Source organism: Theropithecus gelada, chromosome 6, assembly GCF_003255815.1.
Source record: "Theropithecus gelada isolate Dixy chromosome 6, Tgel_1.0, whole genome shotgun sequence".
Classification (NCBI taxonomy): Eukaryota; Metazoa; Chordata; class Mammalia; order Primates; family Cercopithecidae; genus Theropithecus; species Theropithecus gelada.
Genome location: NC_037673.1, coordinates 1,355,297 through 1,426,792, shown reverse-complemented (window position 1 = coordinate 1,426,792; position 71,496 = coordinate 1,355,297). Strand labels below are relative to the sequence as shown.

Genomic DNA, 71,496 nt, shown 5'->3' with positions numbered 1-71,496 from the left:
ACGAGGTTTTAAGGGGACTTAGCACATGTGCCCCACGCCGGGGGCTGGACAAGGTTTGCTCAGGAGGTGAGATTCCAGCTTCACTTATTTTTCCAAACAGCAACCGATCCAGGGCCCAACCTGAGGCAGGTGTCCACCCGCCAAGGACAGCTGGCAGCACCAGGGCCTGGGAGAGGCAGGGAAGGGACTCCCTGGAGCTTGTGGAGGGTCATGGTCCTGCCCGCACCGTGACCTCAGCATGACAGCGTCTGTTACGTGGGCTCCCCGATCAGCCCTGGGACCCAGACACAGCTGTGTCCTCACCAGAGGGGCAAACAGAGACAGAGTGAAGACGACGTGAAGAGATGCGTGGAGAAGGGGGCAAGAAGGCGGAGGCAGAGTCACAGCCACGGCCACGGAGCACCACGAACCACTGGCACCGCCAGAGGCTGGGAGAGGCGCGCAGGCATGTCCATCAGCTCCAGCCATCAACAGACATGCACCCGAGGCTCAGACAACAGAGGCTGGCTTCTCACAGTCGGGGGGCCTGCACACTCCAAAATTAAGGTCCCAGCCCACTCAGTTCCTGGTGAGGGCCTTCTTTCTGGCTTGGGGTAGGCACCTTCCCACTCTGTCCTCGCATGGCAGACAGAGCCAGAGACAGAGAAGGAGAGCCAGAGACAGAGGGGTGGGGGGAGAGAAAGAGGGAGTGCCCTGGTGTCGACCTCCTCTTATAAGGACACAAATTCCATCTTGGGGACTCCGCCCTCGTGACTCCCCATAGGGTCTGCCTCCTAAGACCATCACTTTGGGGGCTGGGGGCTTCAACCTGCAAATCTGAGGATGACATTGAGTCCACACAGAAGTGTCTCCAGAAGGAACCAGCCCCGTGGCATCCTCGTTTTGGACGTCTGGCCTTCAGGGTTGGGAGAGAATTAATCCTAGTTGTTATGGCAGCCACAGGCACCGAAGAGAGACTCAGCTGAGGTTTGGGAGTTGAGAAGCCCTCGCCAGGACAGGACAGTGAGGCCGGGACCGCAGGTGGGAGGCAGATTCTGGGCAGGGCCGCGCCGTGACTTACGGTTCCCCCAGCACCACAGACAGGGAGCGCGGTGCGCAATGACGCCCATAGTATAAAGATGAAATGTTATTTTAGAGTAAAACATTGTTTTGACCTAAAAGTTTATATTTTTCTTATTTTAAAAGAAATGGATGCACTTTGGGAGGCCCCTAAGAGTACCGTGGGCCCCCACCTTCTGCCCACAGCGCCTCCTGGGCAAGCGGCTTCGGTTCTGGGCCATGGCACAGGAGGGCTGCATGTTTAGGAAGGACGGGGGCAGCCCCAGGCTGGACCAGAGGGGATGGAGGAGCTGCGGGCATCAGGCAGGGCTGGAGTGGCCCACACCTGCAGGCCAGGCCAGAGCTGACGGATCTGTAAACCCAGACATGCAGTGGGAATGTGAAGGATTGAGGGTCACCTTAGCTGCTGCACAGGAAATGAGTCACACCATGGTGTGTCCCTAAAGAGAGGTGGCTCCGAAAAGCCTTCTTCAAAGGAGTTTCCACAGAAGCAGCTGATTCTACCTGCAGAATCACCGCGCAGCGTCTTCCAGTTTCTCTCCACTTCCATCCTCTGTTACCTGCCGCCTTCTCCTGCCTCCCTCTTGCGAGGACATTGTCTTTGCAGTGAGGTCCTGTGTGAGTTTCCTGGGCAGCCACAGCAAACCACCCACACCTGCTGCTTACAACAGTACATGCTTGTTGTCTCACAGTTCTGGAGGCCAAGGTCTGGAATCCGTAGCCGTGAACAGGGCTGGTGCCTCCTGGAGGCTGAGAGTCGGGCCAGTGCCCTCCAGCATCTGGTGTGGCCGGCAGTCCCTTGTGGCCCTCGGTGGGCTCCTGGCCCCACTGGGCCTCTCCCCTCATGGCACCCTCCTCCCTGTGTCTCCTCTTCTCATAGGACACGGGTTATAGTAGATCAGGGCCACCCTATTCCAGGATGACCACGTCTTAATGAATCACGTCTGCAATGCCTATTTCCAGATAGGGTCTCATTCTGAGGTGTGGGGAGGGATGTGAATCTGGGGTGGGTGGGGGCACTACCTGGCCCAGCACAGGGTGCCGGTGGGTGCCCCAGGGACTCCCCCTGCTCCAGACATATCATCATGTTGCCGTCTAAGGCAGCACTCACAGGTTTGAGGGGCTGTACATCTTTAGGGGCCTGGCACAGTGTGTGCCCAGCAAATAGGCGACCGCATCCTCGCCAGCACACATGTGCTAGAAACTTCTGTCAGGAAATGCTGCTCTTCACAGCCAAGAGTGGAAACTACTCAATGCATTGCAGAGCTGACGCCCTCCCTCCGGCCTGGCTCCGAGCCATGCCTGGTGTGGTGGAGGGGTGGCCACCCTCACCCAGCCTTGTGTGCTGCTCTGATGTGGCTGAGAGGGCCAGGGCCTGGGCGTGCCCTCAGCACTTCCAGTCCAGAGGGGAGCCTGTACCCACATTTTGGCCCTGTGAGTAAAGGCGGCCTCCCCCTGAGCTTGTAGGGAGGATGTGGGACACTGCCTGATGCCGCCTGTCATGACTGTACCTGAAAAGTCGGGAAAAGGCCCTGAGGAGCCACCTGACTCCACAGAATGCCATTTCCTGGGGTCGCTTGACCAGGAAGTCATTGACACAGCCCTGCCAGCCGGAAGCTGGGGCAGGGACCGGCCCTGCCTTCTGGGACAGCCTCTGTGTGTGGGTGACCATGTCCCAGAGGTCTCTGCTCAGCCCTGGGGGCAGGTGGGGGTGGGTTGGAGGGTGGATGGTGGGGTGGGGCCTAGTTGGCCAGAGAGGTCTGTGAGGTGAGAAGGGCTGGGGTCTCTCCTCCTGTCCCCGCCCCGCCCTGCCTTGCTCTGAATCTCTCCCTCTGTCTGTCTCTGTCTGTCTCTGTCGGTCTCTGTCTGTCTCTGTCGGTCTCTTTCTCTCTCTACTCCCCACCCTGGTGTCTTTGGAGCCCTGGGTAAGGTGTGTGCTGAGTCTGGTCTGGTTTGGAGTAGATATTCTTTGATCTGTTACCACTCCTGGAAGGAAAGCCCTGGTCCCCCATTCCTGCAGCGCCAGGCCCCCCCACCAGTCAGTGGGCAGGACGCCCACCAGTTGCCCCCATCTGGCCCAGGGGGACATTCCCTCTGCTCTCCAGGAACCACTGCAGGTGGTGTGGCCCCTGAGGGGAGCATAAGGGTGCAGTGCCTGACTCAGGGGACACAGAAGCCCTGTCCATATGGCCTTTTACGCAGCACAGCACCCAGCCCTCAGCAGCCTACAGCAGGAACCAACAGGGTAGGTGCCCAGGGGCCCCAAAAGTCAGAGTTCCTCCCACAGCTGCCAGGGAGCACAGGGACCGCAGCATAGGGCTTCTGCTCAGCACCGGGACCCCGCTCACTGCAGCCAAAGAAACAGGTAAGTCCAATGGCTCCATGGCCAGGGCCGGGCACCTGGAACAGAGTGGTCCTGGGGCGGCCACATCCACTCCTTCCAGGTGAGTTCCCGGTGACCCTCAGCCTGCAGTCGGCCTTGCTGAATTCTCTTAGGCCACCCGGATGCCCCCTGCTACGCGTCCAGCTGTTGATGGCCCATTGGTCTGTAGAAGACCTGGTCAGCCCGTCTGCCTTCTGTCACCCATGGAGGCGCCCGCAGGTGCTCAGCGCAGCCCGCCCGGCCCTGCACAGACCCGAGGGGGCACCAGGGGGCGCTGCCGGCCCGAGGACGCGGGCGCGGGGCGGAGGCTGCGGGGCGGGAGCCGCCGCGCGTGTTCAGGCAGCTGCCCGGGACTCCGGCACCGACCGCACCCCCAGAGGCCCCCGGGGGGTTCCGCCTGAGCCTAAACTGAAGACAGGGCCTGTTTTCAGTCATCCTGACCCAAAAGACTGCCCGTCAGTGCCCGCCCTGCCCGGCGCCCTAGTACCCAGAGATGTGGGGACTCCAGGCCGCCAAAGGCAGCGGCGCAGCCGGCGGTTGAAGGAAGATTGGGACACGGAGCAGAGGGACAAGGCCTGGGGCCGGAGGGGTCAGGGCGCTCTGCCAGCCTCACCACCTGCAACACCCAGGCACGGACACACGCACACACTCCACACGTGTGAACACGCATGCATGGCTGCACACACGTGCACACAGAGGCACAGCCCGCAGGAACACAGATGCACGCACACAGGCACAGACACACCCCTCGCTCACTCTCTCTCACACACACCCCAGGTGCAGACACCCCCATCCAGAGGATGCAGCTTGGGTGGAGAAACAGGCTGGGTCACAAAAGGCACGGAGGCAGCCCCTGCTGTCTGGCGTCTTCTCTGGGGAAAGCTTTTCGGGAGCCCGATGGAGGAAGACAGAGGAAAGAGACCTGTGTTCCCTGATGCACTGGACAGCCGCTTCCCGGGGAGGGGGAGGCAGCAGCCAGGTCCAGCCCTCTGGGGAGTCAGGCGCGAAGTGTGGCCCCCACAAGTTCCCCCTCCCCCAAAAAAAGAGAACCTGAGGACGCTGGAGCACGGAGGGCCCAGAGGCATGAGAGGCTCAGGCCCCTGGACAGGGGACCCCACCCCACACCTGAGGTCATAGGCCATTGGCTGACCTGGCACTCGGAGAGGACCTGGCTCCTGGTCTCCCCAGCTATCGTCTCAAAACACAAACGTGAAGTTTTCGTCAGGAAACCGGCGCTGTCGGTGGCTTCCCCCACCGGGCTAGCTCTGCCTGGCTGTCACCCAAATGCCAAGGGCCTGTTTTGGAAAAGCATCCACCACAAGTTCCTTGTGAGGCCTTGGTGTGGGTCCCTCCCCTCACGGAGAGACACCGGCCCAATCTGGCTCTTCCCCACCGCCCAAGCCTCAGACATGCCCCATCTTCCTCGTGTCCCCCCAGCAAGTCACCAAGCTGGTGGGGGCCCAAGGGAAGCAGGAGCAGAGGCTACTCTGATTGTGTTCATTCCTAAGTCCCTCCCTCCTGCCCCAACCTAAAACCCAGTTGTGGGGAAGGAGGGCCAGTCCAACCTCCAACAGGGAGGGCCCTCTTGATGTCCTCCCCTGGACCCTTTGCCCTCAGGGCTCCCCACACTGGGTGTGACATAGGGTGGCCCCTGGGAGCACCTGGCTACTGTCCTGCACAGGCCACCTGGGGGACCCACAGCATCCTCCCTGCACCCGGCCCTCGCCCCACCTCACAGCATCCAGCGAGGCTGTCCGGATCCCATGGCCACACGGCCAGATCATGGACTTCCGAGCCCTGGCTCTCTCCAACATCCACATTACACTCATGTGGTCCCTGGAGCGGGTTAGTGACAGCATGGCCAGCCTGGCCCTCTGGAGAAGCACGGAACTGGGGTGGGAGTAGGGAGAGGGACAGGCCTCCATGGGTTGTTCCAGGACCCTCCATGGCAAGGGACCCCATTCCCCCAGAGAATTTATCTGTTCTTGTTCCACCCTCAGGCTTCTCCTAAGAATAGGCCCTGCCTTCCTCTAGCCCAGCACCTGCCCCTCCTCTGGAAATGTCCCTGACCACCCACCCACTCCAGGCACCCTCTTCTCCCCCAGGGAACTTCCACCCTGTCTGGGCCATTGCTCCAGACCCTCCATCCCCTCATCAACCTTGGGGGCAGGAGGTCAAAGAAAAACCAGGCTGCTTTGTTCTCAGCAGGAGCCCAGCAGGAGCCCAGGGCCTGGCAGAGGCTCTGCCAGTCATAGGATGAGCCAAGGAAGGGAAGAGTGACACTGCCCCAGGTCCCGAGGACCCAGGCCCCGTGCCCCCATAGGCCCTGCCCCACAGGCCTGCCCTCCCCCAGCCCCACCCCTCCCCAGACCTCATCCCTCCCCAGCCTTGCCTTACCTCAGCCCCGCCCTGTCTGGCCCCACCCCTCCCCAGCCCCACCTTTCCCAGGCCTCACCCCTCCTCAGGCCTCATCCCTCATCCCAGCCCCACCCCTCCCCAGCCCCACTCTCTTCCAGCCCCACCTTCCCCAGGCCTCACCTCTCCCCAGGCCTCATCCCTCCCCAGCCCCCACCCTCCCCAGCCCCACCCTTTTCTGGCCCTGCCCTCCCCAGGACCCCCCACCCAGCCCTCACCGCACCTCAGTGTCCAACGAGGCCGGCTGGGTCCCATGGCTGCACTGCCAGGTGGTGAGCTTCCAGGCCCTGGGCTCCCAGGACCCTGTCACTTTAGGGATCCCCTCCCACCCACCTCCAAACCCCTCACACCCCCACCACCCTCCCCCGCAGCCCCTGCGTCCTCACGCGCCAGATGAAGAACCAGTAATCAAGACGTTCAAGTATTTTCTTTGACTTTCTTTCTATTTATACACTTTCAAATTAAAATCGGAATAAAGCTGTCTGTACAACTCAACGCTCTCGCTCAGCACGACCCTCTCGTGAGTGTTTTCTCACGTTACCGGAAGTTCTTCGGCAGCACCGTCTGCCTGTAGCGGCTGCCGAACATGACAGGATTTGCATTTGCCAGAATCGATTGACCTACTTCCATGAGGTTGGAAAGATGGACATTTAGGCCCTTTATTTCTTTATTTTATTTTTACCAACATTTTCTAAATGCTGCAAAATGAACACCTGTACCGTTTTGTTGTTTACCTGTTTACTCCTCCACATAAATCAGGGGTCTGCAAACGTGCTCTGCAGAGAGCTAGAGTCAGAATTGTGCTGGGGGCGGGGACGGGAAAGCTGGTCTCCACCACACGCTCTTCCTTATCCGCTAATTGCTTTCACAGCCCTTTCAACGTAACCACGGACCACCCTGAGCTCTTGGCCGTGCAGCAACAGGCCACAGAGCGGACTTGGACCACTTGCCAGTTTATCATCCTAAAGGTAGGATTACTAGGTCTGCCAAATTGTAAGACTTTGGGTTCATATTACCAAACTCCTCTCCAGAACAAAATTATACTAATTGCTACTTTTGCTCGTAGTATCTGGAAATGCGTATTCCTCTGAATATTTGCCAACACTGACTATTACTATTGTTAAGCAGGTTGCTAAATTCATCGTTAAAACTCAAATTGCATCTTCCTGGGTGGTTGTGATTCTATTTCCACATCTAACTTCATTCCATTGTGCCTTCCCTCTTCCCGTAAGACCTCTAGATACTGAGGACATCAGATGTCAAAACTGTCACAACGTGCTTCCGGTTTTTGTTGGATTTTGCTTGTTTTGTTATGGAGTTTTCTGAAGTATTACAGGTTCTAATGTCTTTGTAACCAAATCTAAATTTTTTTGAAAAGCATTTATTGAGATATAATTGTACATATTTATGGGGCAGTTGTGATATTTTTATTGTGCACATAGCTCGTAGTGATCAAATCAGGATATATAGTATATCCATCACTTCGAACATCTATTTCTTGGTGTTGGGAAGATTCCAGTTCTTCTAGCTATTTTGAAATATACATGGACCAGGTGCAGTGGCTCACGCCTGTAATCCCAGCGCTTTAGGAGGCCAAGGCAGGTGGATCACCTGAGGTCAGGAGTTCGAGACCAGCCTGGCCAACATGGCAAAATCCCATCTCTACTGAAAGCACAAAAATTAGCTGGGCATGGTGGCACCTGTAATCCCAGCTACTCAGGAGGCTGACAGGAGAATCGCTTGAACCCAGGAGGCGGAGGTTGCAGTGAGCCAAGATCACACCACTGCACTCCAGCCTGGGTGACAAGAGTGAGACTCTGTCTAAAAAAAAAAAAGAAAGAAAGAAAAAAAATATATACAGTAAATGATTGTTGCCTTTGGTCTGTGAACTGTGCTATGGAACACTGGAACTTACTCCTTCCCCCGACTGCATGTTTGTGCCCCGTAACCAGCCTCACTTGATGTCTGCCTCTCACCCACACACCCGGCCCAGCCTCTGGGTACCACCAGCCAACTCTCTGCCTCGGTGAGAGCCACTGTTTCAGTGCCCACAAATGAGTGAGAACATGGTATATGTGACTTTCTACCCTGGCTTACTTCGCTTAACATGATAGCCTTCAATTCCATCCATGTTGTTGCAAACATGATTTCATTCTTGTGTATGGCTGCAGAGTATTCCATCGCATACAGATACCACGTATTCTGTATCCATTCATCCATTGATAGGCACCCAGGTCGATTCCGTATATTCGCCATTGTGAACAGTGCTGCAGTAAACAGGGGGGTGCAGATTCCCTTTCACATAGGACTCTCTTTCCTTTGGATGAATACCCATCAGTGGGGATTCCTGGATCATAGGGTAGCTCTATTTTTAATTTTTTAAAAACTCAATCCTGTTGTCCGTAGCAGCTGTATTCATTTACATTCCCACCTACAGTGTGCGTGGGTACTGTTTCTCCACATCCTTGCCAGCATTTGTTATGGTTGTATATATATTTTTTTGTATATCTGAAAACATCTTTATTTCACCATCATTATCTAAAAATAATTTTCATTGGTATAGAATTCCAGGTGGACAGGCTGGATTTTTTCAGTACTATACTTTAAATATGTTACCCAACTGTCTACTTAGGTTGTATTTTTAAATTAAAGCCATCTGAACTGGGGTAGATGATATCTCATTGTGGTTTTGATCTGCATTTCCCCAATGATTCATGATGTTGAGCATTTTTTCGCTTGCTTTTTGGGGCCAGTATCCAGAATAGACAAGACAATCAAACAGGAAAAAATATATAAATAAATAATCCCATAGAAAGTGGACAAAAGATCATTTCTCAACAGAAGACATACAAGTGGCCAACAGGTATATGGAAAAGTCTAAGCTTTTTAATCTTTGTTTTTCTCTTTTTTTTTTTTTTTTTTTTAAAAAAAAGGAGTCTCTGTCTCTGTTGCCCAGGCTGGAGTACAGTGATGCAATCCTGGCTCACTGCAACCTTTGCCTCCTGGGTTCAAGCGATTCTCCTGCCTCAGCCTCCCAAGTAGCTGGGATTACAGGCATGCACCACAATGCCCAGCTAATTTTTGTATTTTTAGTAGAGACGGGGTTCCACCATGCTGACCAGGCTGGTCTTGAACTCCTGACCTCAGGTAATCCTCCCACCTCGGCCTCCCAAAGTGCTGAGATTACCAGCATGAGCCACCACACCCGGCCCAAGCAGTGTTTTTCAAAGCCATGTCTCAGGACCACCTCAAGAATGCAGACATGAGGGTGGGATCAGCAGTTCTGGGCGGTGGAGAGGGGAGCAGCAGAGCATCCCACCACAGAAACGCTTCTCTGTTTTGCAGAGCAAAGGGTTCCACAGGGGGAAAAACAAAAAGCAAAAACAAGAACTTCCTGATTACCTTTTATTTTTGAGACAGTGTCAGTCTGTCACCCAGGCTGGAGTGCAGTGGTGCAATCTCAGTTCACTGCAACCTCTGCCTCCTGGGTTCAAGTGATTCTCATGCCTCAGTCTCCCAAGTAGCTGAGATGACAGGTGCAGGTCACCACACCCAGCTTTTTTTTTTTTTTTTTTTTTTTTTTTTTTTTTTTGTATTTTTGGTGGAGACAGGGTTCGCTATGTCGGCCAGGTTGGTCTCAAACTCCTGACCTCAAGTGATCTATTCACCTCGGATTCCAACAGTGCTGAGATTACAGGCATGAGCCACCACACCCAGTGGCTGATCACCCAAGTTCTATCTGTTCCTTCAGAAGCCTGCCAGAGCCTTCATACCTGGAGGCCTCCGAGGGGCTGAGTCTGGGATTTGGGGGAATAGGAGGCTGTTTGAGGAGACCATACCAGGCGAGCTGCCGGGATAGACCTACAGGGCCCGGGGTTTGGACACTGCCTTTCAAATGACAGGGAGATGCTGGCGGGCGCCAAGCAGGGTGGTGGTGCCATTACCTTGGAAAGTGCAAGGCTGCTTCTGCTGCAGAGAGAGAGGGGCTAGAGAGAGGTGCCCGTGGGCTAGAAACCTCACACCATTAAAACTCCTATGACAGAAGGTTGGAGGGTGGCTTTTGCTTGTAAACATGATTTCTTACAAACCCACTTTCAACTGAATTTCAGAGCGGGGAAACTGGGAAGGAAAGCCCAGGTGTAGACGGCCCTGGGTCCGCATGCCCCGGTGCTGGCTGGATCTGGCGGCCTGGTGGGTGTGAGAATAATCTCTGTCTGGGTCTCTCCCGCCGGGATCACTGAGGCTGAGTATTCCTGTGCTGGGCGCGGCTTCCTGCTGGCAGGATGGATGTCTGCCCCTTCGCCAGCTTTCCTCAGGGATGGATGCTCACGACTGGTCCCTACCTCCCTCCAAGGCGTCCTCCCTTCTGTCCCTGCACTGGCCAGGACAGCGGTGCGTCCTGCCCTGACAGAGCTCTGAGGCCTCCTGCGGGCCCCGCCACTGCCCTGGACGGAGCCCTCCCAGGAGGGACTCGGCCGGAGCCGGGGGACCATCCACAAGAGAGGGTGGGCAGCACGCAGGACGTCCTGAGAAGATGCTTGTGCAGCTGGAGTGTTTAAAAACAAACCCGAATAGCGTCAGCTCCTGGGGACTGCAGCAAAGGAACAGGCGCAGGGTCAGCAGCGCGGAGGCCGCGGCTCCGGACACCGTCCCGGCTGGGGACGCGGAGACCACACGGTGGCGCTGTGGGCCGGGTTTCCCGACACTGCAGCGCCTTAGTTCGTTCCCGCGGTTCTCACCCTTAGCCCCCAGCACACTCTGCAGGAGGAAAATCAGATCCACCTGCCTGCGGGGTGCGGCCGAGCTCGGTCTCAGCAAACTCTGCAGGAGGGGAAAATCAGATCCACCTGCCTGCGGGGTGCGGTGGAGCTGGGTCTCAGCACACTCTGCAGGAGGGGAAAATCAGATCCACCTGCCTGCGGGGTGCGGTGGAGCTGGGTCTCAGCAGACTCTGCAGCGGAGGAAAATCAGATCCACCTGCCTGCGGGGTGCGGCCGAGCTCGGTCTCAGCAAACTCTGCAGGAGGGGAAAATCAGATCCACCTGCCTGCGGGGTGCGGCCGAGCTCGGTCTCAGCAGACTCTGCAGGAGGGGAAAATCAGATCCACCTGCCTGCGGGGTGCGGCCGAGCTCGGTCTCAGCAGACTCTGCAGGAGGGGAAAATCAGATCCACCTGCCTGCGGGGTGCGGCCGAGCTCGGTCTCAGCAGACTCTGCAGGAGGGGAAAATCAGATCCACCTGCCTGCGGGGTGCGGCCGAGCTCGGTTTCAGCAAACTCTGCAGGAGGGGAAAATCAGATCCACCTGCCTGCGGGGTGCGGTGGAGCTGGGTCTCAGCAGACTCTGCAGGAGGGGAAAATCAGATCCACCTGCCTGCGGGGTGCGGTGGAGCTGGGTCTCAGCAGACTCTGCAGCGGAGGAAAATCAGATCCACCTGCCTGCGGGGTGCGGCCGAGCTCGGCTTCAGCAAACTCTGCAGGAGGGGAAAATCAGATCCACCTGCCTGCGGGGTGCGGTGGAGCTGGGTCTCAGCAGACTCTGCAGGAGGGGAAAATCAGATCCATCTGCCTGCGGGGTGCGGCCGAGCTCGGTCTCAGCAAACTCTGCAGGAGGGAAAAATCAGATCCACCTGCCTGCGGGGTGCTGTGGAGCTGGGTTTTATGCCTTGAAGTGCATTTGCGGCATCCCATTGTAAAACTGCCCGTGAACGCAGCGTCAGGCGCTCCTTCAAACAGGAAGGCGCTCTAAGCCATCGAGAGACTTAAAAGTAAGTAAATAGCAGGAACAGCATGATCTCCTTTGAAAATTGTATTTGGAAACACCAAAAAAGGTAAAATGGGTAGTGTTCTCTAGGTGGAGGAATAGGAATTCGTTTATTTTCTTATTTTTGCATATGTATGTGTAACTTTAACACCACTACTCTGAAAATCACTGAATGTCAGAACATCCCCTAAATATCTGAGTACCTAGGGCGGGTCGGAGGACGTCCCCAGGGAAACTCCCTAGTCCGGGCGAGTGGCCCAAAGGGGCCCCTTTGGGATGGGGGAATGGGGACCTTCCCTCCCCAGGGTTTCCCATCCAAGGAATTTCACTGGAGGCTGGAAGGCTTCAAAAGAGTTTTCCTCCACTCTTGGATGGTTTGCTTGGACTGCCCCAGGCCATACAGCCCCTGTCACTGGGCAGTGTTTCCACGGGGACAGCCAGCTCCAGTTTCTGAGCTACCAGCTTCAGCCTTGCCCCTGGGGGCTTCTGAAAAAGACCCACCTGGGCCCCGCGAAGCCACATTCTCATGCTCATTCTGATCCCGGTGACTCAGGGCCACAGGAAGAAACGGCCTCTGCCGGGGCAGGAGCGTCTGCAGCCATGATGCCCCCAGCCTAAGCTCAGAGGGTTGTGCCCTCTCGACAGGAGTGACAGGGACCTCTCCCTACCTGTCACCTGTCCACCTGCAGCATCTGAAAGAGGTGTAGTTGTCAGTATATTGGCATTACTAGGATCTAATTACAAAACATTTCTATCACCCTGAAAAGGAGCCCTGGATTCACTCCCAGCTCCCTCTCCCCGCAGGCTCTGGCTGCCCCCAATCTGCTTTCTGCCTCCATAGAGCAGCTTATTCCAAGCATTTCACATGAACACCATCTCAGGACACATGGTTGCTTTCGTGTCTGGCTCCTTTCACCATATATATATGTGTATATATGTGTGTATATACATATATGTGTATATACATATACGTGTATATATATATACACGTATATATATATATTTATTTTTGAGACGGAGTCTCGCTCTGTCGCCCAGACTGGAGTGCAGTGGCACAATCTCAGCTCACTGCAAGCTCTGCCTCCCACGTTCCCACCATTCTCCTGCCTCAGCCTCCCGAGTAGCTGGGACTGCAGGCACCTGCCACCACGCCTGGCTAATTTTTTTGTATTTTTAGTAGAGACAGGGTTTCACTGCGTTAGGATGAGTCTTGATCTCCTGACCTCATGATCCGCTCATCTCAGCCTCCCAAAGTACTAGGATTACAGGCATGAGCCACTGCGCCTGGCCTCACCTAATAATTTTTCCAATAATTTATTCAAATAGGCATCAGGATCCGCACAGTCACAAGGGCCAAGAGGTGCCCCCGAGGGCTTGGGTGTGGGGCAAGGAGGCAGGTGGTTCTACAGAGGGAGTGGTCCTGCAGTGCAGGTGAGCGCCACACACGCTGGTGGCATCACCAAGGTGGGGACTGTGCTGCAGTAACACCCTCCTCCCACTGGCTCAAAGCAAAGGGTCTGTGTGTCACTCATGTCACCGCTGAACCCAGTCGGGTGGCCTCCCACAGCCCCCAGGGCTATGGTCTCTGGGTCACAGAGCAGGCATAGGAGCTGCCACAGCCCAGCCTGACCCCCAGCCCTTGTGCCCACAGTTTGCTGGGAAGAGCTGGTGGCTCCCCCACCCTGCCTGTGGAGGAGTCCTGGAGCTGTGGGAGCAGCAGGCGGCCAGGCTAGCCCAGGCCCCTCCCTTTTACTAAAAGAAAAGCATCTTATGTGGGAGGTAGAAAGGGCAGAGCTGGGGAGGGTCTCATTGTTGGTTTAAAACTCTTTTCACCAAATACTTTTTGTCCATACCTAACCCGCCACAGGAGAGTGGCCAAGATGCCCGGCTGCTCACCAGCCCACAGGATGGCTGCACTCCCAGCATTCCTTGCAGTGAGTGACATGTGACCAGCCCAGCATTCCTTGCAGTAAATGACATATGACTAGGCTCCAGCCAATGGGGTGCAAGCAGGCCATAATACCACCGTGTGGCCCCCCAGGCTGGTCCCCTCCCTGAGGGTACTATGTGTGCCCAGGCACCTGGATGCCTCCATCCAGCCTGGCACCGCCTCCAGCAGCCCGAGTCCCAGAACCTCAGGGACAGCAGAGTCTTGGACCTTGCCTCCACCCCCTCTGCCAGCCAGGGCCACCCATGCTTAGGGAGTGGAACTAGACTTCCTGTACCCAGCCATGCTCACAGAGGACGTCAGCACACACACGGACAAATAAACGTAGGTAAAAGTGAGGCTGCCCTGGGAGAATTAAAGTGGGGGCTTCTACCTCCTGCTTCCTGGGGAGCACAGGGGGGGCTCCAAGGAACAGAAGACACTGATTCACAGCCACCCCAAAACCAGGGGGCTGGTTTCAGTATCCTGCAGAAACTCTAGGAACAGGGGATAAATACAAATTGAGGGCCTGGAGACATGTGACCCAAAATAAGACCCGTGCGGCAAGAGCAGAGGGACGCGGGGCTGCGTCTGTGCCGGAGTGAGCAGTGGTTGGGAGAGGGAAGCTGGTGGCCCAGGGGCCAAGGCTCTGCAGTTCCCTCTTGGCAGGTGGGCACCAGCTGGCACCCTGGGAACCCTCTTTGCGGCCCTGTGACATCCCAGGAGTTTCCCTGTCATGGAGATGGGCAGGACCAGCACAGGCAGCCCTGGCTGGCTTTACGGGGGGAGGTATTGCAAGTTCTCTGTACCCGCTCCTAGAATGACAAGAAGTGAAACCTTGCAACATTCATAATTTTATGTGGAAAAAGCCTTTTTGTCTAGAAATTATGTCTGTTTTTTTGTTTCCATTAAAAAATAGGAGGAAATCAGCTGAGAGGGATACGTGCCAACTCTGTTGACCCCAGTATTTGCCAGGAGAGCTTGGGGACCCTCAGACCCTCCTCCTTTAGGAGAGTCTCTGCCCAGTGGGCAGGCAGTCACAGGGAGCAGGGAGCCCGGCCACACTTCCCTGAAGACCGGTCCCCCCAAGGACACCCCTCGGGCAGGCGGGGGGAGCAGAGGTGCTAAGAGCAGGATGTAGTGACTCTACCACCTTCTGCAGGGAATCAGGGGCTGAGGTGCTTCGGTTGGAAGCTGCATTTGGTAGCAGCTCAGCCCTAAAATAGCAGCAAGCTGAGGCGGGAGCACGTGTCTTCCCTTTCCCTGAAGGTCTCCTGCACATGATCGCCCCTGCTTCCTGGCCCCGCCCTCGGTGGGGTCACTGAATTCTGAACTTGGGGAAAACTGTGGGACCAGGCTTGGGGTCGGGGTCTTCGTGCAGCAGAACCAAGCCAGGGGGCAGAGTCAGGGGTTGGAGTCAGGATGACTTTGAGGACCTGAACTTGGAGCGGTCACAGGAGTCTTGAAGGGAGCCTGGAATCTTCCCGGGCATGGATGGGGCTCCTGTCCAGTCTCAGGAAACTTAACTGCAGCCAGGACAAGTGGGGGGTCATGACTGTCCCCACTTCACAAGTGTGTCAGGCAGACAGAAGTGTCCTCCCAGAGGTCAGACCATCAGAGACCAGGTAGAGACCTGGCCAGCTCCAAATGTAACCCCGTCCCAGAGACAGTGCAGAGTGAGGGCAGGTGTGCACTCGAAGGGGGGACAGGCTGGTGAGGCTGGCCAAGTCACCAGAACGGCTTTCTTCCAAACTTCGTTCTGCAATGAACACATCTGAGGAAGATTCAGGTCCACAGTGTCCCAGCCAGTCCCCCTCCCAGGTATTAGGCCAGCGTGAAGCCGGCTACTGGCATCACCAACATCCACCATTTGTGTCTGCCGGGCTTAATGGGTGTGTGGTGTTTGGATGGCTGGATTCAGCGACTTTTCCCATATCACCTGCAAGGCCACGGTCAGCCTGGGAGCCGGCTCCTGACTCCCGTCCCCTCTGCACAGCAAGTCCCAGGCGGGCTTCATCCACCCTTGCTGGATGGTGACGGATCAAATGTCAGGATCTGGTCGCACAGCCAGTTACTGTCATCGCAGCCACACATCAGGCCCAGGCTAGAGGCCTGCCAATGACAGCAGAGGGGCAGAGGCACCAAGAAACACAGGGAGACAGATGAAAATGCAGGAGGGAAAGAGAGGAGGTTGCTCTTCTTGGGGTGCAGATCTCAATTTCTGAGGAATTTCAAATATCAAATTAACTCTGCATTTCTTTATTTGGGAAAATTACTAACAATGGCCTTGCTCTCAGATAAATGTACACTAAAATGGCGTGTCTATGCGAGAACTGAGGGCTGGCCAGGGATTCGTGGGACGGGGAAAAGCCCAGCTGGCGTCCACTGCAGAATCTATTGCTTCTTTGTCGGGGAAGAGCCGCACATTTGCTCACAGAGTCGTCTGTCTGTGTTGTTGTGTTGTGAGGTGTCAGAGCAGAGAAACACAGCTGGGGTGTTTTCATCCTCCTGCCCCCGTTCAGGTCACTCGGGCATCACTCATGAGGCTTCATCAGTTGTACCCCATGAGCATGGATGACTCCAGAGAAAACCTTCTGAGGGTTTCCAGAGACACATTTTTGCTCCTTCAGAGTAGTGGGAACAAGGGATCACTCTGCTTCACGATAAAGCAGTGACCCCACATGTGTGTGCAGGATAAAAGAGGAGGATAAAAGAGGAGGCTCACAGCCCTCCACCCAGCACCAGCAGCTGGCGACAGGACCACGCGTTTGTCAGGACTGGACCCATGTGCACACAGGGTTGTGTCAAGGGCCCTCTGCCTTGCATGTCTAGTTATAACAGAAAAACAGAAATCCAGGGGGAACATTCTTCTGGTATATTTTTCCCACCCGTTACACAGTTCTGGTTCAGGGTCATGGCGACCTGGGCACAGGACTCCTCCATCTTCCCGCTGCACCATGGCAAAGCCATCTCATGGTGAGCCTGCAAGAGAGTGTGGTGGGGACAGAGAGCAGGAAGCCTGTCCCCAGCTGTTTTCCACGGAACTCTGGATACTTTTGTGTTCTGCAGAGAATGAGGATGAAGTTGACAAAAAATCCAGAAAGGTTGCTGTGGGTGGGCACTGCAGGCTGTTCTCGCAGGGAGCTGGTCCCGCTCTGACCATCTTCCCTGCTCCACAAGGGAATGGGGGGCCTCCCTGTAAGCAAACACTATCGGGCTGTGAGTGTGTGAGATAACATGTGCCAAACGCAATCTCAACCCATCTGCCCTTCGACACCCAGGAGCTTGGCCAAGCAGAGAGAACACATTCATCCAGAGTTTAGCAAATGATGCCATCAATCGAAACAGGTTTACTTCCACTGAGATGTCTTTAAAAGCAGAGTGATTTTAAAATAATGGTTGGTTTTAAACTGCTTATTTAGGTGTCGTGAGGGCATTTCAGTGGGAGTTTTTTGTTTTTTAAGACAGAGTCTCGCACTGTCACCCAGGCTGGAGTGCAGAGATGTGATCTTGGCTCACTAAAACCTCCGCCTCCTGGGTTCAAGCGATTCTCATGCCTCAACCTCCCAAGTAGCTGGGATTACAGGCATGCACCACCACATTCAGCTAATTTCTGTATTTTGGACAGAGTTTTGCCATGTGGTCCAGGCTGGTCTCGAACTCCTGACCTCAAGTGATCCTCCTGCCTCGGCCTCCCAAAGTGCTGGGATTACGCGCCCGGCCGGGACTGTTTTTATAACATCGTTGTGTTTTAAGAAAACTTTCATGGCTTGTGACAAATAGTATGTAATGCAGTAAGTTTTGTGAACAAAGCTGTGTGAAAGGATAATAAAATCTTGGGACCCCAGTGCACTCTGCCAAAAGGAAAAATTTAAACTGGAAGCTGAATCATGCAAGACGTGGCCTTTCCTTTTGTTCTAAGCAGAGGGCTATGGATAAAAGCATCTCCACCGGTAGCTGCTCTCCATAAAGTGCCAAGGTAATGACCTCAAAAGGGACACACCATGGGCAACGCCCTGCCCACTCTCTTTCTCTTGCAACACGTGGATTCCATAACGGAGCCACACCCTCCCTCTTTCCGCTCCAGCCCACTTTTCCCCTTTACAGTTCAGAGCCCTCAAAATCGTCTTTGGATAAAGGCAGGGACCACAGATTGTTCCTGTGGTTTTGTGTTCCTCTTTTCCAGAAATGTCCTTAACTTTGGCAAAGTAAATTTCAAAGCTGATGGAGATCTGTCTCAGATGCTCTCTGGTTTCTGCCTATGTAACCAGGACTGAGATCAAAAACAGGACCCTAGCAACCCCCTCTGTGGAGCTGTTACCCGACCCCTGCCGAGACCACTGTCCTGACCCAGATGCCAATTGGGACTGCCCAGTTCTGAATTCCATGCACGTGGGCCCGGCAGAAGGCACTGGTGCCCTCCTTCCTCCCAGCATCACGGTGGCATCACACCCGCATCACGCCAGCATTACCCTGCTGCGGCTGCACCTGAAGCTCGTTTACTGTTGCTGCCTTGTTGGATTCTGTCCTGTGAACACACCACGGTTTACTCATTCATTCTGCTGTCAGTGGGCATTTGGACTGCCTTCAGTTTGAGGCGATGAATACACCTGCTGCGAACATTCAGATGCTTGTCTTTTGGTGAATTTACATACACATTTCTGTTGGGCATGTGCTAGGGTCTGCATTACTGGGTCACTGCCTCACTGAGTCCCCTGTGTCCAGCTGCAGGACCCACCCCAGCTCCCACTGCTCCACAGTTAGGCCATGATTTGGTATTTCTGCCTTTCTCATCTTAGCCATGCTAGTGCAGAACAGAAGTTCCTAATTTTGGCATAAATCAAATTTATCTGTGTAAGTTTCTGGAGCCTCTATTTGTTCCATTGGTCCATGTTTCTTTCAAGAGTCTCACCTTGTGTTATTTACTGTAACGTTAAATTAAGGCTCAATACCCAATAGTGATAGTCCTCTGACTTTGCTCTTCCTCAAGTTTGTATTAACTGTTATTGACTCTTTGTATGTTTTTATTTTTTTATTATACTTTAAGTATAATAAAGTACTGGAGACCCAGGTGCTTGTGGTGTCAGAATCCAGCTGGAGTCTGAGGAGTGACCTGGGGCTGGCTGGGCTAGGCAGCATCACGGGTTTCTGCAACCCAAGTGCACATCAGGCTGGTGACAGTCACGCAGCCTATTACTTCATGTGTCATCAGAACATCGCTAGAACACAGCACTTCAAGTGTGCGAATTTAGTGAGCCATAATCTAAATACAAATAGAGCCACTGAAATCCTAAATTTCAATCAATCATCTCATTGTTACTCATCTTATTGGTATTAATCCTTTGAAATTATGTGGGGTGGGAGTTAAAGCTAATAACTAATTATGTTAATGCTAAAACTAAGATTTTTCTGGCCAGATGCGGTGGCTCACGCCTGTAATCCCAGGACTTTGGGAGGCCGAGGCAGGCAGATCACCTGAGGCCAGGAGTTCGAGACCAGCCTGGCCAACATGGTGAAACCCTGTCTCTACTAAAATTCAAAAATTAGCTGGGCATGGCGTAATCCCAGCTATTCGGGAGGCTGAGGCAGGAGAATCACTTGAACCAGGAGGCGGAGGTTGGAGTCAGCCGAGATCGCGCCACTGCACTCCAACCTGGGCAACAGGAACGAAACGTCATCTCAAAAAATGAAACAAGATTTTTGTGAGAAAAAGGTGTAAAACTATATACTAAATTTGAAATAGAAATATAAGCGCAAGCTCCTTTGTTCTTTTCACAGACACATTTCCTAGCTCTACCCACGAGCAGTAGATACATCAAGCACCTAGACTGTGGTCCCTACTACATGAAAACCATGAATTCCTAGTGATGGTTTCAAAGCCAAAACCAACCAAACTAAAACATGTAATTGGTCCTTCTTGGAGGCGACTAGGGCACTAACACTAACACTGGGAATGCACACTTGAAGGAAGGTCAGCGATTCTCCTGCCTTTTCTCTACAAATTGCAATTCAGGGAAACCTTGTTGATTAGGAAAAGTTCTTTACAGAAGAATTCCTGCAAATAAGTGAGTAAAGAATGACAGTTTAAGAATTGTCCCAGCCTGGCCAACATAGTGAAATCCCATCTCTAAAAATACAAAAAATTAGCCAGGCATGATGGTGGGTGCCTGTAATCCCAGCCACTCCGGAGGCTAAGGCAGGAGAGTCGCTTGAACCGGGAGGTGGAGGTTGCAGTGAGCTGAGAGTGCACCACTGCACTCCAGCCAGCCTGGGCAACAAGAGCAAGACTCTTTCTCAAAAAAAAAAAAAAAAAAAAAAATTGTCAAATTGCCACCCCTAATGCCCTGGTTCTCTAACCTGTGTAACAGGATTACCTGCAGGGACCCCACCCCAGACCTTCCGATTCAGTCCTGGTGGGGGACCCCATCCCAGACCTTCCGATTCAGTCCTCGGGGGACCCCACCCCAGACCTTCCGATTCAGTCCTGGGGGCACCCTACCCCAGATCTTCTGATTCAGTCCTGAATCGGCCTGAGAATTTGCATTTCTAACATGTCCAGGGACCAGTTTGAAAACCTCCAATGGCAGACATGGTCCAATAAATGAAGGAATAATAACAGGTGGCAACCTCAGACAGCTTCATCCCAACCAGTAAGAAAGTAAATCCTTTTGTAAACTAAGAGGAAGTATTAATATGGACGTTTGAGCAGACATTTAAGTGTCAGGACAAAGAATTAAAAACTAGCACAGGCACCCCTGAAGCATGATAGGATGGCAACAGAAGGCTGATTTAGTTTCCGAGAAATAGCTGACAGGCAGTGTTGTGTGTGTGTCTACTGCTTAGGAACCCAAAACAAACCTTCAGACCGTTTTCATGAGTACTGAGATGAAGAAAACCACTGGGCAGTGGGTGGTCTGGAAATGTAAATGTTTATGGTACTCTACTAATGAGTCATGGAACCATGTTTCATACCGAAAATGTTTTGTAAATGTGGGTTTCAAGGTTTCAAAGTGAACCCATATGTGTTAGGAGAAAGGACACACCAAAGAAGTAAAATAATTGGGTCAATGTAAAAAGAAAGTAGAATATTGCCCAGAGACATGTGGATAATTCCTAACACGGATCAAAGGCACCAAAAAGGTGAGCTGTGTGTAAGATACTCAGACCTGCACCGTCCCCTGCAGTAGACACAGACAACATCTTGGTAGGCAACTGGGTGAAAATTCAGAGACAACCCTAGGAACTACGAGGATGAAAAATGTTAGCATTCATGGAATGAGGCACTGAAGAACCTGAAAAGCTGGAATAACTCCATGAAATAATGAGAATAATTGTAGTAGCCTGTAACATCCTGAACCGGGGCACAGGTCACAGGACTGGGGTGGAAGGCGGCACGGAGTACGCGCGCGGGAAAGACCCAGGGATCACAGTGGCCCAAAGCTGGGCACTTCCCAATTCCGGCGATTGGTGCTACAGGCACCAGGTTCCACCGCAGAACTGTGTCCAGCACGAAGGCAGTGCTGTCTCGGGGGAGACAGGGCTGCACCACCACCAGGGGCGGGCAGGGGTCAGGCAGGGAGGCGCCCCAGTGTTTCCAGCTGCACTGGGCGCCTGCGTCGGGGGTGGCGCTGATGCAGAGCGCGGGGGCGCAGGCTAAACCTAAAAGAGGGAAGCTTTTGGGGGCGGAACAGACAACACTGCACACTGCCCTTCCCATCCGAATTGTGTTTTACCTTTTTTTTTTCTTTTTGAGACGGAGTTTCTCTCTTGTTGCCCAGGCCTGGAGTGCAATAGCCCGATCTCGGCTCACTGCAACCTCGGCCTCCCGGGTTCAAGCAATTCTCCTGCCGCAGCCTCCCGAGCAGCTGGGATTACAGGCGTGCGCCACCACGCCCGGCTAATTTTGTATTTTTAGTAGATACGAGGTTTCTCAATATTGGCCAGGCTGGTCTCGAACCCCCGACTTCAGGTGATCCACCGGCCTCGGCCTCCCACAGCGCAGGGATCACAGGCGTGAGCTACCGCGCCCCGCCCAGAGTTTCCGACTGTTAGCCTGAATCACATTCACGTCAAAACTTCTTTCTATAAAAGAACTAAAAGGCAAACTAAGTCCTTGCTCCATCACTTCCCGTCCCGGATCGCGGCGGGGTATTTTCCCCAACCGCCTTCACGCACCGCGCCCAGGCGGCCGCGCCGGAGCATCCCGCGCACACGCATTTCCTGCGCCCCCGGAAGTGGCGGTAACGCCAGGCCCTGCCCCCGGCAGAGGCGGAAGCGGAATCGCCTTGAGAGATCTCCCGTCGCCGCAGGCGCCTCAGCCCGGCAGCGCGCCTTGGCCTTTGGCCGCCTGCTCCTACCGCTCCCCCGGAGCCGGCCCTGGGCTTGCTGCGGGCGCGGCGCTGCCGGGCCAGTGCTTCTGTGCAATGTCTTCCAGAGGTGCGGCCTGGCCCCGCCCCGGCACCTCCCGCCTCCGCGGCGACCGCCCCCGACCCCCGCGGCCTCCCCCGTCCCCTGCCCCGACCGACGCGGCCGCCCCCGTCCCCTGCGGGTCCCCTGCGGCTGCCCCCGTCCCCTGTGGGTCTCCTGTGGCCGCCCCCGCCTCCTGCCCCGTCCCTGCCCTGTGCGTTGGGCCCTTCCAGAGGTGCAGAGTAGCCGCTGCAGACCCGAGGTCGCGGCCACCGGCTCCTGGGCTAGGCCCTTTTTCTCGCCTCAGGAGCCGCCGGGCGGAGGGTCTCCAGGGGTGCTTGTTCGGGGAAAGCAGAGACAGACAGCCTGGGCGCTGTTAAGTGTCAGCAGCCGAGGAAGCAGCAGCGACCTGGCGTCTGCTCGGGGCAGGTGACCTTTCCGGCGGCGCCTTCTGTCCCGGGTCGCTTTTCCACTGAATGAGTGACCGAAACTGGAGTGACTCATGGCCAGGGAATGCCGTAGTTATCTGAGGGAATCTTGTTTGTGAAAAAGGGAAACTGGTGCAAATGTGAATTCAGACAGGCCAGGAGAGGAAGGAAGGGAAGGATTGAGAAAGATGATTGGCCTCTTAGGGGAAGACCCCGCTTGGACGTGGGCTCCTGGGGCACTTCCTTGATTCCCGTGTCCTCCTCAGCGGGATGGGAGGGGCGGAGGTTCCAGGAGGCTCCGAGCCTTCCAGAGTCGGTGCAGGGTTGACAGGAGACGTTTGTTTTGCTTTTCCTGAACTTTGGATCGCCAGCTTATTTGGTCTTCTTGATGTTGTAGGGTTGATAAAGACAGGAGTGGAGTGATATCGGACACCGAGCTTCAGCAAGCTCTCTCCAACGGTGAGTGGGCCAGTGGGACCTGGGTCGGGACCCAGAAGCCTGCTCTGCTCGCAGTGGATAACTTTCTTCCTGAAGTTCATTTTCCAAGGACAAAGGGATCATTAGGACAAAGTATTATTACTGCTTCATGGTGGAGATGCTTCTGGTTTATGTTGTGGCTGCCGCTGTTATTTGGAGTGCCTCACCAAGCCGGCTGACAACTGCGTGCATGAGCACAAGGAAAGGCTTCTTGAGAAATGAAAACTAGGTTGTAGGTTTAGGAGGGAAATAGGAAGCTTAGCTCTGTACAGCGGGAAGCCTTTTGGTAAGTTGGAGGTCCTTGACTTTCCTCGGTGACTGCATCTTGGTGACTTCTCTGAATAGACCTTTGAGGGCATTGGGGGGTGATTGTTGGAGGGCTTGGGGAGCTCAGGCAGCACTTGTGTGGGAACGTGGCTGTTACAGGAGCCGCAGAAACGGGGACTGCATTCCTGGGGAAAGGATTGGGGGTGTTGGAGGCGCTGGCAGGGGAATTATGGGGAGGTGTTCTTATCAGTGTGCGAATACTGGGCGTTCAGGCGGCGGGAAATCCGGGTCCTTGGGTGTTGTGAGCTCCCTGGAGTTACCTTCTTGCCAGTTTCAGTTCAATTGATCCCCCCTCCCCTGGGAAGGTCACGTTTTACTTCATTGAACACCTGACTGCCGCTTTTTCTGTAATCCCTTGGGGGCAGTCATCTTTTCTAAATCTGTGTATAGTTTGCCTTTCCAGATCCGTGCCATTTAAGCTAGAAAAGGGGTCGGTTTTGAGATGTTGTGAAAATGTTGAAAGGCTCCTCGTTATTAGTGGGAAGTACCTGATGTTGCCAGAGACTGGACTGGGACACAGGGAGCACTACTGCTGCTGGACACTGCCTCACTGCGCTGTGCGTGGGGGATGCTTCATTCAGCCTTACTGCCTAATGATTTGTGAGGATTTGTGTTTTCAGAGTAACATGTTTACCTTATATTCTGACATCAGTTCCTGATATGTGACGTGTGGGCCACAGATGCTGGTGTATTATTTCACATGCATTTATATAGATTGTTTTCAGGGAATTCAGAAATTCTGTTATCTCTGCTCTAGTGATTGTGCTTTCTTGATTTTTCTCTTTTCATTATTCTTAAATCCTCCTTTTTTAAATTTGCATCTCAGTTCCTTTATACTTGGGAAGTGCAAAACATGGCTACTGGAAAAAGATGTCAAGAGAACCTGGAATCCAGTAGGCTACAATTTGGCAAATCTTAGCTTAAAACGTCCTAAATGTTGACCACAGTGGATGCAGATGGCTCTGTGCATCATCTGTGAAATGTGGTCAGATGACCACCCAGGTTCAAGTGGTTTGTCACCAGGGTGGTACGAGCCACACGGAGTGCCCTCCCCAGAGGCCATGTTGCGGAGACATTTATTTTGAGTGGTTTTCCAGTGAGTGATGCAAGGTTCATGATCCATTTTAACAGCCTGCTTTTTATGCGTTTGTTCAGGTTTTTAGGATTTTAGGTTTAATTTTAGGTTTTCTGTTAAACTTGCTCACCTAGGAGTGGTGGTCAAATACTGGACCTCATTAGTGTGAAAGCCTGCCCACCTTGGCAGGCTCCACTGGAGTGCTTTGGGGCCTGTCTGGATTCCAGTCCTGGCTCTACCAGTTTTGTGTCCTCGCCGTTACTGGGAGGGAATATTGAGGAAATGTATGCGAGGTGCTTCCCGTGATCCTGGCATGGAGCAAGTGCTCAGTGACTGTCAGCTGCGATTATTAGTAGTGGCTAATACACGACCACTGTTCTTGGCCAACAAGCCCGCTCAGAGCTTTAATGGTTTTCCATCACCTAATGATGGTGATGATGGTTTCCACTTACTGAACACTCACACGTTGGGCTAGGCACTTAAATCCAGGGTCAGCATTATTGTTTGGGGGTTGGGGGCAGACACCTCCTGCTCTGACTTGGATGTTTGGGTTCCCATATTTTCACCAGAGGGTGTTAGTCCTGCCCCACTTCAGCTGGTCCTCAAAGCACATATAGCTCTTTAATCATCAGCAAGTATCTGTCAGAACATAATGTTGATTTCAGCTGCTACTAAATATCTACCAGGAGCCTGCTTGAGAGAGAGAATTGCCGGACAGGTGCTGAGTCCCCCATTCCTGAGATACTTTGAAATGAGTGTCTGGCTTAACCCAAGCTGTGCATCGGGACCTCTCACTGTGTTCCCAATGGAGTCACTTTTCTTAGGCACCCCCCTTTACCTTGGGCTCTGAGCTTCCTCTGCCTTTCATCTCTGTAGGATGAAGCCCACTTGCCCTTCAGGATGCAAAGCCCTCTTCTCTAAAGTGCCTGCCGGGCCAGGTGCAGTGGCTCACGCCTGACCTCCCAACACTTTGGGAGGCCAAGGCAGGGGGATCGCTTGAGCACAGGAGTTTGAGACCAGCCTGGGCAACATTGTGAGGCCCTGTTCCTTGAATTGCCCTGGGAGATTTCCTCAGCTTGTGCTGGGGGCATGTGGCCCCATGAAGCCCGTAGTCACTGTCCACCCTGAGGGACGCTGGCTTTGGGGCTCACACGCCTGCTGCAGGGCAGCCCCCGGAGATGGCCGCCCTGTTCCTCCCTGGAGCTGGAGCTGCAATGTGTGCTTAGCAGCTGTGGTGGCTGTTCTGTTTTGTTTGCATCTTATAAACCATTTACCTGATTACATTTTCCTCTTCAATTTAGCTGCTAGAAAATTTAAAGTCCGGTTGGTGGCTCGCCAGTAATGAGAGTTTACAGTAGAGGTAAACTTTATGACAGAGTCTTAGACCTCTTCACTTTCTCCTCAGCCAACATGGTTAACATTTACTTTATTTTGCTGTACTGTGTCTTTGTGTTTCCTGAGTTCCTTCTGGAATAAGGCAGGTCATTAGTAAGCACAGGTTTCTGGTCGTCTCACAGCCTCAGGCAGTGGGCGGTGCTGTCCGTGCTCCCTTTCCGGTTGCCTGTGGTAGCTCTCAAGTTGCAGGGCTGCGATTTGAGCACCGTGTTTCTGTCGTGTTCTGTGGTGGTTTGCTCCTCACATGTGAGCGTTCACCCTGTGGCCCTGTGTTTTTCCACCACACCTCTGCCTGGTGGCATCCTACTGGATGTCTCAGCAGAGCCACTCTGTTCTGGATGACCTTGTCCCCAACCCCTTTGCTCTGGGCTCTGAGCTGCTTCTGCTTTTCATCTCTGTAGGATGAAGCCCCACCCGCCCTTCAGGATGCCAGCCTTGGCAACATCGTGAGACCCTGTTTCTACAAAAAGTCAACAAAATGAACCCAGTGTGGTGGTGCACGCCTGTAGTCCCAGCTTCCTGGGAGGCTGAGATGGGAAGATCGCTTGAGCCTGGGAGGTTGAGGCTGCATTGAGCTGAGATCAAGCCACAGCACTCCAGCCTGGGAGACAGAGCGAAACCCTATCTCAAAAAAACAAAGAAAGTGGATGCGTGCTGCTCCTGCCATTGGGTCATCGCAGCATTTTTCTTTTCTCTGATGCGCACCTTTTGCCTCATCGTGGGGTCTCATGTTTTCGTAGTTCCCCCTCACTACTGGATTGTGAGCTGCGTGAAGGAAGGTTCATAGTTGTGTTGTATGTACAGGCACACAAAATTTGTCTTTGGACAGACACATATCAATCCGCTTCCTTCTCCTCTCTGAATTTCTTTATATGAAAAAATAATTAGAGATGGAGTCTCACTGTCTTTCCCAGGCTGGTCTCAAACTCCTAGGTTCAAGCGATCGTCCCGCCTCAGCCTATACTAATATGAATTCCTATACTAATGTGATTGAAATTAGTGTGACTTCTATAAAAATTGTTCTCCCAGATTGGGCTTCTGTTTTGATAGTAGAAGTAAATTATTAGGCCATTTCAAGAAATTAATATATTACTGGTAGAAAAACTGAAGCTACAAAATGGCCTGGTTTCTCACCTCAGTTAAATTTGTGCTTCTGAGTGTTTGTATTGTAGGTGAAACTGCACTGAGTAGGTATTTGTGGCCCGTACACTGATTCCTTGATGAGACTTGTTTGCACAGGAGAGCTGCTAAAAATTACTGCTCTCAGGGAGGTCTGTGGTAAACAGGTATGAAGAAGAAAACTGTTCTCTGCCCTTCTTTTTGCAATAAAATGTTACAAACTATCTTGAGTTCGATCCCTTTTCAGTTGTTTGGGTTTTTTGTTTTTTTTGTTTTAAACATTCACATATTTCTTGGAATCATAAGAAATTAACTTTGTGCTTCTGAAGTAGGTTTGCCTTAATATAACACTGATGTATTTGTAAGGGGCATTTTTAAAGCTGTACTTTAAAAAATAATAATTCTTACATTCTTTTGAAGGTTTTTGTTTGTTTGTTTTTGAGACGGAGGCTCGCTTTGTCGCCCAGGCTGGAGTGCAGTGGCGTGATCTTGGCTCACTGCAACCTCCATGTCCGGGGTTCAAGCAATTCTCCTGCCTCAGCCTCCTGAGTAGCTGGGACTACAGGTGCCCGCCACCACGCCCAGCTAATTTTTTGTATTTTTAGTAGAGATGGGGTTTCACCGTGTTAGCCAGGATGGTCTCAATCTCCTGACCTTGTGATCTGCCCACCTCAGCCTCCCAAAGTGATAGGATTACAGGCGTGAGCCAGGGGGCCAACATGGTGAAACCCCATCTCTACTAAAAATACAAAATTAGCTGGGAATGGTGGTGTGCGCCTGTAATCCAGCCACTCGGGAGGCTGAGGCATGAGAATCAGTTGGACCCGGGAGGCAGAGGTTGCAGTGAGCTGAGATCACGCCACTGCACTCCAGCCTTGGGGACAGTGAGACTCCATCTCAAAAAAAAAAAAAAAATGATAATGGAATAACCCTTGTTTAGGTGTTACAAAATCCAGGCCAGACAAATCTAAACTTAATCTCACACCCAGTTCCTAGATTAGTCTCTTCTCCAGCTCAGGTTTGGCCTAAGCCTCAGGGGTCCTTACTTGGTGGGCGCCACCTGCTCCCTTCCCCACCTTTGTTCCTGTTTTTCCTCTGCTGGCTCCTCCCGGGTTGGGTGTGTTCAGAGGCAGAGACAGGCTAAAGGTCTTTGGCTTTTAGGTTCTGTTGATGGGTGAGTTCCAAATACTAGCTTTCTCTTGTAGGATATTTCATTTAGTTATCTATTAAAAATATTTATTTGGAACACACCATTCATGTGCCAGACACTTCCAGGCGCTTAGGAATAGGGTGATAGATGAGATCAACAAAAATACCTGCCCACGTTAAGCTCCTGTTCTAGGGAAGACAAAAAATAAAATACACGTGTCCTTAGTACGTTAGAAGGTTCCAAGTACTGTAAAGAAAAATAAAGCAGGCTGGACTCGGCGGCTCATGCCTGTAATCCCGGCACTTTGGGAGACAGGTGGGAGGATTACTTGAGCTCAGGAATTTGAGACCAGCCTGGGTAACATGGCAAATCCTGTCTCTACCAAAAGAAAAAAAAACATTAGCTGGGTGGGGTAGTCCCAGCCACTGGGGAGGCTGAGGAGGGAGAATTGCTTCAGCCCTGGAGGTGAAGGTTGCAGTAAGCCGAGATTGTGCCATTGCACTCCAGCCTGGGTGATAGAGCCAGACCCTGTCTCAGAAAAAAAAAGTAAAGAAAATGAAAAAAAGAAAGCAGAGATGGGGCAAGCAGGGGAGAGGGCTGGGGACACAGGGGAGGGTGCTGGGGATGCAGGGGAGGGGTTGGGAACACGGGGTAGAGGCTGGGGACGCAAGCTTTCCTGAGTTCCCACAGTTCTCTGCCCCTCTCCTGTCACACAAGGCGTGGGCCCCCTGGGGCTTGTGGTGGTTTTGCGCCAAGCTAATATCTTGTTTTTCCCAACAGACAGAGGCCCACTGAGGCTTCTCTCTCCTCCACAGGGAACAGCATTGGCCTAAACCTGCAGACACCATTGCAAAGGGAAGTCAGCTCAGGCGAACCCGCTGGTGAAGAATGATTCCAATGTGGGGACACAGAGGCCGACATTTCTTGCCATAGGTGATTTAATGTTGGGCCTCAATTTTTCACTCTCCTGTAAGAGTATGACACAGCTCGCAGCTGCAGCCTAGCCAGGGCCCGAGGGAGGGTGGACGGACTTATCCATCCCACAGGTGTTGCTCGTGGCTGGGTGACTTGCTTCTGCCAACGAGATTTGCACAGACACGGCACAAGCAGAAGCCTGGAATGTGCGGGCACTGCCAGGCCTGCCCTCTAAGGCTCTTGATTTTCCCCATGAGATGCGCGTGCCCCGGGGAACAGCGGCTCTGGCTGCAGGATGAGAGGCGTGTGGAGCACACATGGTTCCCATGCTCAGCCTGGAGTCAAGCCCAGACTAGATCAGCCTAAGCCCAGCCACGCCACAGGTGCAGGAGTGAAGAGCAAATGCTAACTGTCCATGACAGTGGCTTTCAAAGGGGCGTGTCGTGTGCCTCATCCCAGCAACGGTGACCGCATTTCTCTGTCAGTCAGTCGGTAAATGATGGTTGACAAGCAGTGTGCTGGGAAGCTAGAGTGATTTGAGTAGATTTGGCCTCTATTCTCATGGAGCTTCCTTTCTAGAGGGGAAGGCAGATGATGGATAGATAGATAAATATAAGTGATTCTAATAGTTGGGGCAGCAGTCATTAAAAGTAATGGCAAAAAAAAAAAAGTGGGAAGGAGCTGGTGCTGCAGTTCGTTAATAGTAATGGCAAAAACCGTGATGACTTCTGCACCAGCCTAACACAGTAATCACGGGTGTGCAAAATGTGGCAATGGGGGAGTTCCAAGTGCTAGGATGGCATCTGGCTTCCTGGAGTCTGGAGATGGGTTGGCAACCTAACCAAGGTTAAGTCCCAGTGAGGGGGTGGGCAGGGAGCGATATTTCAGTGGAGACTCCAAGGATGAATGGTATTTAGAGAGTAAACCCCGGTAGTGAGAGGGGGAGTGTTTCTGGCACAAAGAGCCTGTGCCAAGGCCGGTGGGGCGGCAGGACACTGTGTGTTCATCCACCTGAGGGGCGACCAGCAGGCTGGAGCTGAGTGAGTTAAGAGGAGGATGCGGAGCCTGGGAAAGGCACCCCAGGCAGAGGGCACAGCAGGGGAAAGGTTCGGAGTCAGGACTGAGCCTCTGTGGTTTGGGGAACTCTCAGAGGCCTGTCTGGCGGGAAGGGAATGGCAGAGGGGAGAGACCTTAGGCCAGAGCAGAGGGCAGGGCCGTGCTGGGCACTGTAGGCTATGGATGGGAGCTGGCATTTAAGAGGGGAGACCGTAAGCCAGGGCAGGTGGGTGGAGGGCCGGGCTGGGCACCAGAGTGAAGACCATAGGCCAGGGTAGAGGGCAGGGCCGTGCCGGGCACTGTGGGCTGTGGATGGGTGCTGGCACGTAAGAGGGGAATCCACAGACCAGGGCAGAGGGCAGGGCCATCCTGGACACCTTGGGCTGTGAATGGGAGCTAGCATTTATGCTTGAGTGGTGGGAACATGTTAAAAGATTTTAAGGAGGGGAGTAACATTTGGGATTAATGTGTATTCTGGGAATCTCAACAAAGTAAATTCATAGTTTGAATTTTCATAAGACTTGTGTACAGGCAGAGAGAAATAAGATCGCGTCTACGGCTGTGTGTTGATTATATTAAAAATATTTCTAAGTTTTTAAACGTCATTTCAAATGCTGTGTTTCTATCTCACATTGGACATAAGTAGATTACAAGTTTAATGGAAAGTGGAAAAGTTAACTCATGAACATAAAAGAGATATCGATTTGAAAACAAAACATTTATTCATTTACTTCTGCTGCAGTTTTCTTGACTGCTGAAGTTCGTGAGAAGGGATTGTTCAGGGAGGGTTGTGGGGCTGAAGACCGGGACAGGAGCTGGTGCTACCACTATTCAAATCTGAGGATGGTGGAGCTGGAGCCTTGGGGAGGAGCCGACGCTGCCTTTAAGTCTGCCTGAGAGTTGTTGAGCTGGAGGTCCACGGAGGAGCTGGTGCTGCCACTGATGTCTTAGGTTGTGGAGCTGAAGACAGTGAAGGAGCCGGTGTGGCTATTCCTCTGTGAGGGTCGTGGAGCTGGAGATCCAGGGGGAGAGGTGATCTAGTTTGAGGTTCATGCAGCTGCAGACCCAGAGAGGAGCTGGCGTTTCTTTAGTTTCAGGGTTGCGCAGCTGTAGAACCCAGGAGGAGCTGGCATTTTTCTAGTATTAGTGTCCTGCAACTGGAGAGGAGCTCATGTTCCAGTTTGAGGGCCGTGCAGCTGGAGACCTGAGGGGGAGCTGATGTTCCAGTTTGAGGGCTGTGCTGCTGTAGATCCGGGGGGAGCCGATGTTCCAGTTTTAAGGTCCGTGCAGCTGGACACCCTACGGGGAGCTAATGTTCCATTTTTAGGGCCATGAAGCAGGATACCTGGCAGGGAGCTGATGTTCCAGTTTGAGGGCCGTGCAGCTGGAGACCCGGCGGGGAGCTGATGTTCCATTTTGAGGCCGTGCTGCTGTAGATCCGTGGGGAGCCGATGTTCCAGTTTGAGGGCCGTGCAGCTGGAGCCCAGGGCTGAGCTGATGTTCCAATTTGAGGGCTGTGCAGCTGGAGACCCGGCGGGGAGCTGATATTCCAGTTGGAGGGCCGTGCAGCTTGAGACCTGACGGGGAGCAGATGTTCCAGTTTGAGGGCGGTGCAGCTGGAGACCCGGGGGAGAAATGATGTTTTAGTTTCAGGGCCGTGTAGCTGGAGCCTGGGCGGGGAACTGATGTTCCAGTATGAGGGCCCTGCACCTGGAGACCTGGGGGGGAACATCAAACTGGAACATCAGCTCCCCTCCTGGTCTCCAGCTGCACGGCCCTCAAACTGGAACATCAGCTCCCTGTAGGGTCTCCAGCTGGAACATTGGCTCCCCGCCTGGTCTCCAGCTGCACGGTTCTCAAACTAGAACATCAGCTCTCTTNAGATTAAGAAATGACTTTTATCCCTTGCTATTTTGTCAAGGGCTACAGTGAATTACACACCCTGGCTTGGGTTTCCACACTACGTGCTGAAAGCCAGCAGTCATGCAGGCCATGCTCTCCCACACTTAGAAAAAAAGCCCATGAGAAAGAGCTCCATCAAGTTCACACAGAATGACCTCCAGCAAGACCTAGAAAATGCTCAGTTCCACAAAATACCTGTGTCCAAATCCTTTCAGCGCACAGCTCTGGCATCAGGTTCCCGTGAGGACAGACCCCGAGATGGATTTCTGGTTGGAGGCTGCTGCCAGAGGAGACAATGTGACCACAGATGGCTCATGCTGCTCCCACGCTGCAGGGACCAGTGACTTGGGGGTCCTGCTCACTGTCCTGTTGGGGAACTGCAGAGATTCACCCCAGCTGGGTGGACTCTGCTGTGTCTCCTGTCAAGAAGCTCCTCAGTTTACCTTGGTTTTTCCTTTTTAAAACTCTCTGGTGTTTTCCTCTCCAGTGGGGGCTGCATCTCACCTTAGAAGAAAAGATTTTCCAGTCGGGTGCTGTGGCTCATGCCTGTAATCCCAGCACTTTGGGAGGCCGAGGCAGGCAGATCACAAGGTCAGGAGATCGAGACCATCCTGGCTAACATGGTGAAACGCTGTCTCTACTAAAAATATAAAAAATTAGCCGTCTGTGGTGGTGGGCACCTGTAGTCCCAGCTACTCTGGAGGCTGAGGCAGGAGAATGGCATGAACCTGGGAGGCAGAGCTTGCAGTGAGCCAAGATCGAGCCACTGCACTCCAGCCTGGGCAACAGAGCGAGACTCCATCCCAAAAAAAGAAAAAGAAAAAGAAAAGAAAAAAGAAAAGATTTTCCAACTAGGGGCTGTCTTGGTAGCTGGTCCAGAAGAAGGTTTCCTCTCTCTGGAGTGAGGTCCAGCCAAGTAACTCCAGCAAGAACTCTCACTGAGTGGGGCTGCATCTGCCCTGTTCTCCTCCCATCCTCATGCAAACTGTGGAAACCCATCCATGCCCTATGTAAAGTCCTGCATCTTGGACTATAAAATGGCAAAAGCCGAGTTTAAAATAGATGATTATATTGACTCTATGAAGACAAGAAAGTTCTGAGGTAGACAATTGGTAAGCAAGCAATTATGTGTAACTTGTTAGAACACTAGGGTGTTTATTTGTCTCACTGATTATTTTCTGTTTAACAGGAGGGAGCCAGAGGGAGAGAAAGCTGGCTGGGAATTGAGAGGCATAAGATCACCTCAGTCCCAACAATTCTATGTAAATGATGATGCGAGGTGGGCTACTGGCAGGAGTCCCTGGAAATCCTCACAATCTCAGCTTTTAACTTCTGTAAAATATTATGTCATTTATGATCTCTTTGACAGATAACTTTTTTTCTAATTATAAAAGTGTATAATCTCTTTGGAGGCTCTTTGGTAAATATAAAATGAGTTATAAAAGAAAGAAAAATTATTCATAATTTTATCACTCTAATTTTGAAAATTATATTCCTGCATTTTTAACTAAATGTAGACATTTTAGATTGTACTATACATTAAATATTATATCTGTTTTTCATTCAATATTAGATTATAAATGTTTTACATAGTATAAACTATATATGTAAATCAGCTATTTCCACACCTGGATGCTTGATTTAACCCTCCTTATACTGTTAGCCATTTAAATGATTTCTACTTTATCCTATGAATAACACTTCAACCAGTCATTATTCTTATATATAGCTCATTCAGTCACTCATAATCTTGTTGAGCATTTATTTATAATTTAATTGCCTATTACCTGAGTGGATTGTGGTTATATGTTTATATGCTTATTCCAAATACAGTGCTAAGATTAGCATTAGAGACAGGAAAATATTCACGGGTTTTGAAACTAGAAGGAGCCAAACAAATCCATGATCCAGCTTCGCATACTCTCACCCAGCCTTAGTTCTCTTACACAGAAAATGAACACAATGCTGTTTGTCTTGTGGCATCACCGTGAAGTTAAAGGAGACACCGACTGTACTTGCAGCATTGCACAGACAGTGGGAGGCTCGGCCCCCACCAGCTCTAAGGACAATCACCAGTGGATGCCCCACAATCCTACTCTCAGGATGTTCGTATGCCATATGCCCTGTGAGTGTCACTTACCCAGTGAACACATATTTGTTGATTATAAATTACTCCCATGCTCTTTTCTTTACATGTTTACAAATCTATTTTTTAAAAAAGGTACAATTATGAAATTAAAAGTTAACTAAAGGGGGATGTTTCCATTATCTCTGAAATTTAACCCCCCAAATCTAGATTGTAAAGCAAGGAAATGTGTTACGGCCCAACACTTGTCATCAATACTTTTTCGATGTTAGTGGGCAGGGGAGGGTAGTGGAAGAGAAGGAATCAGAGCTCTGATGGGTGCACATTGTCTTCCCTACAAATCCATTTCTTGTCCGGCCTTCCTTCCTCAGTGGGGCTGCTCTATCCTTTTACACACATTTGAACTGCTCCCCTATGGACCATTCTCATTTGCTTTACTTCCTAAATTCCATGGGACCCACATTTAAGAGGAGAGGGGAACCACTTTGGAACTGGAGGAAGTTCGCCTTACATGATATGACTGCCTCCTTCCTCTACAGTGAATGGTCTCTCGTGTCCCTGGGTGTTCAGTTTCTTTCCACTCATGTGTTACTCTCTGTTCAGGTGGCAAATGGCCCATGACCTTTATGGTATTAAAGACAAAAAAAAAAAAATAGAAAGTTGTGTTTGTTTTAACTTTTTATTTTAGGTTTGGGGGTACATGGGAGGGTTTGTTATATAGGTAAACACATCTCACAGGGGTTTGTTGTACATGTTATTTCATCATCCAGGTATTAAGCCCAGTACCCAATAGTTATCTTTTCTGTTCCTCTCCCTCAAGTAGACCCCAGTGTCTGTCTCCTTCTTTGTGTTCACAAGTTCTTATCATTTAGCTCCCACTTATAAGTGAGAACATGCAGTATTTGGTTTTCTGTTCCTAAGTTACTTTGCTAAGGATAATACCCTTCAGCTTCATCTATACTAATCAAAAGATTTAATCTTGTCCTTTTGTATGGCTGCATAGTATTCCATGGTATATATGTAGCACATTTTCTTCATCCAATCCGTGATTGATGGGCATTTGGGTTGATTCTATGCCTTTGCTATTGCGAATAGTGCTGCAAGGAACATTTGCATGCATGTATCTTCATGGTAGAATTATTTATATTCTTCTGGGTATATACCCAGTGATGGGATTGCTAGGTTGAATGGTAGTTCTGCTTTTAGCTCTTTGAGGAATCACCATACTGTTTTCCACCATGGTTGAACTAACTTACACTCCCACCAACAGTGTATAAGTGTTCACTTTTCTCTGTAACCTTGCCAGCATCTGTTATTTTTTGACTTTTTAGTAATAGCCATTCTGATTGGTGTGAGATGGTGCCTCACTGTGGTTTTGAAGAGCATTTCTCTAGTGATCAATGATCTAGAGCTTTTTTTCCATATGCTTGTTTGCCATGCTTGTGTTTTATTTATTTATTTATTTATTCTTTTTGAGACAGAGTCTTGCTCTGTCACCCAGGCTGGAGTGCACTGGCACTATCTCCGCTCACTGCAAGCTCTGCCTCCTGGGTTCATGCCATTCTCCTGCCTCAGCCTCCCAAGTAGCTGGGACTACAGGTGCCTGCCACCACGCCCAGCTAATTTTTGGCATTTTTAGTAGAGATGGGGTTTCACCGTGTTAGCCAGGATGGTCTCGATCTCCTGTCCTCTTGATCCGCCTGCCTTGGCATCCCAAAGTGCTGGGATTCAGCCTCAATCTTCAGCACATGGCTAACCAGTTATCCCAGCATCATTTATTGAATAGGGAGTCTTTTCCCCATTGCTTGTTTTTGTCAGAAAAGCTGTGTTTCTAAGGCTTTGCCCAACATACTTTTAACTTTTGACACATCTTTTCCCCGGTCAATAGGCTCCAGGAAATGCGACAGGATTCTTGGAAATAAAGAGCTGACCCAGCCAGGCGCGGTGGCTCATGCCTGTAATCCCAGCACTTTGGGAGGCCGAGGCGGGTGGATCACGAGGTCAGGAGATTGAGACCATCCTGTGAATGATGAAACCCCATCTCTACTAAAAATACAAAAAATTAGCCAGGCGTCGTGGTGGGCGCCTGTAGTCCCAGCTACTGGGGAGGCTGAGGCGGGAGAATGGTATGAACCCGGGAGGCAGAGCTTGCAGTAAGCGGAGATTGCGCCACTGCACTCCAGCCTGGGCCACAGGCAAGACTCCATCTCAAAAAAAAAAAAAAAAAGAGCTGACTCTCAGACAACACAGGTGAACACAGCCAGCCTGCTGCATAAGAAGTAAACAAAATGTGTGTCTTTCATTCAATATTAAACAATGATAGACTGAGTATGTAAGCATGTTACCATCACAGGTATGGAAGTGCCTAAATTGACTTAAATTGTAGAGCCTCAGATTTTAGATCTGGAAGAGCCATGGGTTTTAATCCATGCTGGGAGAGGCTCAAGGTTACTCTGGAGAAACACGCAGTTTGGGGAGGCTGGAGACTGAGGGGTGGGCTCCCATTCCCCAACCCCTTCAATGAGTCTGATCCGTTTTATAAATCAGTTACTGGAAAATGTTTCAAACATGTCAACCCAATTCCCTATTATTTAGTCAAAGCCATCAGCCCTCAGGCTTCTTGCCACTGCAGCTGTGGGCTCCCACTCTCCTCCTGCTCTCCTGCTCAGGTTGGGGCAGCCAAAGACCTTCTCTTGCTGGGGAGAGAGGTTAGGGAGGGACCATTTTTCGATTATTTGAGGGTGTGGTTCAGTTGTAAACAGTGTAAGTTTTAGAATTTGTGTTATTGTGATGGCGATGACCAACTGCAAAATATTTCCCATTTGCCTTGCAATAACAAGAGCATGTATTTTACGCAATTGAATATTTTGGATCCTACTTATTTAGTTTACGTTATTAAGAATAGTGACATTTAAGCAGAGAAGAGTTCTAATTTTGCATCAGAGTCAAAAGTGAAAATGAAAGGAACTGACCCATGAAGGAACAGATATGAGCTGTTTACTTCATTCCTGCCCGTCCTGGTTGATGTTCAGCTCTGGCCCTGCCTCCCACTTTCAAATGTGGTGGATGCCTCACCTAGGAAAGGCCCTCCCTACGCTGGCTCCCTCTGCTCACCCGACTGTAGTTACTTCTCTTAATCCCCCATGAATGCTATTTTCTAAGTTGGGTGTTTCCTGTAATAAAAAGATATTGTTGCACCACTTATTGAGGACTTTTTGGATGCCATGCTAAGCATTTCATAGTCACGAGCTTATTGTACAAACTACCCTTTATAACACTCCTATGAATTTATATTCCCATACGAATTGATCTGAGGAAGTGGCATGCTGGAGAGATCAAGTAATTAAATGACAGCACACAGTTAATTACTGAGAGGATTTGGGTTTGGACCTGGATCTGTGATTCAAACACTCATGTCTATAATCACAAGTGTTGCCATATCATTTGCATCAGGATTTAGAATCTCTGCTGGCAGGCCTGGGAAGGCACATTGTAACCAGTAAGAGGTAAATGCCACATTTAGTTCTGCACACAGTGCAGAACCACTGCACTGCCTCTCAGAGAATGCCAGGCGCTCCTGTGTTTGTCTCAGTGTCTCCAGCTTGAATTGCTTCACCCCTGGCTCTCGGCAATGCTGCTCCTCTCTCCTGCATAGATCACCTGTTCTTGGAATTCATTCTCCCATTTCTTAGGTTGCCACTTTACTGTAGCTTCCTGATCTAAGGTAAAGCTTTGATGCTGTGCATGTCCCAAAATGCCTGTGCACTATTCTCACACTGGGTTGATGGTTTAGTTGGGTTTAAAATATATTTATTTCTCTCAGAATGTGAAGGCCAAATTTCATTTTCTTATTATATCTAGAATTTCAGCAAAAAACTTCAGTGCCATTTTCATTCTTGATTCTTTGCAGGTGATCTTTTTCTTTCACCTCTCTGGAAGCTTTTCAGATCTTTATCTCTGATGTTATCAAATTTCACAATAATGTGCTTTAGTGTAGAAGAACTTTGAAATTTATTTTGAGGGGAACTCAATAGATCTTTTAAATCTGAAAATCATAAACTTCATTTCTGGAAAATGTTCTTGATTTTTGAGATATAATTCACATACTACATTTTACCCATGTAAAGTGTTCAATTTAGCACTTTCTGGAAGTAGCACAGACTTCACCACTATTTAATTCTAACATATTTTCAGCACCCAAGAAAGAAACTGCATTTTCCATTTTTTCCTCCTCCAACCTCTGGCAATCATTCCTTTTTGAGGCTGAGTAATATTCCATTGTGTGGAAATACTTCATGTTATTTATTCGCTCATCAGTTGGTGGACGTTTGGGTTGTTTCTACTTTTGGCTATTATGGATAATGCTGCTCTACAAGTTTTTGTGTGGACATATGTTTTTAATTCTCTTCAGTATGAAGACTTGAATAGAATTGATGGATCAAAGAGTACTTCTATGTCTTACTTTTTGAGGAACTGCCAGACTGTTTTCCAAAGCAGCTGTACCATTTAAATCCCATTGATTTCTTTTCTGACATTTTTGTTCTTTCCGTCTGCTTTTATTTTTTTCTTTTTTTGAAATTCTATTTTAAACTCCGAAGATGAATTGGGAAAATCAAAGCAGCTTCTTCAACAAATAAATTACAAGAAAGTGATATACAGGAGATACAGGGGAAATGTATAAATTATATAGACTTAAAAACACATCAGCTAATCACAATGTATGAATTTTATTTGGGAATATAGACGGAACAGAATCGCCCATGTGTTTCTGGTGGTTCTGAAGGGTTATAGATATACAGGGGTTTGTTATATTCATTGTTTATTTACATATATGTTTAAAATTCTCCATATAAGGGTTTTTAAAATTCCATTGGAAGCCTTATGTTTTAAAATGTACTCAGAATTTATTTTAATCAGGGATGTTAAGACCTGCAGACATGGAAGTGACTGTCCCATGGAAATATGTTCATACTCACAGATCCCTAGAAATAGGAGGCACAGGGATGCCCCAGGCAGAGGCAGAAGGAGAGAGGGGAAGGCACGGGCAGGAGACTCTGCTGTGGTCTCTGTGGGACAGCAATGCCAGGCAGGGCAGGCAGGTTTAGGCTGTCCAGCATGAATAGCTTCAGCAGACTCTGGGGCATAGGGGCCATTTCTAGTTGCCTAGTACCTCACCCTGGGGTGATTAAGGAAGGACGGTATTGTCTCCTACAGTATCAGAGCCAGATAAAGTAGGTGGTTAGGAGTATGGGTTCTCAATTGGTAGTTTAATTGGCTGGCCCTGGGAAAGGCAATCTTTTCCCAGTAAACAGCAGATGCTAGAGCATCAAGAAAACAGAAAATAAGAAAATATAATGAATGCATTCTGTGTGCACAGATGGAGTCTTCTTTTGCTTCCCCAAAGGAAGCGTCCACAGGAGCCTGGCACTGCTGGACCTGAGGAAACCCTGAAAATGTTGGTATCTGCAGATCCTCTCCAAAAAGAGGTTGCCAATCTCCTAAGACTGCAAGCCTGACCCTGGCATTCTGGGAGCCAAGAGGGAGAAAGAGTCTGCAGATCTCCCTGCTCAGTAAATTGGCTTTCACTAAATACTGTCTTTGCATAAGCAGCATTATCCAGTGTCCTGGAGCTTAGAAAAGTTGTTTCGATGTCTGAAGAAAATAAATTGTTTCTTTTTCCGACATCAGGGAAGAGCATTTGACTGCCAGTGTGGACTGAGGGGTCTTGGGATCACAGTCTTCCCAATGTGCTTTGAACCGACCCTCTGTGTCTGCCTCACCATCTCCTCTGCTTACCTAGACACTTGGGAACCCTAACACAAGCCCTTCTAGGAGTCTGTGGTGTGGCTCAGCTGCCTCTGTAGGCATCTCTTGGGGTTAAACATTTTCCACTCTGCTAAGTCAGTGCCATCTGTTCTTTGGCTTCATCTTCAGAAGACCCTGAGCCCTTCTCCACCCTCCTTGTCCCACCCTCCACACCAACTGCGTGGCACCCTTGAGGCCATAGGGTTGCTGCCATAGGATTTTTGTATTGAGTGCTCTCATTCCAAGCAACTGTGAGAGATTTCTATGGCAGGGCCTCCGGGTTCCTGTCAAATTAAATTGTAGTTGAGTGTTGGGTGCTATTCAAGAAGCATCCCCCTTTCTCCTTCCTAACAGAGCCCTGAATTATTCAGTCACATGGTTTGAAACATGGGGTGGGTCCTGGTTGACTTAACCAGCACTGTCTCACCCTGTGTCACAGTTATTGGTTCCAAGGTGGGTGCATAACTGAGGCTCATGCCAGGTGCCACACAGCACTCCCTTTGTCCCCCTAATGGACTTGGGGATGGGCAAGGGTCTGAGTTGTTCCAATTAGAGTCAAATACAAGTTGTGCTAGGTTGTTAGGAACAAGAGTGTGCTTGTTCATGCTCCCTCTTTGGTGAAGAATGCAGCCTCAGAAATTGTTCCTGGAGATTTTGCCACACTCAGAATGATTCTGACTTCACTGAAGGCAGAGCAGAAAATTGGGAAGAGAATGAGTTCTGGTAGCATCCATGAGCTTCTGTGCTCAGATTCACCCTGAAGCCTGGACTGCTTCTGAACTACCCACCTGAGTCAATAAATTCCCTTGTATTTAAAGTCAAATTGAGCTGGATTTTTAGTTACTTGCACCTGCAGGTGTTCTGTGAAGCTGATACTGTGAGTTTGCATCTGAGAATATTTACAGTGTTTCTCTCATGGCTGAGTCAATCATTTCAAGGATGCTCTGAGAGTAAAAAGAATGATCGATTGTGAAGCAGTGAATTGTGCTGCCAGGCACAATTCATTAGGCATTAGAAAGTCTCATTTCCTGGGCAATAGAAAGTTTCATTTTACATAAATTACATATCTCGTTTCTGTCTCAACCTCCTATTTTTTCATATGCAAAGGAGATAAGAAAATCCAAATAAGTCCAGCAGCTAATATGCCTCTCAGGCATGATCCAAAACAGAATTGAATTATGTAAGCCTTGTTAAAATTCATCATCATCATTCATATTTCTGAATATTTAAATTAGAAATTCTGAAAAAGTAGTTTGTTTCAGAGGTAGTTTGTATGTATGTAGGTATTTTTTCAGGATCAAAAGTTTATTTTTTATTATCTAATTGAGTTTAATTTACATATAACAAAATTTAGTAATTTTAAGTGTACAAATCAATGCATTTTGACAAATATACATATAGTCATGTACACAACACTACCATTAAAATACATTTCATTACCCCCAAAATTCCCTTGCATGCTGCTGTAGTCAGTGACCCCTGCCCCACACCACAGCTCCTGGCAGTTGCTTTCTTTCACTCTAGTTTTGTCTGTCTTAGAATATGATACAGGCCACATGCAATGACTCAAGTCTGTAATCCTAGCACTAGATTGAGAAGGGGGGATCACTTGAGCCCAGGAATTTGAGACAAGCCTGGGCAACATGGCAAAACCCCATCTCTAAAAAAAAAAATACACACACACAAATTAGCCAGGTGTGGTGGCACACCCCTGTGGTCCCAGCTACTTAGGAGGCTGAAGAATCACCTGAGCCTGGGAGGTCAAGGCTATGGTGATCTATTGATCTATGATCACATCACTGCACTCCAGGCTTGGTGATAGAGTGAGATGTTGTCTCAAAAAAAAGAATTTGATATAAATGGAATCATATAAGAATATTCCCTTATACCTAGTTTCTTTCATGTATTCTAATGCCTTTGAGATATGTCTGTGGTTTTCAGTGTATATGTCATTCTTATGTTGGGCAGTAACCATTGTAGGAATATATTACAGCTTATCTATTCTTCACTGATAGGCTATTTTAAAAATATTTGGCTATTAAGAAGAAAGTTGTTATGAATACTTATATTCAGGCCTTTGTGTCAACAGATTTTCATTTCTCTTGGTTGAAAACACAGGAGGAATTTTTTTTTTTAAGTTATGGATTTTTAAATGATTGTCAGTTGTCAGTTACTTTAAAAAAATGTAAATTCTTAAATTTAAAAGTTTAGGATGTCTGACTACCCTGACAAAAACAAGCAATGAGGAAAGGATTTCCTATTTAATAAGTGGTGCTGGGAAAACTGGCTAGCCATATGCAGAAAACGGAAACTAGACCCCTTCCTTACACCTTATACAAAAATTAACTCAAGATGGATTAAAGTCATAAACATAAGACCTAAAACCATAAAAACCCTAGAAGAAAACCTAGGCAATATCATTCAGGACATAGGCATGGCCAGACACTTCATGACTAAAATGCCAAAAGCAACAGCAACAAAAGCCAAAATTTACAAATGGGATCTAACTAAACTAAAGAGCTTCTGCACAGCAAAAGAAACTCTCATCAGAGTGAACAGGCAACCTACAGAATGGGAGAAAATGTTTGCAATCTATCCATCAGACAAAGGGCTAATATCCAGAATCTACAAGGAACTTAAACAGATTTACAAGAAAAAAAAAAAAAAACCATCAAGAAGTGGGTGAAGGATATGAACAGACACTTCTCAAAAGAAGACATTTATGTGGCCAACAAACATATGAACAAAAGCTCATCATTACTGGTCATTAGAGAAATGCAAATCAAAACCACAGTGAGATACCAACTCATGCCAGTCAGAATGGCGATCATTAAAAAGTCAGGAAACAACAGATGCTGGAGAGGATGTGGAGAAATAGGAACGCTTTTACACTGTTGGTGAGAGTGTAAATTAGTTTAACCATTGTGGAATACAGTGTGGCAGTTCCTCAAGGATCTGGAACCAGAAATACCATTTGACCCAGCAATCCCATTATTGGGCATGTACCCAAAGGATTATAAATCATTCTTCTATAAAGACACATGCACACGTATGTTTACTGCAGCACTATTCACCATAGCAAAGACTGGGAACCAACCCAAATGCCCATCAATGATAGACTGAACAAAGAAAATGTGGCACATATACACCACGGAATACTATGCAGCCATAAAAAAGGATGAGTTCATGTCTTTTGCATGGACATGGATAAGTTGGAAACCATCATTCTTGGCAAACTAACACAGGAACAGAAAAGCAAACACCGCATGTTCTCACTGGTAAGTGGGAGTTGAACAATGAGAACACATGGACACAGGGAGGGGAACATCACACATGGGGGCCTGTTGCAGAGTCGGGGCCTAGGGGAGGGATGGCTTTAGGAGAAATACCTAACATAGATGACGGGGACAGGTGCAGCAAACCACCATGGCACATGTATACCTGTGTAACAAACCTGCACGTTCTGCTCATGTATCCCAGAATTTAAAGTATTAAAAAAAAAATAAAAGTCACAGGATGTTTGTGATAGTATCTAATTACACTGATGTTGACATCACACATGGCTGACTATGTGGAGACTCCAAGTGAAATTTCTTGCAGTTCTCAGTGCCACTTTCTCAGGAAAATATGTATTTCTGGATAAAAACTCAAAAATTTTAGAAAAACATCCAAGTTTCATAGTCTAGAGCTCTAACACTGGAATATCTTCCAAATTTAAGGATTAATGATTTACCTAAATCTAAAAATAGTAGGTTGCAGATGTATTTAAACAGTGTGCCTAGGTAGTATGTTTATATATTAAGATTAAAATCATCTTCTAAAGTTTATTAATTCTAATATAACCTTTATTTTTTCATGTAGACATATCTTTCTGATTCCCAGGATAATTTAAACAATTAATTCAAAGCAACTATTAACTTAGTTCTAGATTGGGATATCTATTTATGCATTTGAAGCTTTAGATATGTATTTCAAATCAGAAATGTGTGCTGGTCATGGAAAGTTGTGACTTAGAGACTCGGGTAAGTTTTTTTTCATGTGAACACACCGCTTCCAATTGTTGTTATGCCCAGAGCAGACAATTAATAAATACCCCTGGAACTGAATGAGTGATTAACTGCAAATATCACAATACATCTTCTTAGTGGGCATGATAATTAGACATATTTAGTCCTTGCTGTCACCTAAGAAAGGAATTCTTTTCATTAAATGTTTAATGTCTCACCCTGTTCATACAGCTGGAGTTACTGATTCAGTTTGATGTGAATTTAGTCTTATAATAAAAGGCCCATCATTATAACCTGCACTTACGCTTCCTATAGTATTGGAACTTCCAACTTGTAGGCAAAATAGATATGCTTCATATTCTAAAAAACCACAAGAAATCTCTCTTTATTCATAATAAACACAGAATTAGGTATTCTGTTAAACTGAACAATAGAACTCACTGGGCATGACTGCATAAACTATATCACAAATTGTCTTAGTATCTGGAAAGGTCAGTGGGCCATTTCGCTCCACGCTGTGCCATGGGCCAAACACGAGGGCTGTCAGTGACCCACTGCGTGGGTCACCCAGGGCATGTGGTGTTAACCCCTAACATCAAGCTAAACCCAAATCCCTAATCCATAAATCGAACCCTTAATCCCACACCAGCCGAATCACAACCCCAACCCCAACCGCAAGCCTAGCGCCAGTCATAACCTTAACCTCTAACCCTAACCACTAACCCTTAAACCTAATCCCTACCCAAAACCATTCCCCAATACTAACTGTAACCCTATACCCTACCCCTACCCCTAACCCTAACCTCAACCCCAACCCTAACCCTAAACCCTAACCCCAATTCTAACCCCAACTCTAACCGTAACCCTGATCCTTACCCCTAACCCTAACTTCATCCTAACCCCAACCTCAACTGTAACCCTAACCCTAACTTTAACCTCAAACCCTAACCTGCCAGGGTGCTCACTTCCACACCCATTCGGGTGCCGGGTCTCGCCTCTATCCACCTTGTCCCTCGTCCGTGCCCCTCTCACTCCAGCACCCGGCTGCTGCCCCACTCGCTTCAGTGCTTGCACCCTCACCTACCCGGGCTCCGGGACCGCCTCTGCTGACTACGGCGCTAAGACCCACGCTGTCGCCGCGTCCCCGGAACTCCGCGGAGTCCCCTGAGCACTGGGCCGGGGACGCTGACCTGGTGACCTCAGCTGCCCGGTTCCCGGGGACCTGCCCTGTCCAGGGCTCCCGGGGCGAGAGAGGGGCGGGGGCGGCGCTGCAGGACGCAGTCTCCTCGGGCCTCGCCCTCTCCGTCGCGGCGGGGCCGGGGTATCCCCTCGAGGCTCAGAGGGGCCGGCCTGGGTGGGGCATTTCCCCGGTCTGCAGTTTGGGTTGTCCTTTTGTGGCTCAGTTGTAAGCATCCCACTGATCTTATATCTTCCCCCCTTTTCCTGAAAGTCTGTTTTTCATCCTTCATTCCTTTTCATCATCTCCCGTTTTCAAATTGACTCTTAAACCATGCGTAATGCGTTAATGTTATCACTTCCATCTACTCAATGGCAACGTTTTATCGCGCGTTGTTGTGACTTCCATTTTTGTTGTGTATTTGGTTCCTTGTTCTTTTTCTTTTCTTCCTGGGCTGGTTCCTCGTTCCCTCTTTCTATGCATGAGTGGGCGGTTCATTCCGGCTTGTCGAAATCTTCCATCTTTCGGGGTTGGTGGTGCTGAGCGGGCCCCAGGTGTGCGCCCTGCTCCTGCGAGGGGTGTGAGCGCTCCTCGCGCCCATGGCCCCTGCGGCCTCTGTCCTGCCGGCTCCCCGCAGACGGGCCTGGTCCCCACGCTGTTTCCCCCGCTTCACCTCCTCCAGAGCAGGTCCCGGCTGCCTCTGCCACGTCTGGGTGTAGACCCGCGGTGTGGGCAGCCCTTCCTTTCGCTGCAGTCGAGTCTTCGCTGTTACCGTTCAAGTTGTCCCTGGGTGGATTCTGAAAGGACAAGGGGGAAACGGCCGCTCTACTCCACGGCATGTCACTGACCTTCTGTTACATTGTATTTTGTGTTGCCTTTGGCAGTTTTGAAACTGACCAATCCTTTTTGGAAATAAGAGAAGGTATAAAACCAAAAATGCTTTTTCAATTCCTTTCCGAAAATGTGTTCATTTTGGAGCCACTTGCGAGGACAAAGAGTTTGGAAAATTTAAGTGTGTCTGCTTCTTCACTGTGTTTTGCTAACAAGAATAAAAAAAAAAAAAAAAGCATCAAAAATGGCCTTAATAAACGTCTTCCAACCTCAAACAGGATTATGTTATCAGGTTGTTAATTTCAACAAATCTTAAGTTCCTACCGCAGTGGAGAGACTTTAGCTCTGTAAAGAGCAATTGAGGCTGGGCACGGTGGCTCACACCTGTAATCCCAGCACTTTGGGAGGCCGAGGCAGGCGGGTGACCTGAGGTCAGGAGTTTGAGACCAGCCTGAGCAACATAGTGAAACCCCGTCTCTACAAAAAAATACAAAAATTAGCCGGATGTGGTGGTGCATGCCTGTAATCCCAATTACTCGGGAGGCTAAGGCAGGAGAATCGCTTGAATCCGGAGGCGAAGCTTTCAGTGAGCCGAGATCGCGCCACTGCACTACAGCCTGGGAGACAGCAAGACTCCGTCAAAAAAAAAAAGAAAAGAAAAAGAAAAAAAGAANTCCCAATTACTCGGGAGGCTAAGGCAGGAGAATCGCTTGAATCCGGAGGCGAAGCTTTCAGTGAGCCGAGATCGCGCCACTGCACTACAGCCTGGGAGACAGCAAGACTCCGTCAAAAAAAAAAAGAAAAGAAAAAGAAAAAAAGAAAAAAAAAAACAGTTGAAACACTTCCTCGGCAAGAAATGCACCGTCATGCGTGGTGGGGGAGAGTCAGGGCGACGGGGGCTTCCCGAAGCTCATCGCCCAGAGGAGCAGAGTTTCAAGTTTGTTTTTCTTTCTTTTTTGGAGACAGGGTCTCGCCCTGTGGCCCAGGCGGGAGGGCAGTGGCGCGATCTCGGCTCACTGCAGTCTCCGCCTCCCGGGCTCAAGCGATCCTCCCGCCTCAGCCTCCGGAGTAGCTGGGACCACAGGTGAGCCAGGCAAATTTTATTTTTACTTTTTGTAGAGAAGGGGGTCTCACTATGTTGCCCAGGCTGGAATTTTATTTTGAAGGAAATGGCGTTTACCTAAACACCGTGAAGCCTGGCCCTAGCACTGCTGCGCCTCCACCTCGGCCCCCACTGCACCCGCACAGGTGACGGTGCTCCGGAAAGGCGCCTGGGGCCCGGCTTCTTCATCTCCAGCCTCCGCACCTGGCAGAGGGAAGGGCTCGCGCCTAACCTGAGGTCAGAACTTGGTCGGGACCGCGGGGTGCAGACAAAGGACGCGGGAACAAAACGTATGTGTGTGTTGGGGGGTGTTGCTGCGAGAGGGGGCAAGGGCGGGGACGCCGCGCTGGCCGCGTCCTGGATCCACCCGCGCTGGGCTCAGGGCCGCGGGTTCGGGTCCTGCCGGGCGTCCCACGCGCCGGGGACGGCACGAAACCGTCCACCTGCCTCAGACCTCGGCTGACCTCTGGGCCGCAGGAGGGCGCGGGGGTCTCTTCCGCCTCTGCAAGCTGCTGTGTCCCCAAGGTCAGAATCCCGGCGGCGGGGGCTGCGCAAACGCCCCCCACCCCCGCCTCGCTGCCGCCCCGAGTCCCCTTCTCTGGCTGTGGGAATTGGGGTTGGGCTTTGCGAGCCCAACGGGGCGCCGCAAAGAGAAGGAGAACCTCGGAGCGCTCGGGGCAGGTGGGCCCAGCCCAGGCTCTTCCCACCCCTGCCGGCGTGTGAGGGGCAGCGGCGGGAGGACTAGGAGGAGGCGGGTGTTAAAGAGGAGAAAGAGGCGGGCGGGGGGTGAGGAGGAGACGGGCCGGGGCGGCCCCGCAGGTTTCCGAGCAGCTCCAGTAACTGAAACGTGAAGGGGACCGTGGCGCCCGGAGCTGCTGCCCAGGTAACGGCGCTGCGCCCGTCGGGCAGATGCGGGGTGGTCGCCCCAGTCCTGGACTCCGCGAGGGGGTGCGGGGAGGCCACGCTGCGGCCGCGCAGACCCGCGGGGCGGTTCCCTCCTGCGAGCGCCGGAACCGGGGAGGGGGCTGGTGAAGAGGAAGGGGCGGGGGGGCGGAGGGCGAAGTTTCCAGAGGGAGGATTTGAGCAGCTGAGACCGGGGACGTGCCTGGGGACGCCGGAGATCCGCTGCTCCCCCCGACGCTCACCTGCTGCCCGGCGCTGCGGGAGGAGAGCGCAGAACCGGGAGCCCCGGAGCCCCCGCCCGACTGCTGAGCGCCGCGTGGGTCCTACGCCCCCGTGCCTTTTAGGGAAGCCCCTAAAGTTGGTGAGCCCCCTAGAAAGCAGTTCCTTTGTGGCTACGTCCAGTAACAAACAGAAACCGCTCCCGCCCCCCAAACCCCAATTGCCTTCTTCTGTTTCCACCTGTTTCAGCCCCCACGCTCCTGTGTGCTAGGGGGGCCTGGTCAGACTGCAGACCCCGCCCAGCAGGAGGAAGGGGAGGCGGCCGCCGTGGCCCGGCAGCCCCAGGGGGAATGGAAGTCGGGTCCATATGAATATCGCAGAACGTGAAGGGCCAGGCAGCGCCCCCACCCCCCAACCCACGACCGCCGGGCTCACGGGCAGCCCCTTATATGTAACCCCTCCTCGTGTTCACAGGCAGCCCCTCATATGCCGTCCTTCGTAGCCTGACATTTGCGGGGGAAGTCTCTGCCCACACCTAACACCTTAGCCTCTCAGGTAGGAGGGGCAACTTGTGCGGGGGTCGCTGAGGGGTGGGGGGCGTCAACTCTGGAAGAGACCACAGCTCTGGCCAGGACCAGGATTGCCTCGCGGCCCCTTCCGGCTTCTGGGGGATTCCCTTTTCTTTGCAACTGGGTGGGAGTGTACAGATGACCCGCTCTAGCCTGCGCTGCAAACCCGAACCCAGGTTCCTATGGAAATGAGGCTCGTAGGCCACATGGACTCGTGTGCAAAGGCCTGGAAAATTAACACTTTGAACAAAATCAGACACGTTTGAGCATTTGTGGCGAGTTTCAGTTGCCAGGGGCCCCTAGCAAAGGGAAGGCTGGACTGCGGCTTGTCTGGCCTCCCCCGTCTCCCTATGGCTTCTGTAGGCGATGTGACTGAATCACAAAACGTAGGTATCTTGCAGTGCTGTGTAAAGAAATATAAGTACCGTGAACAGTTTCCAGCATGTGATGCACGAAAAGCCGGGCTCCCACGCTGGCGTTAACCGGGGAAGGGTCAGTCACGGCAACCCCGGCCTTGCACCCTCTATTCCCAGGATGGCCACGTCAGCCCGAGGACCCGTGTCCGCACTGGCTGTTGGTTGGGGCTGTGAGGGGCTAAGGTTGTCTGGGGATTGGAAACGCAAGTGCGTGTTGGAGGCTTGGCACACTGGGGACCTGGAGTGGGGGCAGAGGCTCTCCAGGACCTCCCTGTGGCTCCAGAGCAGCAAGTGGCCTGGTCTTCTGCCAGGCACAGCCGGGCACAACTGGGCACTCCCAGCCGGCCCACGTGGACTGTATCTTTCTCCTTGTATTTGCTTTCTCCTGAGCTGTGTATCTTGAGTTTTTGTTGTTTGTTTTTGCTTTACCTGCATTCAATTTCTGTTTTTTCTAATTCTGCATGCTTTTTGCACACTGGTGCTTTCTGCAGAAGGGGATGGGGGTGAGAGGTTTTGTGTGGATTGTGTCTGAGGCAGTGCGCCCGCAGAGCATGCAGATCAGGAGAGATCTGTGAGGAGGGCCAGGGTCAGAGCGTGGTGTGTGGAGCTCTTGACCCTGGGGACTGCCAGTGTTCATGTGGGTTGTGTGAGGGTGTGTTTGTGCGGCGGTGTATCTTATGGGGTGTGTTGCAGTGTGAGGTGAGTGAGGTCAGAGGGGGTTGGGGGGGACGCTTTTGAATCTTGAGACCTTCTATCAACCCAGAGCTAACAGTTTTATCACGGAAAGATAATCTCCTGATAACATTGTGTATTTGTGAGTGATGTCACATGGGGGAGATGGTACCTGCGGCCTGCGCCCTGCCTCTCTCCGGGAACAGCGCGTCAGGGGTGTCATTTCCATGACAGTAAATGTAGATGTGCATTGTTGTTTTTCATGTTTACATAGACGAATTTGGGTATTTACTAAAAATAATTAACACCTACTTCCCTCTATTGGTGGAATTTTAGGGTGTTTTATTTTACATTCAATGGAATTTCTAAGGAATATTAGTATATCTTACAAAGAAAAGATATAGATAATTTTAGGACAAGTGATAAAATGTGCTTTTAAGAGGCTTAATATTTTATTTCCTAGAGGTTCACAAGAAAAGATAATGGAATAACTCAGTTTGGATGTGTCCATGATTGCCTAGCATTCAGTTTTGGTTCCTTTACCCCATTTTGGAGAGGTTCCTGATACCAGACAGGCAGTCCAAAAGCCAACAAGATGACAGATTGTCTCTGGTTCAGTTCCTCTATGTAAGTGTTAGAAGCAAAGACTGTGCATTTCACCCTTAATTCTAAATGTGATGAAAGGAGAGAATTTGCAGTGATTTAATTACTACAATAAAATGTACTAAAGTGACAGTTGACAAGCAAAAGGGGACTAACCACTCTGTATTGCCCAGATAAATCCCATTTAGACTCGACACACATACACAGAGGCACACACACTTCCCCATGGAAAACAGGTCCAGCTTAGAAACAAATTAGTAAACTACAAGAGGGCCTGGGACTTCCAGCATGACTGAGGAACTTGGCAAATTCTCTTTCCCAAAAGCAACCACAAAGTTGAATAGAATTTCCAAAAACAGTCATTTCAGGATTCTGGAAATGGACTAAAGGCTTGCAAGAAACAGAAGCATTGAAACCCTTGGCAAGAACAGTGGGAGCCTGTGGCATTTCAGCGGGGACTGCTCCTGTTTCCCCAGGTCCATGGCATGGTAGCACTAGAGGGGAGAGCAAGACACCAGGAATGCTGACTTGATTTGGGGGAAAGTGTGGAAAAGTCCATGGCCAGCTGTTGTCAGAAACAGTGGAGTGTCGGGCAGACAGCCAAGGAAGGCCAGCATCAAGGCTGCTTGAGGTCATGCTGCTGTTTCGGGCAAGCAACAGACCAGTAGATCAGGTAGAAATTCAAAGAAGAAGAAACCCTGTTCTCCGGTGGTTCTGGGACGCTGGGAAAAAGCACAAGGCTTCATGTAAACTCAGGGGAAAGCAGATGGGGTTCTAACGACTTCTCGTTCCTAGATGGATGTGCAGACTTACACAAGCGGAAAGTGAAGGTCAGGACGGGCTTGTGAACTTTCCGTGGGGTCCACACATGACACTGACATCCATCAGCAAAGAAAGAAGGCCTTTCCAGCTCAAGATGTTTATTATCGACTGACTTGTGTCCCCCAGAATCCATATGTTGGACCCCCTAATCCCAAATCCCCAATGTAACTGTGTTTGGCAATAGGGCTTTTTTTTTTTTTTCAGTCGAAGTCTTGCTCTGTCACCAGACTGGAGTGTAGTGGCACGATCTCAGCTCACTGCAGACTCCGCTTCCTGGGTTCAAGCGCGTCTCCTGCTTCAGCTTCCTGGGTAGTTGGGACTACAGGCACACGCCACTATGCCTGGCTAATTTTTGTAATTTTATTAGAGACAGAGTTTCACCATGTTGGTCAGGATGGTCTCGATCTCTTGACCCGGTGATCCGCCTGCCTCAGCCTCCCAAAGTGCTGAGATTACAGGCATGAGTCACCATGCCTGGCCAGTGATAGGGCTTTTTAACAGGTAATTAAGGCTGCATAAGGTCATAAGGAAGGGCCCTGATCCAATAGGACTGGCATTCTTATAAGAAGAGGAAGGGACACCAGGGGCCACACAGAAGACTATGTGAGGACATTGCAAGAGGCGGTCATTTGCAAGCCAAGGGGAGGGGCCTCAGGAGACCCCAACTTTGCTGATACCTTAATAGTGGACTTCTATACATTTCTGTTCTTTGAAACACCAAATCTGTGATATTTTGTTATGGTGGCCCTAGATAACTAACATAATGTTTAAGCACAACCTCTGACTCACCACTGGCATGGGCAGATTCAGAAGAAAAAGACCGAGACTGAACAGGGCTTCCCTTAGACTGTAAGCAGAACAGAGGTGGGGGCTGGGTCTGAGTTGTTTCTCTCTGTATATGCAACAGCCTCACAGAACTCAGCACACAGAAGCTGTCCTGTAAATGTCAGATGGACAGATAAACAGGTGAGACAAGGACTAACTGGAGGCTCTGCCCACATCAGGACCTTGGAGAGCTCCAGACTTCAAGATGGGAACTCTCTCTGCTCAGGATTCCAATGGCTTCAAGGTCCTTCTCAGATCAGCTTTGCCCTCTTCTTTGATTGATACTAAAATTCGATACTTTTACCTAAGATAGAGGTCACAAGGAGCTTAGTTTCAGGACTCGTGAAAAGATGGGAGGCCCAGAACGTTTAAGTATATGGCAGGATTCGATCCCCGTGGATAATCTCAATGCCTCAGACTCCAATAGGGTTTGATATGGCATCCATATTAGTATTTCTCCCATGTAGGAGCCCTGAAGGTGTTTCAAAACAGATGGATAGATGCAACATTTGCGCATGTAAGGGCATCATGAAAAACTAAATTATGGCATGGTTTGAAATAGCTAGAAAATGGACAATTTTGTGAATAACTTATTAAAAATAAAATGATGATCCCAATACCATTGGATGAGAATCTATAAAATATAACTGAGTTATATAAACTGCTAGCCAGATGCTGGAGCCCGGAGGGGCAAGGGCCAGCACTTTCATGTCTTTTGAACAAGGAAGGTGGTGCCTGCCAGGTAGGAGAGCCCTGCCTCCTCTCAGAACCGCCCACAGTCTTCGTCCCATTTGGTCCTGCTGTTCTTACCTGTTGCCCTCTCCATATCTCTTCTTGTTCAGTTTGGTCCATCTCTCTCTGGAGTTGTTCCCCATCTCAGTCTCCCTGGTAACTCTTTCCTGTCTGTGTGTGAGAGTCCCTTGGAGAGAAGGCAGCTCCACCTTCTGCAAGTGGTCCCTGAAATACCCTCATCCCTACCTGCCCCAGCTCCCATGTTGGTATATAAAAATATCTTTACAGTAAAAAGCAGAGCACACTCAGCCCCATTGCTGTTTGATATACTGCACAGCCTCAGGACTCTGCAGGGAGTCTCCACCAAGAAGAAGGCCCTCACCAGATTTGGTCCCTCAATGTTGAACTTCTCAGCCTCCACAACTAATTGTACCAATCATCAATTTATTCATGAAGCATGACTTGGATTGAACAACATAAGCTGGGTCAAGTATTTGAAGATGCTTTTGAGGTACTGAGGCAACATCCAACTTTAGATCCTCAGAACTCCTGATTACAAAAATTACCTGTCTTTCATCAACTGTTGTCTTCATATCAGAGGAAATTCCAGCTGCTATGAGTGTTGCCTACAGAGGAACCTGTCTATAATTGGAGAACTATAATGGCAGGACTGTGGACTTCTATTTTAAAGGAAATATTCATCAACCTCTGCAGAGCATAACTGAAAACCAGCTGGTACAACCTGCTCTTCTCCAGCAAGAGGAAGAAAAGGCAGGAAGAAGCTCTGGCTATTGAATGCCTTCACAAATCCCTGTGTAATTCTGAAATGGCATCTTGACGCCTTTCAGTTTGTAACAAAAAACAAGGAAACTTCCAAACTTTGGAGGAAGAGAAAAGGCAACCAGAATACCATGACTTTCCAGAAATGGCCAGGGCACTGAGGAGCTGTGGAGGAACTGGGGAAATCACCAAAACCCAGTGCCATTTCAGTGAGGCCATTCTCCAAAAACTCTCTCCATCTTATTTCTTGGGGAAAGAATTCTTCTACTTGCAATATGATCAACCTGATCAAGAATATATTGGTTTGTGTAACTGTGATGCAGATTATAACTATACAAATGCCAATTACCAGAAGCTAAACCACCCTGATTCCTAAATATAGTCTCACATTTCATGGTTTCCTGGTATCAGAAATTGCTAGGAGCCTGAGATTTTTTCCCTTGAAGCAAATACTGAAGATAAAAAACCAATTAACTTCATTGTTGCTATCTTGTATCCAATGGCATAAAATCTATACTAACTTGATTAGAAATTCTGCCAATGAACAACTTTATCATTTCAAATGATGAAACCCATTCGATAATATAGGCTCAATGGCCTTGCTCTTACTGTTCTCTATGCAGCAACTTTTTTCTGCACTAAAGTGCCAATACAGATACTGAAGACATTGATTTAAATACATAGATATATAAGTAGATATTTAAATATGCAATGTACAGATACTTTATATATTGATTTAAACATTTTCCTCTCATAGATGAAAAATCACTAACGTATATTGATGACTTCACAAAAAATCATTTACAAAAAATAATTGCATGTGATACAGTGTTTGTGCCAAAATGTGTTCATGGCTTTAAAGACTTCAGTAGAAATGTCTATTCAGGTCCTTTAGCCCATTTTTGAATTGGTTTCTGTTTCCTTGCTAAGTTTGAGCTCCTTATAGATGTTGGATATTGACCCCTTATAGATGTTGGATATTGACCCTTTATAGATGTTGGATATTGACCCCTTGTGGATATATGGCAGGTGCTTTTTCCCAGTATTTAGGTCATCTCTGCACACTGTTGATTGTTTCTTTTGCTGGGTAGAAGTTTTTTGGTTTGATGTAATCCTATTTGTTCAGTTTTACTTTTGTTGCTTGCATTTTTGGTGTTAAGTCCAAAAGAAAATTGCGCAGACCAATGCCATATAATTTTTACTCTCTGTTTTCTTCTGGCAATTTTAGAGCAAGTTTATCCAACCTGTGGTCTATGGGCTGCATGCAGCCCAGGACAGCTTTGAATGTGACTCAACACAAATATGTAAACTTTCTTAAACATTATGAGATTTTTTGGTGATTTTCTTAAAGCTTATCAGCTATTGTTTCTGTGTATGTGTGTGTGTGTATTTTTTTTTTTTTGAGACAGAGTCTTTCTCTGTCACCCAGGCTGGAGTGCAGTGGCATGATCTCGGCTCACTGCAACCTCTGCCTCCCAGTTCAAGCGATTCTCCTGTCTCAGCCTCCCAATTGGCTGGAATTACAGGTCCGTGCCACCACACATAACTAATTTTTGTATTTTTAATAGAGAAGGGGCTTTTAAAAAAATACTTTAAATTCTAGGATACATGTGCAAACGTGCAGGTTTGTTATATATGTATACATGTGCCATGTTGGTGTGCTACACCCATTAGCTCGTCATGTACATTAGGTATTTCTCTTAATACCATCCCTCCCCCCTCTCCCCACCCCACAACAGGCCCCTGTGTGTGATGTTCCCCACCCTGTGCCCAAGTGTTCTCATTGTTCAGTTCCCACCCATGAGTGAGAACATGCGGTGTTTGGTTTTCTGTCCTTGTGATAGTTTGCTCAGAATGATGGTTTCCAGCTTCATCCATGTCCCTACAAAGGACATGAACTCATCCTTTTTATGGATGCATAGTATTCCATGGTGTATATGTGCCACATTTCTTTAATCCAGTCTATCATTGATGGACATTTGGGTTGATTCCTAGTCTTTGCTATTGTGAATAGTGCCACAATAAACATACGTGTGCATGTGTCTTTATAGTAGCATGATTTATAATCCTTTGGGTACATACCCAGTAATGGGATCGCTGGGTCAAATTATATTTCTAGTTCTAGATCCTTGAGGAATCACCACACTGTCTTCCACAATGGTTGAACTAGATTACACTCCCACCAACAGTGTAAAAGTGTTCCTATTTCTCCACATCCTCTCCAGCACCTGTTGTTTCCTGACTTTTTAATGATCGCCGTTCTAACTGGCATGGGATGATATCTCATTGTGGTTTTGATTTGCATTTCTCTAATGACCAGTAATGATGAGCATTTTTCTCATGTGTCTGCTGCCTGCATAAATGTCTTCTTTTGAGAAGTGTCTGTTCATATCCTTTGCCCACTTTTTGATGGGGTTGTTTGACTTTTTCCTATAAATTTGTTTAAGTTCTTTGTAGATTCTGGATATTAGCCCTTTGTCAGAGGGATAGATTGGAAAAATTTTCTCCCATTCTGTAGGTTGCCTGTTCACTCTGATGATAGTTTCTTTTGCTGTGCAGAAGCTCTTTAGTTTGATTAGATCCCATTTGTCTATTTTGGGTTTTGGTGCTATTGCTTTTGGTGTTTTAGTCATAAAGTCCTTGCCCATGCCTATGTCCTGAATGGTATTGGCCAGGTTTTCTTCTAGGGTTTTTATGGTTTTATGTCTAACATTTAAGTCTTTAATCCATCTTGAATTAATTTTTGTATAAAGTGTAAGGAAGGAATCCAGTTTCAGCTTTCTACCTATAGCTAGCCAGTTTTCCCAGCACCATTTATTAAATAGGGAATCCTTTCCCCATTTCTTGTTTTTGTCAGATTTGTCAAAGATCAGATGGTTGTAGATGTATGGTATTATTTCTAAGGGCTCTGTTCTGTTCCATTGGTCTATATCTCTGTGTACCATGCTGTTTTGGTTACTGTAGCCTTGTAGTATAGTTTGAAGTCAGGTAGCGTGATGCCTCCAGCTTTGTTCGTTTTGGTTAGGATTGTCTTGGTAGTGCAGGTTCTTTTTTGCTTCCATATGAACTTTAAAGTAGTTTTTTTCCAATTCTGTGAAGAAAGTCATTGGTAGCTTGATGGGGATGGCATTGAATCTATAAAAGACCTTGGGCAGTATGGCCATTTTCATGATATTGATTCTTCCTATCCATGAGCATGGAATGTTCTTCCATTTGTTTGTGTCTTCTTTTATTTCATTGAGCAGTGGTTTGTAGTTCTCCTTGAAGAGGTCCTTCACATCCCTTGTAAGTTGGATTCCTAGGTATTTTATTCTCTTTGAAGCAATTGTGAATGGGAGTTCACTCATGATTTAGCTCTCTGTTTGTTATTGGTGTATAGGTATGCTTGTGATTTTTGCACATTGATTTTGTATCCTGAGACTTCGCTGAAGTTGCTTATCAGCTTAAGGAGATTTGGGGCTGAGACAATGGGGTTTTCTAAATATTCAATCATGTCATCTGCAAACAGGGACAATTTGACTTCCTCTTTTCCTAATTGAATACCCTTTATTTCTTTCTCCTGCCTGATTGCCCTGGCCAGAACTTCCAATACTATGTTGAATAGGAGTGGTAAAAGATGGCATCCCTATCTTGTGCCAGTTTTCAAAGGGAATGCTTCCAGTTTTCACCCATTCATTATGATATTAGCTGTGGGTTTGTCATAAATTGTTCTTATTATTTTCAGATACATCCCATCAATACCAAATTTATTGAGAGTTTTTAGCAGGAAGGGCTGTCGAATTTTGTCAAAGGCCTTTTCTGCATCTATTGAGATAATCATATGGTTTTTGTCTTTGGTTTTGTTGATATGATGGATTATGTTTATTGATTTGCATATGTTGAATCAGCCTTGCATCCCAAGGATGAAGCCAATGTGATTGTGGTGGATAAGCTTTTTGATGTGATGCTGGATGCAGTTTGCCAGTATTTTATCGAGGATTTTTGCATCAATGTTCATCAGGGATATTGGTCTAAAATTCTCTTTTTTTTGTTGTATCTCTGTCAGGCTTTGGTATCAGGATGATGCTGGCCTCATAAAATGAGTTACGGAGGATTCCCTCTTTTTCTATTGATTGGAATAGTCTCAGAAGGAATGGTATCAGCTCCTCTTTATACCTCTGGTAGAATTCAACTGTGAATCCATCTGGTCGTGGACTTTTTTTTGGTTGGTAGGCTATTAATTATTGCCTCAATTTCAGAGCCTGTTATTGGTCTATTCAGGGATTCAACTTCTTCCTGGTTTAGTCTTGGGAGGGTGTATGTGTCCAGGAATTTATCTATTTCTTCTAGGTTTTCTAGTTTATTTGCATAGAGGTGTTTATAGTATTCTCTGATGGTAGTTTGTATTTCTGTGGGATCAGTGGTGATATCCCCTTTATCATTTTGTATTGCATCTATTTGATTCTTCTCTCTTTTCTTCTTTATTAGTGTTGCTAGCGGTCTATCAATTTTGTTGATCATTTCAAAAAACCAGTTCCTGAATTCACTGATTTTTTGAAGGGTCTTTTGTGTCTCTATCTCCTTCAGTTCTGCTCTGATCTTGGTTATTTCTTGCCTCCTGCTAGCTTTTGACTGTGTTTGCTCTTGCTTCTCTAGTTCTTTTAATTGTGATGTTAGGGTGTCGGTTTTGGATCTTTCCTGCTTTCTCTTGTGGGCATTTAGTGCTATAAATTTCCCTCTACACACTGCTTTAAATGTGTCCCAGAGATTCTGGTATGTTGTATCTTTGTTCTCATTGGTCTCAAAGAACATCTTCATTTCTGCCTTCATTTCGTTATTTACCCAGTAGTCATTCAGGAGCAGGTTGTTCAGTTTCCATGTAGTTGTGTGGTTTTGAGTGAGTTTCTTAATCCTGAGTTCTAATTTGATTGCACTGTGATCTGAGAGACAGTTTGTTATAATTTCTGTTCTTTTACATTTGCTGAGGAGTGTTTTACTTCCAACTATGTGGTCAATTTTGGAATAAGTGTGATGTGGTGCTGAGAAGAATGTATATTCTGTTGATTTGGGGTGGAGAGTTTTGTAGATGACTATTAGGTCTGCTTGCTGCAGAGATGAGTTCAATTCCTGGATATCCTTGTTAACTTTCTGTCTCGTCGATCTGTCTAATGTTGACAGTGGGGTGTTAAAGTCTCCCATTGTTATTGTATGGGAGTCTAAGTCTCTTTGTAGGTCTCTAAGGACTTCCTTTATGAATCTGGGTGCTCCTGTTTTAGGTTCATGTATATTTAGGATAGTTAGTTCTTCTTGTTGAATTGATCCCTTTACCATTATATAATGGCCTTCTTTCTCTCTTTTGATCTTTGTTGGTTTAAAGTCTGTTTTATCAGAGACTAGGATTGCAACCCCTGCTTTTTTTTTTTTTTTTTTTTTTGGTTTTCCATTTGCTTGGTAGATCTTTCTCCATCCCTTTATTTTGAGCCTATAGGTGCCTCTGCACATGAGATGGGTCTCCTGAATACAACACACTGATGGTTCTTGACTCTTTATCCAATTTGCCAGTCTGTGTCTTTTAATTGTGGCATTTAGCCCATTTACATTTAAGGTTAATATTGTTATGTGTGAATTTGATCCTGTCATGATGTTAGCTGACTATTTTGCTCATTAGTTGATGCAATTTCTTCCTACCATGGATGGTCTTTACAATTTGGCATGTTTTTGCAGTGGCTGGTACTGGTTGTTCCTTTCCATGTTTAGTGCTTCCTTAGGAGCTCTTGTAAGGCAGGCCTGGTGGTGACAAAATCTCTCAGCATTTGCTTGTCTGTAAAGGATTTTATTTCTCCTTCACTTATGAAGCTTAGTTTGGCTGGATATGAAATTATGGGTTGAAAATTATTTTCTTTAAGAATGTGGAATATTGGCCCCCACTCTCTTCTGGCTTGTAGAGTTTCTGCCGAGAGATCTGCTGTTAGTCTGATGGGCTTCCCTTTGTGGGTAACCCGACCTTTCTCTCTGGCTGCCCTTAAGATTTTTTCCTTCATTTCAACTTTGGTGAATCTGGCAATTATGTGTCTTGGGGTTGCTCTTCTCAAGGAGTATCTTTGCAGTATTCTCTATATTTCCTGAATTTGAATGGTGGCGTGCCTTGCTAGGTTGGGGAAGTTCTCCTGGGTAATATCCTGAAGAGTGTTTTCCAACTTGGTTCCATTCTCCCTGTCACTTTCAGGTACACCAATCAGACATAGATTTGTTGTTTTCACATAGTCCCATATTTCTTGGAGGCTTTGTTCATTTCTTTTTACTCTTTTTTCTCTAAACTTCTCTTCTTGCTTCGTTTCATTCATTTGATCTTTAATCACTGATACCCTTTCTTTCACTTGATCAAATCAGCTACTGAAGCTTGTGCATGTGCCATATAGTTCTCGTGCTATGGTTTTCAGCTCCATCAGGTCATTTAAGGTCTTCTTTATGCTGTTTATTCTAGTTAGCCGTTCATCTAATCTTTTTTCAAGGTTTTTAGCTTCTTTGTGATGGGTTCGAATATCCTCCTTTAGCTCAGAGAAATTTGTTATTACTGATCTTCTGAAGCCTGCTTCTGTCAACTCATCAAAGTTATTCTCTGTCCAGCTTTGTTCCATTGCCGGTGAGGAGCTGCATTCCTTTGGAGAAGAGGCGCTCTGATTTTTAGAATTTTCAGCTTTTCTGCTCTGGTTTCTCCCCATCTTCGTGGTTTTATCTACCTTTGGTCTTTGATGATGGTGACCTACAGATGAGGCTTTGATGAGGATATCCTTTTTGTTGATGTTGATGCTATTCTTTTCTGATTGTTAGTTTTCCTTCTAACAGTCAGGACCCTCAACTGCAGGTCTGTTGGAGTTTGCTGGAGGTCCACTCCACACCCTATTTGCCTGGGTATCACCAGTGGAGGCTGCAGAACAGCAAATATTGCAGAACAGAAAATGTTGCTGCCTGATCCTTCCTCTGGATGTTTCATCTCAGAGGGGCACCCGGCTGTATGAGGTGTCAGTCGGCCCCTACTTGGAGGTGTCTCCCAGTTAGGCTACTCGGGGATCAGGGACCCACTTGAGGAGGCAGTCTGTCCATTCTCAGATCTCAAACTCCATGCTGGGAGAACCACTACTCTCTTCAAAGCTGTCAGACAGGGACATTTAAGTCTGCAAAAGTTTCAGCTGCCTTTTGTTCAGCTATGCCCTGCCCCCAGAGGTGGAGTCTACAGAGGCAGGCAGGCAGGCCTCGTTGAGCTGTGGTGGGCTCCACCCAGTTTGAGCTTCCCAGCTGCTTTGTTTACCTGCTCAAACCTCAGCAATGGCAGATGCCCCTCCCCCAGCCTCGCTGCTGCCTTGCAGTTCCATCTCAGACTGCTGTGCTAGCAGTGAGCAAGGCTTTGTGGGCATGGGACCTCCCAGCCAGGCTCGGGATATAATCTCCTGGTATGCCATTTGTTAAGACCATTGGAAAAGCACAATATTAGGGTGGGAGTGTCCCGATTTTCCAGGTACCATCTGTCACAGCTTTCCTTGGCTAGGAAAGGGAATTCCCCAACCCCTTGTGCTTCCCAGGTGAGGTGATGCCCTGCCCTGCTGCGACTCACACTCCGTGGGCTGCACCCACTGTCAAACAAGTCCCAGTGAGATGAACCCAGTACCTCAATTGGAAACGCAGAAATCGCCTGTCTTCTGCATCACTCATGCTGGGAGCTGTAGATTGGAGCTATTCCTATGTGGCCATCTTGGATTTCTGCCTCGAGAAGGGGTTTCATCATGTTGGCCAGACTGGTCTCGAACTTCTGACCTCATGATCCGCCTGCCTTGGCCTCCCAAAGTGCTGGGATTACAGGTGTGAGCCACCGTGCTCAGCCTGTTAGTATATTTTATGTGTGACCCAAGACAATTCTTCCAATGTGGCCTAGGGAAGCCAAACAAGTGGATACCCATTTTAGAGTTTCTGGTGTTATGTTATAGTCTTTGGTCCATTTTAAGTTGATTTTTGAATATAGTGTGAGATAGGGGTCCACTTTCATTCTTCTGCATGTGGAAATCCAGTTTTCCCAGCATCATTTATTGAAGAGAATGTCCTTGTCTTCTTGGCACCAGTGTTAAAATCAGTCACCTGTACATGTGTGGGTTCATTTCTAGGCTCTCTGTTCAGTTCCATTGGTTAACGTGTCTGTTTTTCTTCTTTTTCTGGTCAATTTTGTGCTATTTTAATTACTATGGCTTTGGCGTTTACTCTGAGGTCAGGTGATGTGATACATTTTTTTTTTTTTTGTATTTTTGTAGAGTTGGGTTTTCACCGTGTTAGCCAGGATGGTCTCGATCTACTGACCTTGTGATCCGCCTGCCTTGGCCTCCCAAAGTGCTGGGATTACAGGCGTGAGCCACTGCGCCCAGCCGGTGGTGTGATACTTAACAACTTTGTTCTTATTGCTCATGGTTGTCCTGGCTATTGATGGTTTTATGAGGTTGTATATGAATTTTTTATTACTATTTTTTATTTCTATGAAACAGACATTGAGATTTTGTTAGGGATTACATTGAAACTGTAGGTTGCTTTGGGTACTATGGACTTCTTAACCATATTAATTATCCAATCCACGAATATGGGATATCTTTCTGTTTATTTGTGTCATCTTCAATTTATTTCATCAATGTTTTATAGTTTTCATTGGCAGGTCTTTCATCTCCTTGGTTAAATTTATTCCTGGGTAGTTGTTTAAAGCTATTATGAGTGGGATTGTTCTCTTGATTTCTTTTTCAGATAGTACATTGTCAGTATATAGGGAGAATACTGATTTTTGTGTGTTGATTTTGAGTCCTTCAGCTTTACTGTACTTGTTTATAAGTTCTGAGAGTGTTTTAGTGGTGATATAGTGTGGCTATGTCCCCACCCAAATCTCTTCTTGAATTATAGTTCCCCATAATCCCCATGTGTCTTGGGAGAGACCTGCTGGGAGGTAATTTAATCCTGGGGGGTTACACTCATGCTGTTCTCGAGATAGTAAGTTCCCATGAGATCTGATGTTTGTTTGTTTGTTTTTGAGACAGAGTCTTGCTCTGTTGCCCAAGCTGGAGTGCAGTGGCACAGTCTTGGCTCACTGCAACCTCCACCTCATGGGGTCAAGTGATTCTCCTGCCTCAGCTTCCCAAATAGCTGAGATTATAGGTGCATGCCACCACGCCTGGCTAATTTTTGTATTTTTACTAGAGATGAGATTTCACCATGTTGGCCAGGCTGGTCTTGAACTCCTGACCTCAGGTGATCTGCCTGCCTTGGCCTCCCAAAGTGCTATAATTACAGATGTGAGCCAGCACACTCAGCCCCGAGATCTGATGGTTTTATAAGGAGCTTTTCCACCTTTTGCTCTGCACTTCTCCTTCCTGCTGCCATGTCAAGAAGGATGTGTTTACTTCCCCTTCCAACTGATTGTAAGCTTCCTGAGGCCTCCCCAGCCATGCTGAACTGTGAGTCAATTAAATCTCTTTCCTTTATAAATTACCCAGTCTCAGGTATGTCTTTTATTAGCAGGGTGAGAATGGACGAATACAGTAAGTTGGTACCACAGAGAGTGGGGCACTGCTGTAAAGATACCCAAAAATGTGGAAGCAACTTTGGAACTTGGTAATAGGCAGAGGTTGGAACTATTTGGAGAACTCAGAAGAAGACAGGAAATGTGGGGAAGTTAGGAACTTCCTAGAGACTTGTTGAATGGCTTTGGCCAAAATGCTGATAGTGATATGGACAATGAAGTCCAGGCTGTGGTGGTCTTAGATGGAGATGAGGAGTTTTTTAGGAACTGCAGTAAAGGTCACTCTTGCTATGCAAAGAGGATGGTGGCATTTTGCCCCTGCCCTAGAGATCTGTGAAACTTTGAACTTGAGAGAGATAATTTAGGGTATCTGGCAAAAGAAATTTCTAAGTGGCAGAGCATTCAAGAGGAAGCAGAATATAAAAGTTTGGAAAATTTGCAGCCTGAAGATGTGATAGAAAAGAAAACCCCATTTTCTGGGGAGAAATTCAAGCCAGCTCTGGACATTTGCACAAGTAACAAGGAGCCAAATGTTAATCACCAAAACAATGGGGAAAATGTCTCCAAGGCATGTGAGAGACTTCCACAGCAGCCCCTCCCATCACAGGCCTGGAGGCCTAGCAGGGAAAAATGGTTTCATCAGCTGGGCCCAAGGCCCCCCGGTATGTGCAGCCTAGGGACTTGGTGCTTTGCATCCCAGCCACTCCAGCTGTGGCTAAAAGGGACCAAGGTACAGCTTCAGAGGGTGCAAGACCCAAGCCTTGGCTGCTTCCCCATGGCGATGAGCCTTCAGGTGCACAGAAGTCAAGAACTGAAGTTTGGGAACCTCTGCCTAGATTTCAGAGGATGTATGGAAACACCTGGATGTCCAAGCAGAAGTTTGCTGCAGGGGTAGAGCCCTCATGGAGAACCTTTGCTGGGGTCATGTGGAAGATAAATGTGGGGTTGGAAGCCCCATACAGAGTCCCCACTGGGGCACTGCTTGGTGGAGCTGTGAGAAGAGGGTCACCATCCTCCAGACCCCAGAATGGTAGATCCACTGACTGCTTGCACCATGCACCTGGAAAAGCTGCAGACATTCAATGCCAGCCCATGAAAACAGCCAGGAGGGGGGCTGTACCCTGCAAAGCCACAAGGGTGGAGCTGCCCAAGGTCATGGGAGCATCAGCATGCCCTGGATGTGAGACATGGAGTCAAAGGAGATTAATTTGGACCTTTAAGGTTTAATGACTGCCCTTTAGGATTTTGGACTTGCATGGGGCCTGTAGCCCCTTGGTTTTGGCCAATTTCTCCCATTTCGAATGGGCGTATTTAGCCAATGCCTGTACCCCTATTGTATCTAGGAACTAACTTGCTTTTGATTTTACAGGCTCATAGGCAGAAGGGACTTGCCTTGTCTCAGATGAGACTTTGGACTTGGACTTTTGAGTTGATGCTGGAATGAGCTAAGACTTTGGAGGACTGTTGGAGGGGCATGATTGTGTTTTGAAATGTGAGGACATGAGATTTGAGAGGGGCCAGGGATAGAATGTGTCCCCACCCAAATCTCATCTTGAATTGTAGTTCCCATAATCCCTGCATGTCTTCGGAGGGACCCAGTGGGTGGTGATTTAATTGTGGGGGCAGCTACCCTTATGCTATTCTCATGATAGTGAGTGAGTTCTCATGAGATCTGATGGTTTTATAAGGGGCTTTTCCCCCTTTTGCTCTTCACTTCTTGCTGCTACCATGTGAAGAAGTATGTGTTTGCTTCCCCTTCTGCCATGATTGTAAGTTTCCTGAGGCCTCCCCAGCCATGCTGAACTGTGAGTCAATTAAACCACTGTCTTTTATAAATTACCCAGTCTCAGGTATGTCTTTATTAGCAGTGTGAGAATGGACTAATACAGGTGGAGTCTGAGTTTTCCACATGTAGGATCACTTTGTCAGTAAACAATGGCAGTTTCACTAGCTCTTTTCTTATTTGGATGTCTTTTGGTTTTTTTCCATGCCCGATTACCCCAGCAAGGACTTCCATTTATATTAATATATTGCATGGATGTAGCAAGAGTGGGCATCCTTGTCTTGTTTCAGATCTTTGAGGAAAGGCTTTCAGTTTTTCAACATTGAATATAATGTTGGCTGTGGACTTCTCATAAATGGTCTTTATTGTGTTGAGGTACCATTCTTTCTATTCTTAATTTGCTGAGTTTTTAACAGGAGGGGATACTCAGCTTTATCAAATGCTTTTTCTATGTCTGATGGGGTAATCGTATGATTTTTCATTCTGTTAATGTAATATATCATATTTGCTGATTTGCCTATGTTGAACCATCCTTGCATCCCAAGGATAAAGACATTTCTCAAAAGAATACATACAAATGGCCAATAGATATAAGAAAAAAATGCTCGACGTCATAGTCATTAGAAAACGCAGATTCAAACTACAATGAGATACCATATCTCACCTGTCAGAACGCCGTTTTTCCAAGAAGATGAAAGACAAGTGTTGGCAAGGATGTGGAGAAGAGGGAACCCTTACACATTTGGTGAAAGTATAACTTTGTACAGCCATTATGGAAATTAGCATGGAGGTTCCTCAAAAGACTAAAAATAAACCATTGCACTCCAGCCTGGGCAACAGAGAGAGAGACCTCATCTCCACAACAACAACAAAACCCAAAACCAGAATTACCCTGTGGTCCAGCAATCCCACTTCTGGTTATTTACCCAAAAGTTGTGAAATCAGTTTGTCAAAGAGATGTCCACACTCCGGATGTTTGAATGGTGTTTATTGAAGCACTATTCAAAATGGCCAAGTCATAGAATCAAAAACAGCAGCAGGTGAAATGGATAATGAAAATGTGCATATACATCATTGAAGACTTTTCGCCCTTAAAAAAGAAAAAAATTCTTACATTTGTGTTGACATGGATGTAACTGGAGAACATTATGCTAAGTGAAATAAGCCAGGAACGGAAAGAGAAATACCACATCTTCTCACTTACATGGGGAATCCGAGACAATTGGACTTACAGAGGCAAAGAGCAGATTGATGGTTACAAAGGTTTGGGGGATGGGAAGATGACTGTCAAAGTACAAAATCTCAGAAAGAATACATATATTTTTCTTTTTTGATTTATATTGCATAGTGTGGCGAATCTAGTTAATAACAGAGTATTACACATTTAAAATTGCTAAGAAAGTAAATTTCAAGTGTGCTCAACACAAAAAAATGTTAAGTATTTGAGGTGCTGGATATGTTAACCAGCTTGATTTAATTATGTCACATTGTATTCATAAATTACAACATCACTTTATACCTCATACATTTACACAATTTTTAAATAAAAAAACAAAAACAAAACAACAAAGATCACAGTTGCAAAGAGGCAAAAAGGCATAAAACCAAGTCACAAAAGGAGTAGAAACATCCAGCAATTATATGAAATGAGTGTTCCAAGGACTTCAGATAGGCAGCTTTTTCTTTCCTTCCCAGGGTCTGGCTCCTTTCAGAGTTCTGGCCTCTCCAGTGATTTCTCCAGAGCCCACTCAGTGACACCTCTTTTTTGACACATGCCTCTGCCTGTATATTCTGCGACCAAACAGGGTTTTACTTGTGTTTGGTTTGTTTCAGATGCAAAAGAGAGCTTGGTATATATGCCTGGGAAGTGGAAATGTTGGAAAATCTGGGCCTCTGAAATAAGGATTGCTCAGAAAGTCAGTATTTCTTCCCACAACCAGGGGAGCCACAGCTAACTGGCCCTTCTCTATCCAGACAGGCCTGGTCCTATGTGGATTTTAGTGGCTGTTACGGACCCCTCTGAGTCAAGGGCAGGGGGCCCTTCCCCTGGTCGCGTTGGCCTTTCCAGGCCCTTTTCCTGCCCTGCGTCCTGTGGTGTGACAGTGACGACCATGTTCCTTTTGGAGCAAAGGCTGTGAGCTCAGGAGTGGATTCAGGCTCAGCTTTGAGATACTCGGCACAGGCTTTTAAAACCCACTCTGTCCTGATAACATCACCTATGTATTCGGGCCTGGAGGAGCCTCAAGACTGCAGAGGCCAAATGTTGTGTATTTTTTGTGTAATTTGTGCCATGAAGAACCACCAGGGTCTGAACATTGTAAAGCAAGAGGCAGAGCTCCTGATTCTCTGGGAATGTTGTTCTTAGGATGGTTTACAGAAACACTCGCTGGAGGCAGGTAACTTCATCCGGCTATTCCAACATGGTGAAGGACACAGCGTTATTTTTATTTTTAGAGAGCACCAGGTGCCATTAGCAAACTGTATTTGCCTTAATCTCTTCCGCAGTGGGTAGGGCTGGCCAGATGCGCCCGGCTTCTGACTTCCTCTTGAGTCAGACTGACGTGGGGGCTCTGATGCTTGGGAACAGAGACGGGCCTGGGACATAGGAGCCACTCCTTGTCCGGAATATGAAGTTCCCACCTTCAAAGGACTTTCTGAATTGGTAAATATGAAAAAAACCAATAAAAACATTTTCATATCTACTTAAGCCGTAACTGGGAGCGACAATGATGTGCTGCTGAAGCGAATCGCCCCTTTGATTGCAGTGCAGCCGACCGTGTCCAGATGCCCAGTGTCTGTGTGCTCCGAGGCCAGGGAAAATAGCGTGCATCCAGCGAGTCCAAGCAGAGTCCACCTTTGCCTCTCCACCAGGCATCGCAGAAACCCCGCCGTGAGGCTGCCGCGCTGCCTGCCCGCGTGGCCTAGTTCTCCCCTCCACCGAGCAGATTCCTTCAGCGCCATGTGCAGCAGAGAGGGAAGGTGGCGAGACGTGGGCCGTGAAGCTGCTCAGTGCAGCCCTTGAGTCTCGTCCCACCCCACAGCTGCTGTCTGGTGGTGCAGCTCCAGCATGAGGGGCTGGCCTGAATCCATGTCTCCATCAAGATGAGCCCCAACACCCATTCCCCAGGAGGCCCTGAAACACAGGCGGCTGGGTCCCATCACTGTCCACTCTCCGGCAGGCCCTGGAACACAGGAGCCCGGTCTCACTCACTGTCCATTCCCCGGAGGCCCTGGAACACAGGAGCCTGGTCTCACTCACTGTTCACTCCCTGGCAGGCCCTGGAACACAGGAGCCCGGTCTCACTCACTGTTCACTCCCTGGCAGGCCCTGGAACACAGGAGCCTGGTCTCACTCACTGTTCACTCCCTGGCAGGCCCTGGAACACAGGAGGCCGGTCTCACCCACTGTCTACTCGCTGGGAAGCCCTGAAACACAGGCTGAGTCTCACTCACTGCCCGTTCCCCGGAGGCCCTGGAACACAGGCGGCCCGGTCTCATCACTGTGCACTCCCTGGCAGGCCCTGGAACACAGGCGGCCGGGTCTCAACTCCCTCGATCCTCTGCTTTCAGGGCCAGAGCCTGGAGTGAGGCCTCACCTCACTCACAGATCAACCTGCCTGGCCCCTGCCCCAGGAGACCTGCAGGGTCAGGCCCACATGCCCATTCCTTCCTAATTGGCTTGTCACGGACTCCCCACCTTCCCTGGGTCTTCCCCAGGCCAGAGGACCTTTAGGCTTGTGCTTTTGTGGTCCAGTGTCTCCGGGTAGTGCCAAGGGTTGCTGAGATTGGACCTGAGGTAGCTCAGCATTTCAGAAGGAGTGTGAGACGTGGAGTGGGGAACACCAGGGCTCCCTCTGCACGCAGGCAGATGACCATGAGGCATTCTCATAGTGGGGCCTCAGTGTCCTTATGTCTCAGAAGGGGGGGCTGATGACAAAGTCTCTAAGTCATTCCAGCCCCAGCGCGTTCCTCAGTGCTCTCCCAGGCCAGGGTCTTTGCTGGGGAACTGGGGAGCTATCGGAAGGTGAGGAGCTGTGAAGAGAGGAGGCTGGGCTGTGGGGAGCTGGTGCAGGGAGAGGCTGAGCACAGGCCCCAGGAACAGCTTGGCCTGACCCAATCCCAGCTCCACCACCCGCTCCGTCTCGGGCCTCACCTGTGTAACATGCACTGCTGAGAGTCCGTTTTCTTGAGTGCTGTTGTGAGAGTTAACTGAGGGGATGCGGGATAGGAGCTCAGCATAGGACTTCCATCTTCCATCGGGGAGCCCTTGATAACACTGTGGCTGTCATCAGGGAAAATCCATGTTTCCACCGAGGGGAGCAGAAAAGACGCCTCCAGGACACAAGGTGAGAAGAGATGCAAAGCGGGGGCCCCAGGATGTGCATCCAGAGGTCAGGAGGGTGGTTTGTGGAGTCTGCTCCCCACCTTCCAGGCCACCCCAGGCAGAAGGCAGAGTGTGTGTATACACGCGTGTTTGGGTCTTGCTTGTATGCACAGGTGTTGTGTTTGTGTCTGTGGGGGGCAGGGTAGGCCTAGGGACTTGGGAAATGGATCCAGTTCCCATCCCGCCTGTCCAGCTGCAGGGCTGCAGCCTCAGCCCTCAATCCACAGAGAGTCTCCTGGCATGATTTTTGTTCTTCCTTCTTTTTCCTTTGGCCTCATTTTTTTCCTTCTTTTTTTACTTTCCTTCTCTTCTTCCCCATAATTTTAACAATTTAGTCTCTCTTATATTCGTCTCCTTTTATAATAATAACAACTGTTTGCAAAATACCACATAGGTTTTCCAAGGATGGCCCTGCCCAGTGTTCCAGTTCCCAGGACAAGAGTTCCTTTTCCTCTATCCCCAGCCCCCATGCCCCCTTCCTTTATGGCAACACTAGTGCCACCATATTGGGAGTAGAAACTTCCATAAATGTTTCCTCGTTTGATCTTCCCAAAATCTGGGGACAGAACTGGTAGACGGGTGATCACAGCATCCTGCTGCTCTGGGGGGTCCTGGGCCCATCTGTCCTCTCCTTCAGACCTGCACAGGGCCTCCTCCTCTTCCACGTCCTCCTCAGGTGCACTGGGGTCTGCAGAAAAGTCCTGGCTGCAGAGGGCAAGGTGGGAGGCGGCAGAGGGCGAGGTGAGCGGCTGCAGAGGGCGAGGTGGGAGGCAGCAGAGGGCGAGGTGGGAGGTGGCAGAGGGCGAGGTGAGCGGCTGCAGAGGGCGAGGTGGGAGGCAGCAGAGGGCGAGGTGGGAGATTGCAGAGGGTGAGGTGAGCGGCTGCAGAGGGCGAGGTGGGAGGCGGCAGAGGGTGAGGTGAGCGGCTGCAGAGGCAGAGGGCGAGGTGAGCGGCTGCAGAGGGTGAGGTGGGAGGCTGCAGAGGGCGAGGTGAGCGGCTGCAGAGGGCGAGGTGGGAGGCGGCAGAGGCTGAACACACCTTCCTGATGCAGAGCCGTCCCTGTGGCTTCTCAGCCTGCGTTCCGCCCTCCTGGGAGAGACACAAACCTCACAGGGTTTGCTATGAAAACACCGGGTGGATGGCGGCCAGACCTCACATAGAGATAAAGGGCCCGAGGAAAGGAGCACACTTTGGGCAGGGGAGAACTCTAGTGCTTGCAAACGACTGAAACCCTGGAGTGGCAAAGTGTTCTCCGGCCAGTAGAGCGCGGCGTGATGGCCATTTAAGCTGGTGTCAACCTGAAACCTGGAGCAGTTTCACTGTTAGGACATCTGTTACATGGCACGCAGGCACCCCTAGGAGCCCAGATGGGGCCTTTGGCTCATCCTGCTTCCAAAACATGATTATCCATAGAAGGACTTTCTGCAGCTTAGGCGAAGCTTGATTTTCTCATTTCCAGCCTTTGCTTGCTCCTCTGTCATTGCAACCCAGTGTGGCCTCGTTTTGCACCACGGGGATGTATAATGAGCATTCAGCGCACAGGAACATTGACAACATACCCACACTCTCTGCTGCTTTTGTGGCTTTCACTCAAACAGGAGCCAGTGGGGAAACCCCGAGGTTTATGGCCTCCCATAATTACAGGCGTGTTTCATGCTGCGGCATGTGGACCTCAGCTATTAACAGAAGTTGGAGATAAAGCCTAAAAACCAACTCTGCTGTGAGGTGGAGGTCAGGGACGGGTCTGGGCGGGAGCCCACCTGCTCACCTCCCTCACGCTCCCCTGCAGCCTCCAGGCTTCATTCTCTGCCATGATGAGTTTTCATTCTCATCAAAGAGGTGGAGATTAAATGGTGTCCTCACCCCAAAAGGTGCCCTGCCTTGCCATTTGACCACAGAGGGCTGCTGGGAGTGAGGAGGTCTAGCATCAGTCACGTCAGTGAGTCAGAAGACACAGGGTCCCTGCCGGCTTTCTGAGTATCGGCTGCGATCCACTGAACTCAGTCACTGAGCAGCTCCTCTGTCGGGCATCGCCACCCCTCACTTCTGCTGCTGGGGAAACCTGTGTGCTGGGGACATAAATACGAGGAGGAGAAAGAGGTGGGGGCTGGCTGCGAGACTCCATGAAGAGGAGGCCTAGGAGGGACGGGGTCAGGAGGTTTCCTCAGCAGAGCCTGCTGGCAGCGGGGGAATTAGCCTACACCAGAAGTGGCAGGGCGCCACACAGAGAAGTGGAGGATGGAGGATGCACTGGGCAATGTCTTAAAGCCCCAGTTAACTGGGGGTGCAGTGAGGAGCTGTGGAGGGTTTCATCAGCTGGCGCTGCCCCAGATGCAGGGTCGACACCACCCTTCTGTGTCTGTTCCCCTGTGCTTAGCGTCCTGTGTGACCCGGAGTGGATGCGCCGTGTGCGTGACGATGCTGGGTAGGTCAGCCTCGTGTGCTGCAGGGTGAGTTGA

The 71,496-nt window shown here is 49.0% G+C and overlaps 1 long non-coding RNA gene and 1 pseudogene across 1 annotated transcript; one reads left to right on the top strand and one right to left on the bottom strand.

Annotated features, from left to right (window-relative positions):
• Positions 1-21,799: 21,799 nt before the first annotated feature.
• LOC112626577 lies at positions 21,800-27,191 on the top strand. The gene is made up of 3 exons (XR_003119914.1): positions 21,800-21,981; positions 22,777-22,838; positions 26,055-27,191. It is a non-coding gene; the product is annotated as an uncharacterized LOC112626577 (long non-coding RNA).
• Positions 27,192-30,896: 3,705 nt separating this feature from the next.
• Positions 30,897-32,294, bottom strand: LOC112626167 (annotated as a pseudogene).
• Between the last annotated feature and the right edge of the window lie 39,202 nt (positions 32,295-71,496).